We start from the raw sequence: 72,089 nt of genomic DNA, 5'->3' as shown, positions 1-72,089 counted from the left end.
TCTGACTAGTCCAGAGCAGCACCTTGCGACGGTTGCAGCGACTGACAACAGAGGCTCACTCACAACCTCAGAAAAGGGCCCATAAAAAGGCCAAGTGACTCCTGCATTTGTGGATTGAGTAGTTTGGAAGGTGTAGTGGAGTTATTGGGGTAGTGGGTGTTGGGGTATTTGCTGTGCGGGTAGTGGGGGAGGGGCTGTTGGGATATTTGGTGTGTGGGTATTGGGGGTTGGGGTGTTGGGGTATTGGTTGTGTGGGTAGTGGGGGATGGGGTCTTGGGGAATTGCGTGTATGGGTAGTGGTGGAGGGAGAGTTGGGGTATTGGGTGTGTGGGTAGTCGTGGATGAGGTCTGGGGTCAATTAAACTGCCTAGATGTGTATGGTTAAAAAGTTCTCATTTCCACATTTCATATATACATTCAATACACTTGGTGTCTAAAAAAAAAAAAAAATACTGGACATTGCTTCTTGAGTGTGTGTCCCTTTAATCATGTACAGTGTCCATTGTGAACCATGCCCAGTGCCGTGTCTGTTACAGTCCATCAAAAGAAGTGGTCAATTAAATCTTGCCGTGCTGCACGTCCATCATTGACAATGTTGCTCATAGTAATCCCAGCATCTTCCTTATCCTCATCCTCATCCTCATCTTGAAGTGGCATCATGTCGATGTGAAGGGGCAGGGGAACGTTGCGCCGGATGCACATGTTGTGCAACATGGCACATACTAGCACAATTATGACAACCTTCTCTGGTCTGTAAATCAGAGCATCCCCTGACCTGCTGAGGCAGTGAAACCGGGCCTTCAACACGCTTCTTCATGCCTGTTGTGTGGTTGACTGATGGGGGTCATGAGCCAACCCATTAGGTGATAATCAGCATCACAAGCATGAGGGCAAGATAAAGGGTACTTGTGAATTGTCAGGTCACTCCGTGTTAGCACAGGCTGTACATTGTTCATATGAAAATACAACTGAGCACAGGGATTCAGAATTGTACATGGCATGTGTCATTCTGCATGAGCTGGTAAGTCAACTTGGGCTGATCCATGGGTGGGGAGGATGGGTGCAGATGTTGTCACATGGCACATTGCATGTGGACCTGCACTCCCACATTTCAAGTACAACAGACCACAATGGTGTCAGATTTACTTGATGTGTTACCAATGCAAATGGACGGTGCATATACAGTTTGAACTAACACACATGCTGAATTTGATTCATGTAATACAGTGGTATCCCCAGTATGCATACTACATGTACAGGTCTCCATGTACACATCGATCAACACCTTCCACCATTTGACTAGGTCAGATATGCATTGGTAGTATGTTTTATGGGTGAAGGGTTGCGTTACTGTAATACGGCTGGGTGGGTGTCAGCATGGTGGAACGGAGCTACATTGGATGAGTCCTGCACCTCTCAGTCATATCTTGGTGTTAGCCAATTATGTTGGATTTTCAAATGTTCATACTTGACCCATTGTACTTGGATGTGTCCCTTAAGGTGATATGACAGGCATACTGATCTGCAGTGTACCTGTGTATGGAGTGCAGTGACTGATTTTGTCTGTGTGGCAGATGGTATTCTCTCTGGCAGGACAGCATGACTCGTGAATAGCTTACAGAGTGGTGCATTGTGGTACATGTGGTTCATGTTTTGTGATGTCCCTGATACATATGCTGGTGTGTGCACTGTGTCGGTTGATTGCATGTGGACACGGCTGTGAAGGCCTTACACATCTGCATGCTTCAGTTGTGTTGCACATTCTGTTTCTTTTACAATGGTCACACTTGAAGGCACCTAGAATGCTGTGTATGGTGTAGTTCCATTGCATTTGTGTGGTTTCATGTACTGCTGTTTGTGAATGATGTGGTTGCTAGGTCGAATTCCTCATCTGACTTAGACTTGTATTGCCCTACCCAGGCTCTCTGCAATTCAATGCTTACCTGGTAATGTTTACGGGTTATTCCAGGTGTATTGATGGATGTATACATGCGGTGTGCACTTGTTCTCCTCAGTGCTATGGCCCTGTGGTCAGACTCACCCAGCAGACAGGTTGTCGATGCTTAGGCTTTCCTGTTTTCAGTGAAATCCGATAAACACTGGAAAAACACCCCCAGAAGAAGAAGTGCCTCCTAGGTTTAATCTGAAAAACACTGTTTCCCCTTTCTCAGTGGTGCCTTAGTGGGAGCAGGGATGGGATGAAGTTTGGAGTTGAAGGGGTGGCTGGAGAGGGGGCTTAGAAGACAATAGGTAAAGGGCCCTACTACCCATGTAAGCTTGTTTGCTTTCTCCCATTGCTTCCCCTCCTGTCTCCTGACCTTATTCAAAAACAATGTACATCCAATGTTACATCATTTTCTTTGTAAAGAAAAAATGTATTCATGCGTGGTCAGAGCTATTTTGAGGAATTGTAGACAAATTGCAGCCATTTTGATAGTTGCCGATTCACGTTTTATAATTGGCTAAAATTCCTAAAAATACCCCTTGACCACTGACAAATATTTGTATTTACAAAAATTGTTTAACTTGGATTTTTCAGTGTCTCGGTTTGTGGTCAGACACCCTCTTTTTATGTGTATCTGTCTGGAGGTTAGCTGAAAAGTGTCAGCTGCCTGTCAGCTTTAAAAGGAAATCCGTGTGCGGTTTCCATGTATGAGGAATGCGTGAGGCAGCAGTGTCACGGTCACCTCCCAACCTCATGTGGCTCTCTAGAGCACCCGCAGCCAGCAGCCCATCAGAAGCTGCAGGCCCCTTAGTTGCTGCTTAGCACTTTACTTCTTCAAGGAGAGTTTTTTAATTAGGAGCAATTTCTAAATGATGGCTCATTTAAGGGATACATGTGGGTGGACAGCGCAACTTCAGAGCGGACGTAACCCATTGTTTTTTTTTGAGGTTGGAAAAAGGTTGAGGTTGAGCTCACATATTTGGCTACCAGGATTTTCCCCAGGTTCTCATGTACGCAGTGCAGACGCTTACCCACAAGAAAACAAGCACTTGTCTTGTATTGGGATTTTGGTTTCCAGGGAATTTCACTACAGATTTCTGGGTTTAAAATGTGAGGACCTTCTATAATTTTCCAGCATTTATATTGGAACATTTCCTCTCTCATGCCATTTTTCTGGTGTTCATGCTTTTTTATGTCCAATGCTCTTTTGTCTTGCACACTTCCTTCTAAGGGGAACGCCAATTGAATTACATTTGTATATTTCACTTTAAGATATGCTAACTTACTGTGTGTATATTAATGGGTTCCAGCTTTTGATTTTCTCTATGGGGACACATGTTCCCACACAGAATGAAGTGAGAGAGCTGTGCTTATCCCCAGTTAAAACAACACTTTTTACAGCACATGATGCAGCAGGAATAGGAAATAAGCCATATGATTTAGAGGAAGGTATAAAAATATAACATCTCATCAACAATCACCTAAGCTAATGAGTTGCCTTTAAAAAAAAGTCTGCTATAGGATCCTCTGACATTCCCACACCAAGCAAACCGTTTTGGCCTGCTCGCCCCTCCAATCATGCCTTAGGGGTTGCATTAATGAAACTCCCTTCTCATTTTGTAGTGAGCAGCACTTGATAAACAGTTATCATCTGCTTGGAGTTTATTTTGACAGTCAAAATAATCCTCATCTCCACCGAAGTGAGTGCTCCCCTTCAAATCCTTTTATCATGCAATGCCTTATCTGCTCAAATTAGAAGTCTGTACAATGTGGAAAGGTTATTTTCACAAATCAAAGTCTTTATGGGAAGAAGGGAAAGGGCAGGGAAGGGCAAAGAGTCCCTGAAAAAGTATTGCATAATTTACCACAACAATTTTGACTTGTAGAAACGTTAGATATTACTGGATTGACACACTTATCTTTATCGTCCAGAATGTGTTCATTACATTTTGCTCTAAGAGACATTAAGCCTTTTTTATGCGCGCAATTAAACAATAAAAGAATATTTGTATATTTACACTGGAAAAAAAAACAGTGACCTGTGATTTCTTGAAGTGGGCAATCAGGAAAACACTGATAAACACAGATTGTGAAACATTTTGAAAGCACTGACAAAACACCCCCATAGTAAAAAATAATAAACCCCTAAAACAGGAAACCCTACGTATGCTGTTAACAGCCCTCCGCCAATCAACTCCCCTCATGGTCCAACCAGAGGACAGGTTTCCTATGCTGATAACAGCCCCCCCATTCAACACCCCTCATGGCCCACCAGGCAGACAGGTTGACTATGCTGTTAACAGCCACTTCCCCCCCAAATCAACACTCATCATGCCCCTGTGCTTAGACTCACCCAACAGCCAGGTATGAGGACCAGCATTCTATCATGTTGTGCCATGTATCGGGGCAGGTTGGATTTCCACAGCACCATGCAGTCATGCGTGGAGCCAGGGAATATTGCACAGCAATGGGTGTTTATTTTGCGTGCATAGCACATCATCAGTACAGCTTCCTGTTGGGGTACACCACCTCGACAGCATGGGGACAACCAGCGCAACATGTGTACAGTTGAGCGCATCAATGACGTTGGGCATGCCTGCAAGTGCATAGAATGCTACTTTGGTGGCATTCACCTCCTCTGCAGTCCGTGGCAGGTTTATGTGGTCACGTACATGGGACAGGAGTGCATCTAGCACATGGGTGAGCACACAGGAGAAGCAGGGTTGGGAGATCACATGTAGCTGCTCCACTGTGTGCTGACAAGTAAGTATAGCACAGACACAACCTTCAGCAAGGGGGATGGCTGTCCGGATGTTGATTAGGCTCACCAGGTCATCATGTATGAGGTCCACTATTGTGGAGATGGTGCCGCTGTCCAGCCGATACAGGGGGTGGATATGGGCAGGGGTTAGTTTGAAAGGGCTGGCCCTTAGGCGAGGGATTGGTGGCTGCCTGCGGGGTACAACTGCATGCACATTGGGTATGTGCTGGGCCAATCTCACCCTCCTCCTCCTCCTGCACATACGCTGCATGCTCTGGCTCACTGCATCCTCCAGGAGTAGCTGTGCATGCATGTCCTCCAGCTCCACTACTGCTAGTGTGAATGGTAGCATTGTGGGTTTGGGAGGGGTGTGTGGGAATTCTCCTTTTATGCTGTGCCAAACTCCATTGTCTCCACCTGTGCTGATTGTGGGCACCTGTGGCGGGTTTCTGCACACCAGATTCCTATTAACGCCTGCACTGCAATGCCAGTGTTTATGGCATCATTGTATCCGTTGTTAGCGGCATGATCATGCCGGTATTGGCATGTCCGTGCACCTCTTAATGTGCACTTGACAGCGGCATGCCAGTGTCACTGGCATGGCTGCGGCATGTCATCGCTGATACCGCTGATACCAGCAATGGTGAGGCCGCCCACGGCGGGTCGCTGCTGATGCCAGTGACACTAGCATCGCAGCTTGAAATATTCTGGTCCAGTAAATTATGCTGGTACCAGCATCGATTTTACCGTACTGACAACCTTGTAATAAGGCCCAAGGTCTCCGTTTTTGTGTTTTTAATGTGCAGTGGATGGTAGCCCATATAATCTAAAAGTAACAAAAATGCACAGAAGAGAAATGAAACATTTCATGTTGTGCAATTCACTACCATCATGTGCAATTTTATTCCGTGCAATATAGCAGCACTGGAGCAACATGAAAATAAAATAAAAAAAGGCATTTAACACATCAATCTTTAATTGGGTTTCTGAAGCACACCAAATGGTTGACTACTGGCTGAATACATTTACAATAACAGCTATATCGTTTTATCACCATGGCTGTAGATGAGAGCTACAAACGGCCTGGAACAATTCCGCTGCCAAAAAGAGCATTTTCTACATTTCTAGATGTTGGCGTACGAATTACACATATGGCATTTAGTCTGCCATTTGTTCAACCCCACAAGGGCCAAGGTTCCAACATTTTTCATATTCTATGGCATAACTTATGTAGTAGTGGCGGTACTAGCCATATGATCTATTAAGAGTGGTGGGGACTGCATCCAGCCAATAGGTTTTTTGTATTTGCATGTGCCTTTGTACTTCCTTCGCATTTCCCACTTCTCTCCTCACATCTCTTCTCCGGAGTCCTCTTGTAAGTGGACTTTCCTGGACTATTTCACTTTACATAATTCTCTTTCATTCTACCACATCATATATCCTGTCCCAACCAGTTCTTCTTTGGGTGATTTTGGTCTTTCACCCTTCTTTATTGTCACGGTTCCTCCTCAATTTTCTTCTTCTTTACTTTCCAAATGCTCTGTTTTCTTTTCCCCTCTCCAGGACATTCCTCTCAACTCATAAAAGTCCACCTCTTCCACTACCTACTTCCCTCTCCAAGTTGTTCTACCTTCCTCCTCATCCTTCAGAGTTCTCCTCCCACCCCTCTCTCTCTCTGCCTCAATTTTTCTTCTTCTCACAGGGTCTCAATAGGATCAACATTTGTTCTGATTGGCCGTTCTTATTATTGGCTTTCAGGTGGATTCTGAAATTGTAGCATAGCTGTATATGATGGTATCTTCTATCGAATTGCCTTTCTCTTACACTGTGTGTGATTGTAAAGTACCAGGGTCCAGATTACAGAAATGTTACAGAAATGTTTGCAGTATTAGCACTAGGGCACTGTTTATTTTTATAACCCTGGGACATATTAGAACACGATTGCACCATGACAAGTGCAGTTTGGCATGGTAATAATAATGGCAAATAATTTCAGAAAGGTTGGTTCGTCTTCAAGAAGACTAAGGAGGCTCTTTTATGAGAGGTTGTGTTGGTTCCGCTGAGTAATTATCCAGAGAAGGATATGTGGAGGTGTGCAATATAAAGGTCGGTTGTGTACTATGGGCCAGTTTGTTGATGTAGTGCTGAAGAGGTGGCAGTGACATCATTCGTTTGTTCCTTTCTTGTTTATAATGCTTTTCATGGCGTTCATGGCGTTCATGTCTTTAATGCCTTCCATGCCTTCTTCCATGGCACCTTTAGGATTTCTTAGCCATTTAACTGCACCTGTCTTATGAATTGGAATACCCTCCTGCCTTGTTTGCCCTCCAAATCTTCAATGACATCCATGTTCTTAATGCTTTTCATACCTATATTAGCTACACCTTTCCCAAGCACGTAATGACTTTGGTCCCTCTAATATCCTCCATGCTTTGTGTGCCTTCCACATATCGTATGCCCTTCGCTGTATTTTATGCTTTGCATATATTTGAATTACATCTTGCATATGCCTTTAAAACTCTGGTATGTCTTTGATGCACCACCTGAGAATATGAATTCCTCCCATTCATTATAATGCCCCCTCATGTCTTCCATGTTTTAACTGATTCAACCACACCCTTATAGATGTGTATGGATTCGTTATCCCTCAAACTATCTTAGTGGTGACACAGGTAATATTTTAAACAGCACTTAAGACTGGCAACCCAGAGGCTCGTATGCTGCCAAGAGAAAACACAGGATGCAGTGAGGTGAAGATATTCCCTGGTTGGAACCATGAGCAAATATTGCAATGGTCAAGGCAAGGTGGGGGCTTCACCAGGGTGTAGACATAAGAATTATCATAGTAGAGCAGTCAGGGTCAAATGAAAAGGGAGGTACGAGGAGCAACTATCACACACGTGTAATGAGGAGTGGTTGAAAATGTGGTGCTGTCTCAATTTTTCAAGTTTACTGAGTTTCCGGCAAGGTTCATGATTTCCTGCGATGTAATGTAACATAATTTATAGCAATCTTTTATAGTCCCCTCTGCTCTGCCTGTTGGTCTTGCTGCACATTGCCCTGCAAGAAATGATGGAGAGTGGTGTTATTGAGGCAGAGGCTGATGTTAAACATATGGTATTGATGGGTGTAGGTGAGAAGTACATGAGACCTAAATGTGATATGTTTGGCAAAATTGGCAAAGAAAGTATTTATTTTATTTATTTATTTTTGTATTTGTAAAGCGCCTACAGCCCCGAGGCATCGAGGAGCTGTTCAAGAAGACGTCTTAGTTGCGTTAACAAAAGGCATTGCAAAGGTTACAGGAAGACAGGAATACAGTCATATTCATATGGTACATACAAGGGATGTCTTAGTTGCGTAAACAGTTGGCATTGCTTGGTTACAGAAAGAGCATGTGAGCATGTTATGCTATGGGTAGGCCCTAAGATGTGCCAGACAACAACATTGTGTCTGTTTAGCGGCTGATGTAGGTAAGTGTGATAGGGCTACAGTGAGGAAATCATTAACAGCTCAATTATGTGCACATGGCATGGTTAGGTCTCAAATTAGTGTATGTAGGTGTTTTCAGTGTAGTGTGCGGTCCTAGTAAAACTGTCTGGGTTTCATCCCTTAGCTGAATAAACCTTCCACAGAGAAGGCCACACTCAGGATATTATATTTACAAGTTCTCTGTCAAAAGTACTAAGAAAGTCCTTGGGATCATCACGAGTTGGGCTGGAGCCCTTAAATGTGGTGCTAATGGTACTACCACCGCATTTAAGGGCTGGCCCTATCACGAGTTGGCCACTAAGTGGGCTGTTTTATCTCCAGCTTTTTTTCTGGAGGTGAAAATCCCATTTAGCGCCCTATATTACCGCTGTCTGTGTTAGCGCGCAATATTAGCGCTGAAGATTCCCCATTGGGTCCAATGGGTAGGGAATTTACAGTTAAAGCCCAATCCGTGATCTGGCGGTAATACCGCCGGACCGTTGGGCGCTAACACTATTACAGTTGGTCAGTATTACAGCAAGGATACCGGCCAACTAATGATGAGGCCCCTTCTCTAATCATGCTGAGGGCCTCATCACAAGTTCGGCTGTATCCCGGCTGCGATACCAGCCAACTTTATTTGCATTAACACCCACCTATCTGGCGGTATTACTGCCAGATCACGGGTTGGGGGAGCTAACTGTTAATCACCATTCCCCATTGGACCCAAATGTCTGTGAAATTACTGTGCAGTAATACCGCCACGGGTAATTGTGCTGAAAATTGGTATTTTTCCTGCGTATTCACCCCCAGCTATGCTGCCGGTAAACACGCCAGACTCGAGATTGGGCAGACCCTTACCTCAAATGCAGCACATTTAAGGGCTACCGCCCAACTCATTATGAGGCCCTAACATAGTATTTTCTTGAAGGACGAGAATGCTTCACTAATTAACCTACACTCCAACAGACTTTTGACATAATCACAATTCATATTAATTTCAAGAACCTACCAACAGGATACATTCATGACCACTTCAAACCTTCATACCTTTCTGCCCTCTTCACAACCTGCACTGAGTCTGCCTCATCATGAGTTGGGTGGTAGCCCTTCAATGCAGTGGTAACAGTAATACTGCTGCATTTAAGGACTGGCCTGATCACGAGTTGGCTACTAAATGGCCTCTGTCACCTCCATCTTCTTTCTGGAGGTAAAAATCTCATATAGGGCCTTGTTTTCAACGTGATTACTGCTGGCTGTATTATCACACAGGATTTGCGCTGAAAATGCTCCATTGGACCCAATGGACTCAACGGGGAATTGGGATTTACCGTAAATGCTCAACCCATGATCCGGCTCTCATAGCACCAAACCGTTTGTCGCTAACGCAATTACAGTTGACTCGCAAAAAAACATCATAACACTTGTAATATACACTCATGATAAATGTGACACATTGAGGACCCGATTCTTAGGTGCATGCAAAATAGGAAAGTGCTCTTCTGTGAAGGAAGAACGCTTTCCTAAGAAGCATCATATTCTAACAGAGAAAGTGTGAGGAATTGCTATCTGGCAAGGGTGCAAAGCCCTGTCTTTTTTTGATTGTTATTAATACATACGCTGATGTCGGTAATTCCCTCTCCAACGGAGTAATCTGCTAACTAGATCCCACTTTGTTTCAACTCCATGCCAAAAGCCTAGTGCACTTGTGCCCAGCTGCATCAGTAGCCTGATATGCAACACCCGCTCTGCTCATGGCACAGAGCAGGTTCAAAGGCCACAAGATGCCCACTTGACCGCTGCATTGACAGCAAAGTCAGTGCACCACAGGGGTGACATTTAAGATATGCCCCGTACCCAAAGAATGATGATCATGAGTACCCCATGCTGGTGGCAGGGTAATCTCTGCAAATAAGCTATGCCTGAGTTTAGGCATAGTGCATGTCAATACTTATGGTCATGGCCGCCACATCCTAATTGATATTGAACATGAGTCAGCATCTGTGAGTCAACTCTGCTTTGGAAGGGACTGTGTATTTGTGTCAGATGGGCTGATGCTGCCACCTAGCAGGACAGAATCCCTGCGGACCCAGCCTCTCTTTGATTCACTTTGTGAGGGCCAGTAATCCCCTCCGCCATAGAGAGCCACACAGCAGGAAGCTGCCCTGGGTTTACGTATCAAAGGTGCACACCTATTCAGGAGGAGTAACCTCACACCAGGGTGCTGCATGTCTAAAGGTAGAGAGAGAGACCCTCTCAGAACCGGCATCTGCTCTGCAAATAGTGGTGGCTCTGGCGTCTCTGCTTTCCTTCAGCTTCTACTGCCACTGTAACGTGGAGTTACAGCAATCACGCCCCTTCATGCTTCTCCTAATGGCCTGCAGCTGAGGGGCCCCTTTATACTTCCCAGTCCCTCTCAGGTGTGGGTCATTAATAGCACTAGGTGGAACCTTGCAATCCCGTGCCTCTGCATCCATCTTCCTCGTCCCAACACTTTGGGCATTGTGTGTCTTGAAGTTCCCAATGTTCAAATTACCATTTTCTTTCGTAGTTTCAATTATACAGTAGCCATTAAGATTGTAGGGTCTCTAGGACAGTTAGTAGACGTGTTTCCAAATTTCTCCTGATCTGATTCCCCCCTCATGTGATCCTCCCGAAGAACACCAAGCCCAGGGTCAGGATGAGGAAGTGTCTGCCTTTCCCTGGCTACATGAGAAGGGTCCAAGGCAAGGTTTTCTGGGTGAACCATCTCTGATTCATCACACATTCCAATTTATGGTAGTACCTTACCTGCAACCCCTGGAACTATACTAAAAGTGCTACTTTCTCCAGTCTGTCACATCTTCGCTGTTCTTTCCTTTGAAGTGGAGTTTTTGTATAGTAATCTCTTTTAATTTTACTTGCCGATAGTGTGTTTTTTTAGTGTTTGTATATGTTTAGACCTTGCATTTATTGTGGACTGTGATACTGTTTTTTTTTTAGTCACTACTAGTTCACCTTCACACCCCTATTAAGAGTATAGCCTTCCCTCAGCCCGCTTACCACAAACGTCAAAGGAGGTATATCTCTTGATTGTGCCTGTTTTACCTTTATGATTGTTTTGTGCTGTGTTTTGGTTTATATCAGTAGTTATCAGCCAGAGGCAGACATCACTGTGTGCAAGCATGAATAAAAAAAGTCAAAATATCCGAAAAGTGAAATCATGAGGGGCTAGTGAAGTGGAGAAAAGATCACTGTACATGGCAGAAGGGTATACATAGAATGTGGTATCCTAGGCTTGCAAACAGTAACAGAACGGAGTAGTGCACGTATAAAAGTTAAAAGGCATACATCTGACCCTGCTGTGCCCCCGGGGAGGGTGAAAACACTTGATTTTGTTTTTGGTGGATGAGAGCCCATTTTATTGTATGGGTGTGTAAGGGGCGTGGCGGGTTAGTAAACTGATAACAGCGCAGGTGACACCCGCCAAAGCATGTCAGTTGAGAGGTATGAGAAGGGTATAACAAGAACAGAAAAGCGATGGTGCAAGTATTAACCGTGTTTGAATGTCACATGTTTACTTTAGGGTAATGTTGTGACCGTCCAACCACAACAGCTATGGCTGATGTTAGGAAAGATTTCATGATAGTAGGTAATTTTCCTTCCATGTGGCAACCCCCACACTTTTTGCTGTTGTTTTACACCCTGATCTAGACTTTGCCGGAGAAGCGCAGCCTTCCGCCGCACTCCTCTGGGCTTTCGCTCCATTCTTCCGGGGAAATTGTCATGCCGTTAAGACAGTCAGTACTGGGAGACTTCGTTTCCCTTAGTCCTTTCCTCATGTTGCAGCTTTTGAGCAACATGAAACAAGAGTGCACCGTAACTTACATTACCGCGCTCTTGGGTCTCTAGTCATTCCAATGGCCCTAGAAACTCTCGCTGGACTTATCATGAAATGTGCAAGGGTATCACAGATGGGACTGGTGGCAGCTATCGTTTCTTTATGTTTTGAACCCCTTTTTGCCATGTTAACCGCGCTTCCCGCGTTTCGCCCATATGCCATGAGGTTCTTTGTCCTGTCCGCTGACCGTCTTGCCCCTTCACCTTCCCCCAGGTTGAGCTGGCCCGTGGCAGTCCTTATTTGGTCATGCACTTTCCTGCGAAACACAACGCTTTCGCAGGCTTCTGCATGCCTTGTGTGTGCCTCCAGGATGTGGGCTGGGATGTCTGTTCCCAATACACATCCTGGGTGCCAGAGAGTCTAGAGTGTCTTGAATGCCTGGGACCACCTTGGTCCGTGATAGGTCCACGTATGGTGTGAGTGTTTTGTGAGCAGATCTTCTATTGGGTCCTCTCCGTTTTGGTGCGAAGGGAACTATGGATAAGAGGAGGCTGGAAACACCACTACCATGTCAATCTCCTGGGTTCTCACAAACAAAGGATAAGGAGCCAAGTATCCTGCAACTAAGAAACTGAGTCAAGGAATCGCTGATGACCCGCTGAAGGTTTGGCACCCTACACTGCTGTCGTCCTGTGAGACCCCTCTGCCTCTGATCGAACGAGAAGGCCTGTACTGGCGCTTTGACCCTTTAGAATAGTGGGAACAACTATTCTCGGCATCTTCACCAACTCCTGTATGTAAGCCTTCGGAAGCGTCCCTGGACCATCCAGCGGACTGACCAGCCTACACAGGAACCTTGCTCGGTCACCGCCGTCTGGCTTACTGCTAATCCCGTGTCCTCAGCACTCTCACACGATTCATACACTTGGCATTCCCAGGTCTGAAGTGAGACGTGTGCTTTGGGACCGGAATACATGCGGTTGCTGAGTTGCCCTGCTGTGGTAACAAACCTGTGCGTGTTCGCTGCATGTGGGACACCCTCGACCCTGACTCCTGCTGTCGCGGAATCTACACGGAGTCGAGACATCCTGCTGATCGCATCTGAACCTGCCAGTACCGAAACAGAACCGGAGAAGCCTGGGTCTGCCTGCATCGGGGACCGGTGAGTAGTCAATACCCTAACCGGTCGCCCTCCCGCAGGAGCCTGTGGCTCTCCAACGCTGTCGTAAACAGCAACCCTTTTCCGCACTCACGCCCTGCTTCTGCCCACAAGTGGAGGCCGCGCTTGAGAAGCGGAGAACTGTTCATCATCGTTTTCTTCACCTCTCTGAACTGCCTGATCTCCCTGAAGAGGCTCTCCTTTGCCCGTTGGCACCCGCGTGTGCAGGTACTTTTGAGCACAAGGCTCCACTCTTCGTAGGGCTCGGACTTCCTTCTAGTGAGGTGGCCTCTGATGTCGAACTGGGTCTAACGATTACTTGCACTGCCTGTTTTCCTCCCCATCTAGGTGGTCTGCATATTTCGTGCTTCTAACTCTTTAGATCCCTTGGTCTTGTAAATATATTGTATTGCTTGTGATGTGTTGGTTTATTGGAGTTTTACCATGATTCTTTACTATGGTCGATGTTACAAAGGCCTTGTAATAAATGTGTCTATATTTTTAATATAACACCTGTCTGGAGTAATTTGTAAGCGTCCTTGCTTTGTGTGCTCATTGCGGGCTTTCAGTCACCCTTACCCCTCTTGAGACCTAGTCTTGACCGCCGCCATCGCTACCCTGATTGGTCTGGCTTGTCCAGAGGTTACCCTGTTCCAAGAAACTAGGCTGGCCTTCTGAACCTCTGCCCCTCCAGGACAGAGTTCAGAAATCCATCTTAACAGCTGATGAGCCGTTATCAATAAGTACAAGGAAGGTGGACACTCATTTGTGAACTGGCTGCGGCACATTCTGCATCCCTTTTGAGGCCAGTGGTGCTATCACACTTAGACATAGCATACCATAAAAGATAATGCTGCTTACCTTATTGATGTGCAGTTCATTGGTTTAGGAAACGGGCCTTGTGATCTTTCCTTTGCTAACTTCCCAAACACAACTCCCACGAGGGGCTTTATAGTGTATCGATGAGCCAGAACCCAACCAAGCAGTGTCTAGAGACTTTAGTGGTGATGGTTGAGGATTCAAAGGGAATGGTCAGTAATCCCTGAAAATGTCTACAAACCCCTTGAAATGTATACACAGATGGTCCACGTTCCTCACACAGAAAGTTGTATCGAACATAGAGGGAACTGGTGCACACAGGGTCAAAGGAGCTAAACCTTGTGGTTCCAGGTCACCTAACCTGTAAGCTACTTATCAGTAGCAAGGGTCACAAGGGGTGATGGAAGCTAGGAGAGGTTTGGCAATGGGCAAGCCAGTTAAACAGTGTCTATTCATATGATCAGTGGTTCACCATTGTATCAAATTACAATGGGGCAGATTCTAAAAACTTTTTGGGGCTCAAGAAATGAAATGCGCTTGCACATCCCGTCACTTGTTGCAAAAAGATATGAACTATTCACAAAGGGAATACGAAAGGGTACATCACAGATGCACACATTCAAGTGCCTTGCACACACGCACGTTGTGCACGTAAGGGGGAATGCATGTGCATTTCAACACACATGCTGAATTCACAAATGAGGTGCACTTTGTAATGCGTATAAATAAATCACAACCGCCTGAAGGTTCACAGGGGGTACAACGCAGGATCTTTCCTGACACTGTCAGTCAGGCATTTTACAGTAATATGAAACGCTGCTGTTCCACTTGCATTTCTAAAAGGGATAGTAATGATTTTCTTTTTTTATTTTGCATTTCACAATGAGTACTAAAAGGGCTGGTCACTGCACTTTGAAATCTGCCTCTATCACCGACGTGGGTGCTACTAATGTATGCTGGTAGAGTGACCAGCTCATCGTTTGCGCTGCTGGCCAGCCCCACTAAAATTCACAGGTCACAGGCCACCACAAATAAAAAAGTCCACCCTCTGCATACTTTGTATTGAGGTTATTATTTGAGAATCTGGCCGATATTTGTTTAAAGAAATGTAAACCTCTGTGGTGCTAGTATAACTAGATCTGAAATCTGCTGTACCTCTAAAACATTACTTGTGACCCGGCAAAGAGCAAACAATTGTGTTGTACCATTTAATATTCTGTACAGAACTGGGTTATTCAAGTCTTCAACTTTTTCTTTTTGAGGTGACTTAAAATAACACAAGAGCATAATGCATTATTCCAATTCCTCACCATTTTCGTATGCGTAATCAAGAGGCTGGAGCCTGCCCAACATATGGCATCATCTTAACATGCTGTCGAAGCACGTGCGTGTTTATTTTAAGCACATTTAGATTCAGAAGTGTTGAAGCTAGTCTTGCTATCATCAATGCTAGCAACTACTACTACACTGGAAACAGGTTCTAAGGAGTCACTTGCTGAAAGAATTGAGAACTATCAAAAATCTCATGCAATTACAACAATGGATTATAATTTAGACTCAACTGAAAATGTGTATCCCCGTAAAGATCTCCCCTTTTCTCTGCAGGACCACCTAAACGTCTCGGGAGGATAGCTCAGCGGCAACGTGCTCGCACTGGAAGCAAGACGACACGGAGCAACACAGGTTCGATGCCCGAGTCCGCGCTTAGAAACATCTGGGTATTAAGAGCGTTATAAATTTTATATCATATTTGCTCTTGTTTTAGAAAAACTCAATGCTCCGAATTTGGTGAACAAGTTCCTGACTGGATTTATAACAGACATAATTTGTACCACCCCTGTCTGCTAAAACAAGAATTGCCTTGCAGTGATGTGATGATGGTGGTGAAATTGTTAACGTATGTTTTAGATATACGACATGAGGAGTATAGTTGAGTTTCTTTTGCTTTAACAAGCAAACTCTGTTTCATGTGATCATTCAACCATGGCCTGTATTGTTTTGTGTTATCCACTATAATTCTGGAAAAAGAAGGCAAGCTCGCATTATTTTACTTAGCCAACATAATAGGGGAAAGCCGCCATTTTAAGACAAATATTGCTTTGTGAGCAGTACAGGTCTGTCCAGGTGTGGAAGATGTTTGAAGTGGTCAGCAGCAGACAAAGGCAACGCAGACTTAACATTTTACCATCTCTACTGTTGGAGGGGGTCTTACCTATGTGGAGCCTGGAGAGCTGTTACACGGAGCATGGTGCAGAAGTGGTGTAAAGTGGCCAGCAGTGGTCGTCATTGTCTTCTGGGCAGTTGGGGACTGATGCCAATTTTTGAGACACTGGCTTCTTTCTCAAGTAAGTGTCACCATCTCATTCAGAGTGCAGCTCGTATGGCTTGCTCCGACATAACTACTGTCAGCAGGAACGTTAAAAGGAAAAATTGAAATGAGGCACATTTGCTGCCTAAGTCGTCTGTGAAAGGCATTCTTGATAATTTTTGCAAGAAGAAAGGTATTAATGAGTATGAAAAGGCAAAGATTCTGGCTTTTCTTAAACCTTGGCAAGGAGATGGTCAGTCATCAGCTGGACCTAACGCCGAATCTCCTATAGTTCATAGCAACGCTCCATGACCTTCCAAATGTCGATAATTCACTAGTACATCGTATTGACAACAATTCACTTCTGAACTTGTGTTTAAATCTTCAAAAGGAGGCAGCAGGAGCTTCAGAGGTAGGGGTGGAATTACACTCAACACAAGTGGTTAATGTAGCCGATGGGTCGACTGCTATGACTTCTCCCAGTTTATTGAAGTCCCCTGATTTGACACAAATTCCTATAGATGTTTTTGCTTCCTGTCTAATGCATAATGATACCTTTTTCACCATCCAATTCTTCTGATGAGATACAGATGGACCCGGAGTTTTTGGTAAAACTGAAAGCGTTATTCTCCTTACATAACAACATCTTCAAGGAACAGCAAATAATTAAACATGGGCTTATGAGTTTGATTGACGTGGTGTTTTCTCCACATGTCACCACTCCTCTTAGCAAAAACTCAGAATCCAATGCTGTGGGGACTAATTCCCAATGGTTGGTGATTATGATTCCCAACACTGGGTCTTCACTTTTGGTGATTTGTATGGAATCAATGAACATGTTGATTTAGAGCATATCGTTAAGAATAAAGAGATTGCTGCAACTAAACAGGGTGGTACTTTTCAATTCAGTTTGAGCAAAAAACTTAAAGAAAAAGAAAGAATCAAGTGACTATTGTCACTCAACTGACTTATGTGAATACAAATAGTTCTCTGATACTGTCTCAAGCTTTGGCTGAAGTGGTCCCTCAGAACCTTAAATTCCAAGAAACTGAAAGAGTGTTTGAGCTTGTTTCCATAATGCAACATGAATGGACGCCCAACTACAACCTTAGACTCTTGGCTTAATTGTAGAATGGTGGCACAACTCTTGACACATCTGGCTTCAACTCCTGAGCCATCTGCCGGTTCATTAACTCTTCCGCATTAGTGTTTGTTTCATCTTTAGAATAACTGTCAGGCTTCCCCGTTCTTGGCGGATCTCCGATCATGTGTCCCTTTGGAAATGCCTCTGGGTTGTTTCTCAACCTAAGTATGGCATCCACATGTTCGTCTTGCGTGATGAGGTCGCCACGCTTATGTGTCTCCAGTCATCTAGCTACCCAGAAATAAGTAGCGCTCTGTCCAGGGACTCAGCATGTTGCAATTGCCTTATTGCTGTACTGTAGTGTTTTACTTGTTTTCCTTGCTCAGCACTCTGTGCTCTCCGTATTGCTTTCCAGTTACTCTCTCTCTGGTAACCTTGGCTCCCTCCCCCTTGGTTCGCACGCCGTTTCTTCTGCAGGGTCCTGTGGCTGCCTTTTTCCTTTCTTCGCTCCCATGGGTTTGCCTGAGTCTGCCTTCTAAATTCCAGTACGCCTGATGCTTTATTCTTCCCTGCTATCTCTTGCTTACCTCCGTGTGCCTTGAAGGCTCGCCCGCTTTTTTGCTGCTTCTCCTCTGGCTTAGAGTTGGCTGACTCTGCTACTCACCACTTCACTTTGGCCTTTCTGTAGAGTTCTCCACCTCCATACCACAGCTCCAGCTCCCCGGTTGCATCCTGGGGAATTGAGTCTAATGCTACTTCTCGAGGAATCTACATGGGACCATCAACATACCTGGAGGCTTCAGATGTGTTGAAGCTAGTCTTACTATCATTAATGCTAGCAACTACTACTACACTGGAAACAGGTTCTAAGGAGTCACTTGCTTTAAGAATTGACAACGATAAAAAATATCATGCAATTACAACAATGGATTATAATTTAGACTCAACTGAGAAATTAACCCCATTCTTGAAAACACATGGAAAGAGCATTTTTTATATATATGCTGCATTCAGATATGTTTTAGTAAATAAGTAGTGGAGTATGAGAGTACGTGTGATAAAGAATATTTGACATTTACTGTCGAAGATATTGAGTGACTAATCCAGACTCTCAAACTATACAGGGTCCCTGGCCCGGATAGTGAGGTTAATATTCTATTAAAAAACGATCCTAAGAAATAGGCTAATATCTTTAAAACGTTCCTTGAAATCAAGGTTACAGGGAGTGTCCCAATTAGCTGCTGAAAAGTCCTTGTTTATCCCAATGTATAAAAAGGGTTTGAGAGAGAAACTTTTTAACTGCTGCATTTTAGCCATTGTAGATTCTAGCTCAGAAATGTGTTCCCAGTTGCTCCTTGAAAAGATCAATGAGAGGATAAGGAAAGACATTTTTTTGAAGAGCCAACAATCAGGTTTTAGAAAGGGCCTAAGTACTCTCTCAAATCTGTGGACTTTAACCTATCTTATTCATACTGCATTGAACTTAAAAACTGAGGTGATGTGCCTGTGTTTTGTAGATTATGCATGTGCATTCGAAATGGTGAACCACTCCATTTTGTGGGAAAAAAAATGAAAGTTGGAGATACATCCTCAAATTCTTTATTTTGTCAAGGTTATTTATACAAATACCACCGTTAAGATAAGATTAGACCAAGGCAGTTCATTTTGTGAGTTGATTCAAATGAATCATGGATTGAAGCAAGGATGCTTGCTTGCACCAATCTTATTCAATCTATAAATTGCAGATGTAGACAAGGAAATTAGGAAATACCACATGCCCTCGCGGACCACCTCATAAGAAGCCAGCCTGTTACCTGGCTGTCCTGTGCAGACGAAGCTGGGATCCTTGACCAAACAGCATTAGGACTGCAACGTAGTCTTTTGGCACTTGACAAATATTTTTCCCAAAATGGATAGGTCATTAACCAGAATAAAACAAACATTATGATTATAAGATTGAAGAAAAAAGTCAAATACATTTGTTTGTAAAATGTATGGTGTACCTATAGAGGTGGTGAATAAGTACCCATATTTAGGAGTTACTATTACTGGTAGTCTTAATGCATCCCAATTGGTTAAGGTGATTATGAAGAAGACCAAGTCAAAGTTTAATGCCATCAGAGCTTTTATTCAATAAAAAAGCTGGCACGTTTATTGAGGGTGTTTTACAGTTATATAGATCCATTATTGTGTCTTGTACATTGTACGGGCGAGGATTTTACTGGTAAAAAAATAACCCACATGTCTAAGACCCTTGAAGAGATGGTATGGCGCTCTGCACTGGGTCTTTCTAACTCAATGCCTGTAGAAGCAGTTCGTAGTGAACCGGTTCTTTTTTCTTTGACCATCCAGAAAAAGATGCTGCTAGCATCTTTAACTTAACAATGTTGCGTGATAGAGATAACAATATGTCCATGTATTCCAATTTGGCAAGGTGTTTAGATATGGCAGCTCCTGCAAATGCAATGAAAGATTGCGTAAATGGAATAAGTGTCTTCTTTAAAGATATAGGGTATAGTGCCGAGGTCTCATTACATTTTGTACATGCCTGCAAAGAAATTAAAAAAGGATATGTTACATGGGATAGCGATAACAGAATGACTGAATTAGCCATTACAACCACCTATTCATTGTAAGCTAGGCAAGGTTTACCAATAATACTCCCTTCAGTTACATTAAGAAAATACAGAATTCTAAAGTGCCTTGGTTTGTCATGCTTCTGAGTTTTGAGCAATTACCGGCTTTGTCGAGTTTGGGAGCATGGATTCACGTGCCATATTATGTTAAGAGCGGCTTTGTTGCTTATGTAAGTCAGAAGTGGAAACTCCTCGTCATTTATTAACAATGTGCTGTTCTTTAACTGATGTTTATGTACGTTGCTATAAAAATCAATTTAGTAGCTTGAGATATTTACTCATACACCAATGTTGGGCATATGTTTAGTATGGAGAAAATGTGATGAATTTAACAGTTTTTTTATATTTGGCAAAAGATTATTAAGTGTAATGGAGAGTTTTTATAATTGGTCTTGCTGCATTATTACATTGCAATTTGAAATATTAATAACGATTTTTTTTATGTTGATGGGGAACACATTTTGGTGATTACTAAAATAATTGGGTACCTTATATTGTCCCATGAGATATTTGTATTAATAATGTTTACATTTTGATGGGGGAGCTAATTTGTATTATTGTTAATAAATTGTAACATGTTTTATTATTGTCAATGTGTAATTTGTGTAATATTTTCTTGTCTTCAGTGTTAAAAGGTCATATTTAACCAATAAAACACTAATAAAAATACAAATATAAAAGGTCTGTCCATACTTCTAACCCTGTTCTCCCCAGAGACGCAGTTTCCACGTCCTTTCAAAATGGCAATTGTGTTGCTATTGCTTGCTGCTGTTGAGGCAACATTCAAATTGCAGATATGGCAGGACCAGAAGTGGCAGTGCTAATGTTGACATTGTCTGTGGTTTGTTCCAATTGGGAGCAATGGCACAAGTAGGTTACCTCTCCTGCATCATACATTTATTTTTCAATACTGTTCAAAGGTAGATTGTATGTTCATTTGAATGCTAATTTCCCAGCCACTCCTCTTTCCGTTAAAATAGAAAAACATATTTCTACTGATATCTTCACTGATTATAATGTTTAAAATAATGGCTGAAGGGCATTCTGTTGCTACCATTACCTGGTCATTCTCAAGTCCCATTTTTGGAGGTCCTGAAAAGTCATATTATGGCAATGTAAATAATATGACACAGATAGATACTTGCCAAGTAGCAATGAGTAGCAATCTTTGTGCCATTCTCAAAGACACCGTACCCAACTTAGAGACAATGGTTCATAGTTCGTCAAGAACCCTCAGAAAACAATCAAGTAGTATTTTGGCTTCATGTGACAATTCTCCATACTAAACTTCACAAAGTTGGCATGGTGTAAAGTAGTGTTTTTGACTAAAAGGGAAATGTAAACCTTCTGCCATTCCCTCCTTTCTATCTGACTTACATTTCTCACTCTCCTACACACCTGATGCCCCTTCCACCAACACTGCCATATCCAGCTTCCAATCCCTATTATATGACTCATTTTCCTCCCACTGCCCACTGCTTACTGAGAGGAAATGAATGGAGTCATCACTGTTGTCTGGGCTGTGACCAACTCCCATGTGGCCAGGGGGCGACAGCCACTGCATGATGCTGACCCTGGGGCCGGCTGTATGGGGAGGATCACATGGGGTGAGACAACTTTCAGGGAGATATCCTGACCTCTTTGGATAAGACACAGCATACCCCATTTTCCCATGGAAAACCGCCTGATACCTAATACTCTAATGGCCTATTGACATACATCTGATCCCCCCCTTTCGGGAAAACAGAGAAACCTTTTCCAAACCCCTTTTAGGCCAAACTCTCATCCATGGTCTGAAAAGTAAAAGCTCAGAGAAAATCTTGTTCAGTTCTAATTCCCCTTCATATAGAACTGATCTTTCACATAGAACCATCAGAGAGATTCTTGAAGTACTATGCATTTGTTGACATCAATAGACTCCATTTCCAACAACCACCTCAGTACTGAAATGAGCATGATGAAGGAAATTATGCAGAGCACAAGAAGCCTCAATCTCAATGAGTGTGCTAGATGTTTTGTGAAAACACCTGTGTGCAGGGCATTCTAGGGATTTTGTTTTATTGGGGTAAATTTGGGATTTGGCAGCATTTTCTTACCGTAAAATATTGGTGGTAATTTGGCGTTACATTTTTGTTAAATTTAGAGCGGGTTTGGTATCACACTATTTTAGTGACCATACCTTGTTAGCTTGTATTGGTGGTAATTTTAGTGGTATCTTGTTTTGCAGTATTTTATTCCTGTGGTATAGTGTTCAGCATAGTTTCTTTTTCATACTATAACCCCATCATAAAACAAACCTTTCCTTTCTATTAGAATACCTTCTAGTTGTCTGTAGAGAGCCCCAGGCTTATGCACTTCAGCGAACCCAATGAGTTTATTCAATGTGCCACCTATAGTTTTTGGCTGGCATTACTGGCTTATGTACATCCAGTAATCTATGTGCCATTAGGCATTACTGGCTTATGTACATCCAGTAATCTATGTATCAGATTGGACACCTTCCCATCAGCATGCAAGGAAGGACTCATTCATTACATAGCAGACACATCCTTTAACTTGTAGATATTTAGTACTGACTTTCTCTTATTTGCTATTTCAATTACAGTGGTAAATTAGTAAATGCACTACTGCACTGATATAAACCAATCCTTTGTACTTCACTTATGTAAATAATTCACAGATGCGTGAATGACACAAAAATCCCAATTGTTTTTATATATGCGTTTTGTATTGCATCTCATTTACAAGTCACCAAATCTTACCATGTTATTTACAGCATCATCTGCAATATAAAAGAACAAACAGAACAAGCAGGTATTTTGTAAACATGGATTCATGTTCCCACATTTTGAAAAAAGAGAACAATAAACATGCAATGATTTCCTAACTTCCCTGCACTGCAATAAATCTTAGTCACACATATGGCATTTTATCTGGTCCTCACGTAGCACTTATCTTACCAAGGCTGGTAATTCTTTGAAGTTCCCGCACAACCTCGCTGTGTTCACAGATGCAATGTCAGTGCAAAACTCCTCCGTAAACTTTTGTGGGGGAGCACAAACTGATTATATTCAGTCAGCGCTCTACCCCCTGAAAACTCTGTCTGTCTGTCTCCTCAGCCCAGCATGAACTAACTGCTCTCTTCATTTCTATTTCTCAAGAAAACTTTTGCTTGTCCCTTTATTGACGTGGCTTGTCTGCCTACATTTTCTACCAATCAGGGTAAAAAAATGTGCCCTCTGCCAGCCTTCGTTTTCAAAACAATGAAAGCTTCAGGCCCAGAGTTACTGTTTCACTTTGCTTCCTGCAGCCTGCATATTTTCTGTTCATAAAAGCTGAATAAAATGCCACTGTGCATTTAAAATGAATCTCAGCAGTGCCACCAAAACATGGATTTCACCTCATTTTGCATAAAAGACTACATTCTCATGTTAAAAGTTAGCATTTAGTAGTTATGTTAATAATGTTAGTCGGTTATGTATTCTAATGTTGTCTTCATACATGAAGCATCCAAAATACATGGTGCATCTCATTATTTGAACCTGGCAGCACACTATGTTGTTTTATGTGTGGTCTGAATATCTGCAGTTTCATATTGGACCTGGCTGTGTTATAAATCTTGTACTTTGCATGCTCCATTAATGCTATATATTATACTGGCAAACAAAAAAATATATTATATTACATACTGGCAAAATGCTATACATGCTGGCAAAACTACTATACATGCTGGCACAAATGCTATAATTTGCTGACAAAAATGCTATTATATTTTGGCAAAATCGCTATTGTGTCCTTACAGCATTTACAAATGGAAAACATACTATGGGAGGCTGCTCACGAGAAGATGTTGTACCTTCCTCAGAGGTGTGTGGTAGCTGCAGGCAAGAGCCCGTGAGGCAGAGCCAAGAAGCTCGTCAGCAAAGAGGGAAAGTATCATTGCATGAGCAGGATGTGCCACAGAAACGCCAGGGCCCACGAGATGATTCCTCTGGATTCAGCAGCTGGAGGAAGCAGTGTTACCCTCACAGGGACCTGAAGGCAAGCAGGCGCGCAGGAGCGTAGGTATGAGAGAAGCCAGGGATTTGTAAACGTAAGCCAGAGTGAAAGGCAAGTGGCAAAGCTACAAGTGGAACCGAATAAGCCACACAGCCAGTGAGTAAGCCCAAGCAAAGAGGGGACCCCGGGGCTTTCCGGTGACCAAACACAGTCTGAACATTGTAAAGCTGCAAAGACAGAAACAATGAGAAGATTGTGAGTCAAAAAAGGTATGCTCATAATGGGTAAACCTGAAAGTGAAATTGAAAGCTTATGAATATATTGATTGTCAAAGTGGGAAATGTAACACACACTTAAGCTAGCAAACTGAAACACTTACACAATGTGAAAGCATCTTGTTTCCCCATTGTTAGAGGTAGCTGATTGCTGATTAGTAGCGTGGCTCCTATTAGCAAGGAGAACGCTGCCGGCAAACTTATTTGAAGCAGAATTGACTTTGCATAAAATGTTACAAACACCATTTGATATCTGAAGAGTAAGCGTATGAAAAAGTGTTTCACCAATACCTTGGAAGCGTAAAGCTGACCGAAAGGTGGGAACACACATCATTTGAAGTGGCAGTTCAAGGTTAAAAAATAATTGTGTCTGCCTAATTTCGTTTCCATTAAGAGACTGCATCTTGTAACATCCTGAACAATAAAGTAGAAGTTGTAGAAGTGGCTGAAGCAGGAGAGAAAATACATATTTCCCAACCACCAGATCCAACCCTGTTAAAGTGAATCCAGCTCATCTAAGAACTGCACACTATTACTTTAAAGTTGCTGAAACTGTTGTTAACACATAGTGCTCTAGTATAAGAGTGAGACACCTATCCAAGGCTGAAAGATTGCCAAGCCCCTGTGTACTTGTTCAAAAATCTATATTTAAAATCTGTGGAGCTGAGACTATTCCAGGGAAGTAGAAATAGTTTGGAAGCTGAAGACAGATTTTGTTATAGCTGTAAGGCAGAAGGAAAGGCAAAAAGGCTGCCTTTCTTAGAAGAGAGAAGCATGCCTTGCCAACCTGTAAAAGTCAAATCAGTCTTGTTTAAGTTGCCTATACGCATACGTTGAAGTAGCATAAGTAGAGTTGTGGTTGTCAACATTCTTGTCAGAGCTGTAGCAGTTAAATGTAGTAGATGCAGAAGTTACCTGTGAGGCAAAGGAGCCTGCTCGCACAGTACCATTGTTTGTTTGTTTATTTGATAATGTGCACCAAACCCTCACGTATCTGGGTGCAACAGTTACAAGAATACTTGAGACTTAGTTACAGCATACAGGTCAGTACATAATAATAAACAATTTACAGTGCATACAATTAGGGTACAGGGTAGATAATACATGGTACAGTGAAGGGGACAGTAGTGTGATACACATAGAGACACACAGATTGTTCAAAGTTCAGAAACACAGTGGGTGAGCAATTTCTTAGGTGTCCTTGGATCGAAGCCAGTTCAGCAAATTACATCTAAATCTAGAGTATGGATGTTCCACTCTAAGGGCAGCGGGGAGTGCATTCCAGGAAAGAGCAACTTTAACTGGGAAGCTAGCTCCACCAGCTTTGGAGAGTCTGAATCTTGGAATTTCTAAGCAGAGGTGGTTGGATGATCTAGTATGGTGAGGAGAAACTTTTCTAGTCAGTTTGGCAGAGAGATAGGGAGGTGTGACATTGTTAAGGCATTTGAAGGTGAGGGATGCCATTTTGAGGAGTATTTCCTATTGCTAATTTTTAACCAGTGCTGGTCTATTCTGAAGTTGGAAATATGCTCTCTACGAGGTATGTCCAAGGCTGCTCTGAGGGCATTTTTTTGTAATACTTGCATTTTATTCAGTATATTTTTGTTAGCGCCTGCGTATAAGGCATTGCAGTAGTCTAGCTTAGACATTATTAGTGCATTGGCGTGCGTAATGCAGCTAGTTTTGGATAAAAAGGGTCTTCATGCCCTAATCAGTTTACAGGTATAAGCAGTAGATGAGGCCATGGAGCTAACTTGTTTTTTGAGTGATAATGTAGAATCGAGGTAAAAACCTAATGTTTTTACCTCAGTTACTACTTTGATTATGTTGCCGTTGATGTTGAATGCAGCGTAACTGGGGCTTAGTTTTTTTAGGTTAGAGTAAGAACCCAGAATCAGGATCTTAGTTTTGTCGTCATTCAGGCAGAGGCCATGTGAGGTCATCCATGCCTGAATGAGGAGGAATATCTTATTAACCAAAGCTGTGTCTTTGACAAAGTTCGCCTGAAAGGGGTATGAGGTTCTGGGTGTCATCAGCATAATTAGTGTATGTGACACCCAGCCTCTCAAGTTTGTCGAAGAGTGGCTTGGTAAAGATGTTATACATTGTCGGTGAGACGCATGAACCTTTGGTTTGGGTCTGCCAAGGCTGAAGGGGAGAACACTCTCATCGCACGGTTGGCTAGGAAGGATTGTACCCAGGCTATGGCATCACTCGAGAAATGTGCAGATGACGCTAGGTGTTCGAATAACACTGAATGATCCACCAGTTCAAAGGCTGCCAAAAGGTCGAGGAGGAGTAGCATAGCTGTTTTACCTTTGTCCTTCAGTTCGTCGATTTGTGTCTTTAAGTCAATTAACGCCATTTCAGTCCCATGTTGTTGTCTGAATCCAGATTGGCATGATCCTAGTAGACGGTTAGCCTCCAGGTAACTTTGGATTTGGAGGTAGGCTACTCTATCGATAATTTTGAGGAGGAAAGGAACTGTTGTAATGGGTCTGTAATTAGAGGGGATGGCGGGATCTAGGGTCTGTTTCTTAAGGAGTGGTAGTACCCAAGACTCTTTGAGGTTGATAGGGACAGTGCTTGACTTTAAGGCAGCATTAAGTAGCTTGGAGATAAAGGGTGCTAAATCTCGAGCTGCATCTCTGATTATTTGTGCTGGGCAGCTATCACCCTGGCAGTTAGAAGGCTTCAGGGATAGTATACCATTTGCAGTTTCCAGTATGGAGATATTAGTTAATCTGAAAGGTATATCAATGATTGGAGTAGCCATGGGTGGGGTAGGGTGCGTCTCAGTGGAACGCAAGGATGCTTTTTTGTCAGCTATTTTAGTCTGCAGAGTAGCTATTTTGTTAGATAAAGCATTTTCGAAGCTAGTGCACCAATTTTTATCTTTCAGGACATTATTTGTAGGTGGAATGGGGTTTTCCATTTCGCGAAGGATGAGCTTCTTAGTGTTAGAGTTAGCCTTTGTGATTCTTTCATTGACAGTATTCCTTTTGGTAAGGATTATTTCTTTCTTGTACATTCTTGTACATATTGGTGAAATTGGTTAGTGTGGTTTTGTTCACGACCCTGGGAGAATGTCGCCAGATAGCTTGGAGTTTCCTTTTTTGGGGTCGTAACACTTTAAGCTGGGGTGTGAACCAAGTATTAAGATGCAACGTTTGTTCGCTTTTGCGAAGTTTGTCTGGCATGATAGTGTCAAGGGCCTTAGTCATAATGTCATTAAAGGTTGCTACTAGTACGTTTGGGTGGGAGTTATTGGTGATTGAAGAGAGGGTAGGTAGGAGGAGAGGAGGTCATTTTTCAGCAGTGATGTCTTTTTTACTTCTGGTAGGGAGTGGTGGAGCTATTTCAAAGTGTTTCTGTTTTTGGGGCTCTACAGCGGACGAGAAAACAATTAGGTGGTGGTCAGTTTAGGGTTGTGGGGTTATTTTGGTGATAGTGATGGAACAGTTCAAGTTGGCAAGCCAGTCTAATATTCGCCCTTCTATGTGAGTGGGAGCGAGGACTTTTTGGGTCAGGCCGTGCTCTGTCAAAATGGTTTCAATAGAATGGGCTTGTTTATCCTCAGGATCATTAAAGCCCAGGTTAAAGTCTCCTAGCAATAGGAGCTGTGAGGTGTCCTTAATGTTGTTCGTAAGGATGCTGGAGAGGTGTTCTTCAAAGGTGCCAATTGGACCTGGAGGTCGGTATACTAAGAAGATGGTTAATGTGCTATTAACTGAGATCGGAAGTTTGGCTGAGAGTAGCTCACATGTTTTAATTTCAGAGGGTGTGGTTAGCCTTAATGCTAGTTTGGTTTTGGCTATGATAGCAAGGCCGCCCTGTCTGGTGTTAGGCCTGTCAACTCTAAAGATTTGGTAATTATGTGGTATAGATAACATGAGGGCTGGACCTGCTGCGTCATGCAGCCAGGATTCAGTAACAGCTCAGATGTCTAAGTCGTCCATAGAGAGTATGTCTGCAATTTCCGTGGTATGCGCCATAAGGGATCTGGCGTTGATGAGGGCTCCTGAAATTGTTGTCGTTTTGTTCAGCCCTTGGAGTGGGGATAGTGTTTGTTTGGGCTGGTTGGTTCTAAAGTGATTGTGAGGAGGGTGGTCGATGCTGTAGGTATGAGATTTTTGCACAATTTCTGACAATGGTGTAGAGGGTTTGTAGTCTATGGCGCAGGTATTATGCCTGAGATGGGACTCTTGGGGCCTGATTCTATAAGTCTTATGTTTGTGGATCCGGGGCAGTCTTGTTCGGAGTCTCATGCTTCTCACCTGTGACGTGCAAGGTATGAAGTTGATGCAGGCCATTATTGTAATGGCACAGAGAAGTGTTGATCTTATAATCGTCAGTTGAGACTTTATGGTGTGCATTGTTCTGTTTGACTAATGTTTATTATTCCGCAGGAGGTATGTACAGCCAGATCAGGCTGGACGGTAGCAGGCAGGGCAGGTGTTAAACAACTATACTGGTTCGCGCTTAATGGTGTGATACCTTAGGTTAGTTATATATGTTGTAATTGGCGGGTGGCTAGTCCCACACAGGGAGTAGTCAAATATATATTGGTGGGGTTTGGAGGCTCTAAATGACAGGTGTACCCTAGCGGTGAAGGTACATTCAATAAAGGTAGGCTAATTACAAGGTGAGCATGATTACATTTGGGGTAGATATGCACATGCAGAACAGGTAGCTATGTCACACATTTAGCATAGTGGTGGTATGGACAAGTATCCTTTTCCATTTTAGCATAGTTCTAAACAGGGCATTTAGGCTGATATCGCAATATTTCTAAAGACATTCAGAATAGGTAATATTTCACACATTAGTAAGGTGGTAGTATGGACAGGTTGGCTCATAGGCATTAGTAAAAAGGAGTTGCTGGCGATAGAACAACCCTAAAGTAGAAGAATTCTGACAAACTGTATGAAAAAGACACTGCAGACATTGTTAAAGAGAAGTGGTACTTTTATCTTCAACTTTGTTCAATTTCCCCTGGAATCGGTTTGTTCAGGAACCCCATTGGTGCAGTCGCTTTCTTTGTGGAACTTGGAAAGGGAATCTTTTCATCAAGCTAAGAAGGAACTCTGACCACTGGATTGTTATTTGTGGGAACTTTTGTTTCCTTGAAACCTTTCTTTTTCTTTGCAAAAAATTGACTTTGGGACATTCCTGTGGGAGCAAGATCAGCCCTGGACAAGAGGAAGTCATCCAAGACACTGGTCATTTAGTAACCTTGTATTTATGTTATTTATATGCTAGTTTGAATGTTTAAGTTTAGTGCTAGGGCTAGTTTTGAGTATGCTAGGAGGTTTTCCCTTAGCTCCTAGATCCTAGACTATGTAAGGAACCCCCAGGTAGAGTATGTTTAGTTAGGGTTTTATTTTCTATTTTTCTGTAAAATAAAATGTCAAACCTTTTGAAAACTAAACATAGTCATGAGTTTCACATTACTGACCCCTCACAACCGTAAGGTACCATTGTATCATCCTCCTCTATCCAACTCTACAATCCTTCTCGTAATCTCTGCCCTGCCTCAATGACCACCATTCTGGCTGATCGGTCTCCCTGTGCTTTCTCTTGCTTTCCCTTCTTCTATCTTCTTGCAACAATTACAGGGAATATTCTTCCCACGGACATCCAAGAAAAAGTCCACATGGATTTGTTCAAAATCAAACTAAAAACCTACTTCCTCACCTCTGAGTTAACCTCTTAACCTACATCACATCTGCCTGCTAGCTAACACTTTTCCTTCGCCTCAAACCTGCCTTGGTCCCTAACTTTCTCTGCCTCCACTCTCACTTCACTCATCATGGTCACATGCTGAGCACAGCTGGCCATACCGCCACCTGCACTTAAAAATGTTCAATGTTCGTTGTACTTAATCTATGTATGTTCACTTATTTATTGTCTCCAGTAACTGTTCCATGTACTTCCTTCCACTACCTGGTCAGAATGTCCCTCAAACACACCCCATTGTAAAAAGATCACTGCTTCCTATTAAACATGATTTCTTATCTTTTGTACATTATTTTGTGATTGAAAGAGCATTATTCCTCCTCTATATAAATACATAAATAAATACATAAATAAATAACATGACCGTAATGGTAGTGGTTGTGATTTCATTTTTGAGAGCCTTGAAATGTCACCAATATCCTAAAAAGCACATTTACTGGGCAGCTCGGCCAATGCATTCATTAGTGTTATTCCCTTGATTTTATTCACAAATCTAGTGCCTTAATATAGGTGTACAAATGTTGCACATTGTCATGCAAAGCTTGCGGTTTGGGTCTATTTGACCTAAAACATTTGATCAAATTTATTTGACCTTTTTTTGTGGTCTAGAATGTGGGGGTAGACCCCCCAACCCACCCCACTTCCCCTGAACGTAATCTATACCCTTACCCACCTCCATAAATATTTAATCAAATTTGATCAATAAAAAGGTTAACAAAAAATATGATCAAATGTTTTAGGTCAAATGTTTTTAGGTCAAATATGCTAATACCAAAGCTTCCACATAGAAGCAACAGAGATACATATCCTTCTTAATACTTCCCATTTGGACAAACTGAAGTGGTTAAAACGGCACGGCTGCCACCGGAGTTGCATTTTTTCTGGCACCCGTGAATGGGCAAGAACCCGGTCATTCTTAGTTAGGCAGACCCAGTAATTGCCCATTTTCGGGTGCCGGAATCAAGAGCCCCCTCATCCCCATTCTGCCCCATAGGGCTGAATGGGGATGGGGGCATCAGATGCACCGGCACAACTCTGCTTTTGCCGGTGTATCTAACGTGCTCTGCTCGCTGGTGCCATTACACCCACCAGGAAAAACCTGGCGGGTGAAACGCTTCCCGCAAGCAGAACCCGTAGTATGGCGGTCCGGGAAGTATGGTACCGGCATGCTTACCGGTACTGTACTTCCCAGACCGCCATGCTCGTAATAAGGGACAATACATTGTAGTCTAAAGTCGTAGGTTGTGTTGCACATCTTTTCACTGTGCCAAATGATGTTATGTTATTTCATGTTATGCTAAAAAGGCTAACATTGTTCACAAATTGCAGTAAATAGAACATTCTTAAATAAGTGAACAGTATTTTTTCATTTGATTTATAAACTTATATGTAACTTCTTAACTGCACCAATGTTACATTACCAGATTATCGGCACTTGAAACCTATTATTCATAGAAAAGGTGAACATTCTACGACTAAAAATGTATTGCCATAAAAAAAAAATTGTCACATACTTTTCACTAATTAGCGTTTGGGCCTGGGCCAAATGGAAATTGAAAGTTGTGCGCAAATCTGTTTTACGGTTCAGAAGATATTAAAGGTCAAAAAAGTGTGTGTCTTTCCATTCCTTGTCCCAGAGGGAAAATGTCAAATTGTTGCCACATGCACAGCCCAAACCGCTGGACGGATTTGTGCCAATTAAGAAATTAGTCATGCACAAATTGTTTGAAAGATATACTTTCTTTTTTTTGGCACAAATCCGTCCAGCAGTTTTTTTTGTATTCATTTGGTATAGAGTGGGCTGCCCATGTAGCCAAAATTTAGTTATATCTCCCATGATGCAGTGCTGGTGCCAAGTTTTTTTTAAAATGTATGTAAAGCTGCTATTATGCTATTCGAGAATTAAGTTCTGAAATGGAATTTGGAAAGTGCCCCAAATTGATAAAGGGTGTAAGTAGGGCAGTTTTGAGGCCAGGGAGCATGTAGGCAGGGTAAGAGAAGATGATTTGTGATAGTTTGGGGCTTGAGGATGGTGTCATTTTATTTGTGTTCAAGTGTTTTTAGAAGATCAAGAATCGGCTCAAACAGCAAAAAAATAAATACATTGAAAATAGAGTTAAGTAGGGGATGAGAGTGAGGGAGAGGGAGGGATGGAGAGTGGATGTAGAAAAGTAGACACTTTTATTTTTGGACAGATTTTCTATATTTTCTAATGAAGAAAGTCAAGTAAAAACAATTGTGAAAAATAGAGTAAAGAAACTCAAAAACTCTGAGTAAACATATCCAACTACTGGTAGTTTCTGTCATGCTCCACTCAGGTGTCCTCAATTGCCTCAAATGCTGTATTCAGTGGTATTGTCATAGCGCACTTCCTGCAGGTTAAAAGGCCACCCTCTGGAGACCTGTGTTGGTGTGGAGTGACCAACACAGTGGTTGCAGAGAAAATACTCCTAGCAGCAGATGAAGTAGATGGGAGACCTTTTGGAAGATGGTGCATTTGGTGGTTGTGGTCCTGCTTCCTCTGTGGCCTCTGGTGTTTCATGTCAGATGCATTGCAATCAAGCCTGATTGCCTGTTGTCTTAACCTGCTCCTGAAACAGTTGTGTGCTTGCCGCCAGTGGTAACGGATCAAATGGTTGACAAAATCTCTGGTGCCCAAACTCTGTGCAGGAACTGGGGAGGACCCTGTCCTGCATACTTCTCCACCAAAAATGCACTGTCCCTTTTCTATGTCAGAAAGCGAAACTTTAAAGTACTGCCAGCCTACTGGCAGTAAAATGTAAGATGGTGTAAAACTCCTCCGGATGTACTTTATGGGGTTGCAGGCATATCTATCCTTGCAGATACTCTTCCATCAGGTCTTCCAGGTCTTCAGGGACATTAACCTGAATGACATCATCACCTTACATCATCACTGGAGTGAACTCAGAATGTTGTCTCCATCTCCAGACAAATATAAAAAGAAAATACATATTTTTAAAATGATCAACATATCCTTAAAAGGGAATACAAACAAAAACAAAAATAACACAAACTAGAAGGAAACAAAGTAGAACAAAAGGAAAACACAAAGGGAAACGTGGGCAGTAAATATTGCCAATTCTCGATTTTCATAGCATGCACATGCCCTTAGGCCAATTCAGTTACAGTTTGTTTTTGTAAAAGAAATGCGTCTGTTTAAATTTGTTTGTATTATGGATGTGTGTGAAGTGACAGTTTTGTTGTTGATTAGAGTGGGTGTGCCACATACGTATTTCTAAGAATGTTCCATGTATGTGTTTTGCTTATATGAATATTATGATAAATCTGTATATGGCAATGGAATCATCCTATTTTAATGCTGCCTACATTGCAGTTGGAATTGTGAAGTTAAGCAATAGAGTTAATGTTTTCTTCAATTTTATTAAACTTACTCAAAAGAGAGTGCAAGCTATGTTTTTTATAGTGTTTATATTCTCCTTTCACACAAAACAAAATTCTTGGAACATTAAGATGCCATTTTTATTTCCTTGGAGTATACTCAATCTAAAACAATGGTAGAGCACTTTTAATCAAGAATGTCTTCGCTTGTATGTACTGTTCTTCATCTCAGCATCATATGAATAATTATTAACATTACTTCTCAATTATTTTTGTGTGGGGAATACAATCAGATTAAACTTTTGTTTGTTGGGTTGTAGTTATTTGATCTGGTTCTCGATTCACAGAGTTTCTTCAAATCTCACCTTTTCCTTAATTTGTGATCTCATAGAGAAAACAGATAAAAGCTAAACAATATGTGAAACTCATGCACATACTAGGAAAGTACTAGGATGAGTAAGAGGTGTGTATGGATGTGTGTTTGTGAATGGTGATGAGTGTTTAAAGTGGAAACAAGATACAGAAAGCAAGGGGTTGCCATGTTATGATTTATGGGTTTACTATATGTCAAGGGTCTTCAAGCTGTGGCTTTCCAGATATTTTGGACTACAGCTCCGGGGATTTCTTACCATTGACTATGCTGGCTAGATCTAATGGGGGTGTAGCCCAAAAGATGTTGAGAGACAAAGGTTTAAGTATCCTGCTATATGTGAATACTTTTAAATTATTGCAGTGTTATCATCATTTTTAGGGATACTAACTGTAAATGAGAAATCTGACCCACAAATGAAAGAATTTACCAATGAATTACTCATGGAGCAATGTGTGTATATTTCTCAGACTGTGGGAGTTCCTGTAATACAGGGTATGCACACAACTGTTAGTGATTTCAATCAATGCATCACTAATGTGCCCTGTATAACTGCCCTGAACATGCAGGTGGTGGTGGGAAATAGCTGTAATACCTACAGCGGGGGGTGTCTGCCTTTCAAAAATGTGATTCAAACTATGCTGGTTAACGAGGGTAATGAAAAAAATGCATCTCTGCAGGTGTGTGATGACATAATATGAAAAAAAAGGAAATGACACAGATGCAACTAGAGAAAAACAATAGGATGACTCTTCTGTACTCGACTCTCATACAAGCGTCTTTGTAAAGTCACAGGGGGGATTACAAAGCATACATATTGCTTAAGGAGATTGGAGTCGGAATCTGGATCTGGCTATATAAATGGGGCTGACCAACAAACAGAATATTGTACATTGATCCCCATGGTAAATACCCTAAACAGTCCACATGAGCAATTAACCTTGGGCAGACCAAGACCAATTTTGAAAAAGGTGTTAAATGAAAACTACTTCACACCCAGAAACATCATCATGTGGTGTGAATCCAACATACTGCTGAAAGTAGACTCACTGGGGCCAGACTCAATTTTGGCACTACACTTTGTGTTAGAGTCACTGCTAAGACTCTATGATAATGCTAAAAAGCAGTGCTGGAAAATGCAACAAAGCGGAACTCAGTGGATCATAATGTAAACTTACTCTTGTAAGATTTGATGGAACAGAAAAAAACAGAGGAACATTGATGCCGTGACAGGTAATGGGAGAACATACAACACAGTGGACATGGACTTGACCAGTAATATGGATGGGGCACATAAACAACAGGAAATTGCGTTGGTTGACTCACAAACACACTTAAGTGAGTCACATGACAGCCCCTCTCCTTTAACAACTCTATTGTCTGAGGAAAATCATGGAAACAAAGCAAAAGAAGTGGATGAAGTACATTCAGCAGCCATGGGTGTAGAACATGAAGGAACGCTAGGGGCCCAAGTACAACCTCTCTGGCACTATTCATTAATGAGCAAGGAGCAAGCAGGATGGACAAGAATAAATAGACAAAACAAAAAAGGGAAAATCACATGAAATGAAAAAGACTAAAAACATACCAGCTCAAAACGGAAATCGAAGGAACAATTCAAAACATATTTTTAATGCATTGACTGACAATGGGTAAGACCATGAATTGGAACGTACATCTACCAATGACAAAGTCTCGGATTCAAACCTGGAAAGTATGGGCCTTAAAGAAAATTGGAAAAAGGAAACTAAGTAAAATTGGGGGTTGAGGACTGGTTGTGGCCGAATTAGAAATCTTTAAAAAGTCAAAACTGAAACAAAAATGGCCTTTAACACAGGACCACCAAAATTGTCTCATGGAATGTTTGTGGATATCAGAAATTGAGTGGGTCCCTCCGTAAATGCTTGACTGATGCTAATATAATCCTCATGCAGGAATCAAAGTCACTAGAGAAAATTGAACTAGAGGACTACCATACATACTGCAAAAGGCTATAAAAGGCATTTAAGAATGCCCTAAGGGTGGTCTGGTTATTGCTGTCAACCAAAACCTAAATTGCACCCACACAGTGGTAACAAAACATACAACCTACTTGCAATTAACATCTCTGCCCCTAGTTTGCATGCTAACATCCTTCTTGTGGTAAATGTCTACTGGAACAGTGAACATATGTCTCTGGTGGACATACATGCTGAAATAAATGACCTGCTATTGGGATGGTTGGGGAAAAAAACAAAATATGCATGTTATCTTTGGGGGAGATCTAAACTAAAAATGTGTAAAGGTATAGAGCAAAAGAGGTTGGGAAGTAGAGAAGATGTCCAAATGCACAAGGGGTGAGCCCTGTGGAATGAATATTTGGTGTTCTGGGACCTAAACAAAATCTTGGATTGACCATTTCTACATCTCGTCTGAAATGGCCATGATCTGTGAACCACTGACTAAGGTTGTAGCCTCTGCCAGCGACTATTTTCTACTAATAATGAACATATTTCTATCACTCTCTATGGCATATTTTGATACCTGTACTGTCTTTCTGGCACAGACAGGGGCGGGCTCACTATGAAATGGAATGCTGCAGCTTGTAGAACTTTCATGTTGAACTTGAAGTTCCTTTTGAGTAATACGGGCAGCCATGATGAGTGCTTCCTTGCTAATAACTTCAACCACATCCAATTAAATTGCATGAAACAACTCACTAACAGAGGTGAAGCTAACCCCAATAGGGAGCACTTAAAGGCTTTTGACCAAAGGGTGAGGGATGTAAAGAGAGTTAACTTAAATGCACTACAGGCCTTGGCTTTCAAAGAAATGGGAAGCCTTGACTTTCTTGAGTCCAAGAGGCAAATTGTGGCAACCCAAAAGTGACTTCTTAAGTCACTTGGAGAGGAATTCCATATAAGAGATAAACAAGGTATCCTAAAAATGGTACTTGAGAATGAATTTTGGTCACTTATAGGAGGGAAATTTAAGAGTCCAAAAGTTACCCTGGATTCTGGAGTGTCTGGTTACGGAACAAGATTTTGTAGCCTTTTTAACTGCTAAATCTAGTTTTCCAAGAGGAGAAGGTGGGAGTTCTGCTATTTATGAGGGCATAGACGATACAATTGAATACTCCTGGGATAAGGAGGACCTAATATGGGCTATTGATAGAGCCAAACCATCTAGAGCACCAAGTCCAGACTGCATTCCACCGATGTTGATAAAGAAAGATCCAGGAGCCTGGTTGCGCCCACTGAGAAACCCTATTTAGGGATATTTTTTCACTACACACAGGGTTCCACACACATGGCGAGAATTCAAAATTATACCTGTATATTAGCAAGGTGATACTGCTGAACCTCACAACTATAATCCAATTGCCTTGTTGGACTCCTCTAGCAACATTTTTGCTACCTTACTACTGAAAGGTCTTATGACCCATATTTTATCAATGAGGGGCCTTGTTGAATGCATTTACCATGTCCCACCTTCTGTTTGCTGTTAAAAACGGGTTGGTGGGGACCGTATATATGGCCTCCATTGACATGTCAAGTGCGTTTGACATGGTTAGCAGTCACACTCGCGGACAACGTTGCTTGCTTGGAAGATTGTTGTTATTGTTATTTTGCATTTATATAGCGCCTTATATACCATTGGTATGGTCTGAAGGCGCTGGTAGGTTGAACGCCCTTGGGAACCGAAGTTCATATCAGTAGAGAGAGTAGAGAGAGTCAAAAAAGGGTGCGTGTGAGCAGCTCGTGCGGTATCCGTGTGATAGCTGCTTTCTAGCGGTAGGTGTGCCGGTTGAGAGGTCAGGAGTATGTGTTAGTTCTGGCAGGATTTATCCAGATCGGATGTGGCTGCGTTAGGCCTGAGGAGAACGCCTGGCTGGGGGGTGTGTAACCAGCAGTGATTACTTAGAATGATGTGGAGCGAGCGGCGAGTGTTGGTATGAGAACAGATATACCGAATGGTGTCATAGTATCTCTGTGTTCTAGTTGAGTGGTGATGTAAGGAGAGAGTAAGCATGGTGATGAGATAAGATGGGTTATGCACCCTTTCAGACATACTCTGCATTCTAAATCCTACTATATTTGTCACGTACTCCTCTACGCACTCTCCCCCTCTAAGCATTCACCAGTTTTATGCACTTACCCCCTTTACGCACTCACCCCCTCTATGCACTCACCGCCTCTACGCACTCACCCCCACGATGCCCTCTTCCCCACAACGCACTCATCCCCACGACGCACTCATCCCTACAACGCACTCACCCCTATGATGCACTCACCCCCACGACGCACTGACCCCCTCTACGCACTTGTCCCTTCTACGCACTCGTCCCTTCTACGTACTCGCCTCCTCTACGTACTCGTTTCCTCTACGCAATCGCCCACACGACGCACTCACCCCCAAGATGCACTCACCCCCTCTACGCACTCACCCCCTCAACGCACTCATCCCTTTTGCGTACTCGTCCCTTCTACGTACTCGCCCCCTCAATGCACTCGTCCCCTCTACGCACTCGTCCCTTCTATGTACTCGTCCCCTCTACGCACTCGTCCCCTTACTCGTCCCCTCTACGTACTCGTCCCCTCTACGCACTCATCCCCTTTACGCACTCGTCCCCTCTACGCACTCGTCCCCCCTACGCAATTCAACCCCCCTACACAACTCGTCCCCCCTACGCAACTCGTACCCCCTACACAACTCGTCCCCCCTACGCACTCATCCCCACTACACACTCATCCCCACTACGCACTCATCCCCACTACGCACTCATCCCTACTACGCACTCATCCTCTCTACGCACTTATCTGATCCCCGCGCTCTTTTGTTCCCGGTACTCATCTGCTTTAAGCACTTGTTCCTTTCACGCATTCAACAGCACTATCCTGTCCTATATATTCACCTCTAAACTCATCTGTTCTATACCTTCATCCGTTCTGTACACTCATTCACTTTATATTCTCATATGCTCTGTCTACTCATCCGCTTTATCCATTCATCCACTCTGTACACTTATCCACTCATACGCTCTGACACTCATCCGCCTTATCCACACATCCACTGATCTGCCCTATCCACTCATCCGCCCTATACACTCATTCTCTCATCCGTTCTATCTTCTCATCCACTCTATCCACTCAATCCACTCTATCCACACATCCGCCCTATCCACCCATCCTCTCAACCATTCCATCCTCTCATTCACTCAATCCACTCAGCCATTCTATCCACTCATCCACTTTATCCCTAGCCACTCATCCGCCCTATCTACTCATCCTCTCATCCGCCCTATCCTCTCATCGGCCCTATCTACTCATCCTCTCATCCACCCTATCCACTCATCCTCTCAACCGTTCTATCCTCTCATCCACTCTATCCACTCCTCCGCCCTACCCACCCATCCTCTCAACCGTTTCATCCTCTCATCCACTCTATCCACTCATCCACTCTATCCACTCATCCACTCTATCCACTCATCGGCCCTATCTTCTCATCCTCTCATTCGCACTATCCACTCAACCGCCCTATCTACTCATTCTCTCATCCGCCCTATCCACTCATCCGCCCTGTCTACTCATTCTCTCATCCGCCCTATCAACTTGTCCTCTCATCCGCCCTATCCACTCATCCTCTCAACCGTTCTATCCACCCATCCTCTCAACCGTTTTATCCACTCATCCACTCAATCCACTTATCCGCCCTATCCACCCATCCTCTCAACCGTTCCATCTTCTCATCCACTCTATCCACTGATCCACTCTATCCACTCATCCACTTTATCCACTCATCCACTCTATCTACTCATCCGCCCTATCTACTCATCCTCTCATCCGCCCTATCCACTCATCCTCTCAACCGTTCTATCCTCTCATCCACTCCATCCACTCATCCATACTATCCATTCATCAGGTCTATCTACTCATCCGCTCTATTGACTCATCCTCACTTATCCACTCATCCGCTCTTATCCACTCATCCGCTCTTATCCACTCATCCGCTCTTATCCACTCATCTGCTCTTATCCACTCATCCGCTCTTATCCACTCATCCGCTCTTATCCACTCAACTGCTCTTATCCACTCATCCGCTCTATCCACTCATCCGCCCTATCCACTCAATGGATATCCGCTCTATCCATTCATCCGCTCTATAGACTCTTCCGCTCTATACACTCCTCCGCTCTGTACACTCCTCCGCTCTGTTGCCAGTAAAGATGGAGCAGCTTTTGCCTTTATTTCACATCAACACCTTGTGAGGGTTAGGTTGAATCGGGAAAGAGCCTTGACACATTGAACATCTATATACATGGAGTTGCACCAGGGTTGTGTCATGGTTCCAACCCTCTTTAACCTCTGATACTGGTAGAATATGGGAGGCAGGTACAAATATGGTAATACTGGGTACAGTCACACTAGACTGTAACACATTTAAAGATGACACTGTACTGTTCAATAAAGCCCCTATCGGCCTGCATAGGAAGCTTTCCCTTTTCCATAGATACACATAGATACGCAGTAGATAGCAACTTAAATGTAAATGGACAAAGGTCCAAGGTCATGATATTCACTACCAAAAGACAGCCAAATAGAGAGGCCAATCCTCTCTCCCACTTCTGGAGAGTGGGAGGCCAATGCCTGGAAAGAGTGAAATCCCTAAGAGACTTGGGCTACTGTTTAACCAACAGTAGTGCAATGGCGGGATGGAAGCAGTTTATAAGGGGTAAATATACCCCGCTCTTGACAAGGAGGAAGTGCATTTATTCTTAGCTGTGTAGGTCGTCTTTGCAGCCACTTGTTCAGTTCTACCTGCTAAAGGTGGCAATAACATTACTCTATGGGTTAGATATTCCACCATTTGATATGGGGGCTTATTTGAATATGCTTCAAGGGCTGTTATGGCAAACTTGATTGCAAATGCATTCCATAGACACTAGTTTGGTTTGATCTCGTTCGCCGCTAGAGACAAATGGAGAAAACTTGCAGAATTTTCCAGATTGCTAAATGCTTCAACAAACTCTCTCTATGAACAGTGGGGTGGAGATAAGACTTCAAACACAGCAGTTACAATACATCACTTCAAAACATCTATGAACGAAATGCAACTACATAGTGGCTCCACAAAGGAGGCACTAACTAACTACATGTGTAAAGTTAAAAAGAAGCTGTTTGAATGTGACTGGTGTGAGAAAACAGATCTGTTGTCATCTTACTGTAGAGGAGGTGCTGAACCCCCCCTAATCTGGGTGCGGATGGAATGGTGGGCTGATTAGTGGTTCCAGTATTGCAAAAATCAGAATGATAGTGCTTTTTGAAGACAAAGAGTGCATAAAGGGTGATATATATTCTTGTGGTCGCAATGGCTCAGGAAATGGGGGGTGTCTCAGGCATTAGACGTACATCGTGAATATCTAAAAATGTAGTCTGGAAACTAGATAGAAAAGGAGTTACGCTAAAAAGTAAATGACAACTCATCCTTGGTAGCTGAACAGAACATCCATGCTGAACAGGCTCAGATAGACAGCATGGGAAGGCACCAATTATATGGAACAGCTGCTTACTTAGCAACAAATAAGATGAACTCATGAAGTGTTCTCACATTATAAGCTGCCAAGTGAATTTGACAGGCCTCATGGAATAGATAAGAGTTGGTTCTTGGCAGGCATTTAAGGATTTATAGTGAGGTCTGGCTGGGTTTCAAGCAAGCGTATCTGCTTATGTGTTAGTCAACTAATGCTTGCCACAATGAGCTAATATGGGCTCTGTGAGTGACAAGCAAATCAACCAATCAAAGACAAGGAGGGATTATATTCTAGTTAAGTGTACCAATTAGAAATATATCCTGAATTTGAATGAAAATATTATGCCATTGAAATAAGCCTATCAAAAGCATGATTGTAGGAGCTCTGTGTGTGCTCCCAGTGATATTAAAGATGACTGTGGAAATGCACCCAGACGTCTGTTTCCCTCCTTTATTGTGTCTCTGGTGCCTGAGTCTGGGGATGTCAAAATGATGATGGAGGATGCAGGGGGTCCCCCTTTACATCATACCCTCTAGTTAGAATGAACAAAGTTTAGAAGAAAAGGGAGGACACTGAAATATATCCCTTTTCCCATGTCCGAACACTCGGATACAATACCTACGCTTTCGATTAAATCAATTTCTAAAATTGGAGTCGATAGGGAAATGGGACAGGTCTAGAACTGACTGCACTGTAGACTTTGTAACAATGGTGATATTGTGGAAAGTCTTAAGCTTCCGGTTTTGGATTGTTATGCTTTGAGAGAGTCAAAAGCAGGTTTGTTGGGGTCAACACAGCTGTCGGAGCTTACATGGGTTTGGCTAATGTGGGGTGAACTTTGATCTTATCACTGTGTGCTTTTTTAAGAATTCTAAGAATAAGGTTGGATGCACTTAAGGCATCACTAGGCAATATATCTTGTCCTCCCAAATGGGACTTCCTGCCCTACTGAATGGTCAGACACAACACTGGATGGGATTGCAACTAGTTACCTTGGGGCTGAGGTGGAATATGCCAAATAGAAACTTAGTGAGCACAAGTCAACTACGGACATGTCTTTTTAACTTGGAGTTTGACATTGTACATAATGAAGAAAGTGAAATTTGTGGAGGGTTTAAGCCAAGTCACATTTTGTTTATTAATTGTAATTGCATTTAATTTTCCTCTTTTATGTAATTTGATCTAATGTTACTTTTGTTTTTTTCATTCCTTGTAATATATGTATGATGTGAAAGATTTATAACTTGTTTTATAAATCAAAACACAATAGAAAAAGTTATATATCTCGATCTGATAACAGAACATGCCTCTTCCTACTCTCTTAGATTGTGACTAGTGTATTAGTAAAAAAGAAAAAAAAAAAAGAAGAAACATTATTATTTATAGGTAGTCCTTAAAAGGAATTTTGGGTTTTTAATGTGTAAGGTACGTTTCTGCAGAAGTGAAGTAGCCATGATGTGATGTTCTATATGAACAAGGAATTTCCAACAACTGTTAGATGAACCCCTTTTTTTTAATAAACAATTCACTATTCCAGTATCTGATATTGTCAATGTAGCTGATCATCATATGGTGGTTGGCTAAGAATGTAGAAACTACTTTGTTAGTGTTTTTCCAACATTTTTTAACTTGTCTGTTTAGTGTCTATATTTGTATCACATTTATAGAGCTATATTTGCCAAAAACGCTACTACATAACACATTTTAACAACGGCACAATAAAAGAGTAATGCAAACTGAATCAAACACAAGAAGGGGTAAGAACAATATTTAGTTAGAAGAGAGACAAACCAAGAGAGAGGGTTTGAGATTAGTCTGGAAAATACAAAGAGAAGAGGATGAGGGGGCAGAGAAAGGAAGAGAATTTCAGTGCACGGGTGCAATGAGAGCAAAAAAACAGAAATTAGAAGATGCACAAGGGGGCTTGGGAAAGGTAAGACAAAGCTATTTCAAGGAATGGGGACACTGAGTGGGAGAATAGAATGAAAGCAACAAGAAAAGATAAGATTGCACAAAACCGTGAATACATTTGAAGACAATTAGTAGAAAGTGAGAGAGGAAATGAGTTTCAAAAGAGATGACCGATATTGAAAGTAGAGATGGTGTGATAGAAGAACAAGGGGAAAGAGAACAAAGGAGGCAAACTGAGTAATTGCAAACTGAACAAAGAGGAAGAAGTCATGAAGCAGGAAGACCAAGGAGGAGAGGTGAGCAGTAGTCAATATTATAGAAAACTAAAGAGAAAAGAAGATGCTTTGTAGCATGAAATGAGAGATATGGGTGGGTGAAACAAATGTTAAATAATGCATTGCAACAGGAGCAAGATCAAAGATGACACCCAGATTACTCACAGAGGAGGAAAAAGGCAAAGAAGATGGGGAAAAGAAAGATAGGGTGGAGTAAGCGCAGGCAGATAGTGGGCATAGGCAATAATAGAACCTCAGTCTTTGAAGGATTGAAATTGAGAGAACATCTAGTTTTGGGTGGTAGAAAGACAGTTGGAGAAAGTGGAGTGCAAGGTTGTATCAAAAGAGGAGAAAGAAAAGAAGATTATCAGCATAAAGATGTAAAGAGAGACTAAAAGAAGGGATCAGAACAGAAAGAGCAGTGTAGGTAGAGAAGAAAAGGGACCAAGGACAGGCCCTTGAGGGACACCATGGAGAAGAGGAAATGGAGCAGAGCTTTGTCCAGCCCAGGTGACACAGTAGGTCCACTGAGAAAGGTAAGAACAAAACCAAGGACAGAGCCAGAAAGAGAGTGGAAAGAGGAGGGCATGGTCAATGGTATCAAAAGCAGCAGAGAGATCTAGGAGAATGAGAATAGAAGAAAGTTTAGAGTGGCAGGCCTACAGGAGACAATTAGAGACATACAAGAAGGCAGTCTCTGTGGAATGTGATAGTTGAAAGCCAGATTGGAGGGGTGGCAAGTGGGAGTGAAGATTTAGGTAGGCAGAAACTTCACATCACATTCAAGAAGTTTCAAAAGGAATGGAAGAAGTGATATGGGGCTAACATGAGTAGGAATAGAAGGGTCTAGAGACTATTTAAGATTGGAAGAATGAGTGCACGCTTGAACAGAGAGGGAAAACCAGAATTAGAAAATGAAGAGTTGATGAGCAAAGTAAGGTAAGGGATAAGATGAGGGTAAACCAAGGGAATACGAATACAGGGAAAAGGGTCAAAAAGCAGAGGCAGTAGGATGAGCATGAGTAAGGAGAGAAGAATTGTCAGTCAGAAAGAAGAAACAATAAGTGTGGAGAAGGACCTATAGAAGGAAAGGGAGGACTGATAGCAGAAGAGATAAAGTAGAAATGGAGAGTTGCAACTTTAGAAGTAAAATAGTTGGCAAAGTCAGAAGAGGAAATAGAGGAAAGAAAAGACGGATTATAAGGTTTAGGAGACAAGATAGTGCAAAGAGGTTGAAAATGACAAAAAGCATGCTGAGAAAGAAAGATGGTAAGCTCAGAGAAATACGATTGTTTTGCAGCTCGTAAAGCAGATTCATAGGTACAATGTAGAGACAAGAGCATAGTGAGATCAGAAGAAGAACAATATTTTTTCCAGTGCCATTCTCCTTTTAATAAACTGCATCGGAGAGAGGTACGACCAGCAGTAAACCAAGGTTGGGGGATTTGCGAGTGGGAGAAAAAGGAAAAAGAGTTGAGTGTGGGGGAAAGAGTTGAACGCAAAGAACTAGTAGCATAATCCAGAAGGAGAGAGGAAAGGGTGGAAATAGATGAAAGAGCAGAATTTAGCAAATAAAGAAATGAAGCAGAGTTAAAGGAGCAGAGATTACAATTAATAAAAATAGGAGGAGGAGGAAAAGCAGATTAAGTAGCAACAAAGAGTCAGAAGGAGTCTAAGAAATGGTAATATGGGCAAAAGGGGTGAGTGGACACATGTTCAGAGGAAGAAAGTGATGACAAAGTAAAATCAAGACAAGGACCAAATTGATGAGAGAGCAGAGATTGGAAAAAGAAGCAGATGGTAAGAATCAGTAAGTGAAGTCCACAAAGAATAGGAAGGGATGTTAGAAGGGAGATTCAAATCACCCAGAAGAAAGAAGGGTGATTGAGAAGGAAGAAGTAAGAATAGGAGAATATCAGGATGGTCAATAAAATCAGCAGTTGAGCCCAGGGGCCTGTAAACAACAAGGAGCCACACAGAAAAGGAATTTGAGAAAGAAGGTAAATGAAACTCAAAAGATGGAGAAAGAGGGAGGGCAGACGGGGTGAGGTAAAAAAGTCCAGGAAGAATTAAATAGTCCCAGTACTATCACCACAGCCATACGGGCGAGGGCAATGTTTGAACTGGGAAGAAATATGAAATAATGATGGAATAAAACAAAGTATCGGGATAATACAGATGTCAATTAGACAGAGAAAAGTTTGATTACAGTGGAAAAACATATCAAGAATAGAATGGGACTTATTGCAAAAATGGATGAGCAATAAGAATACCAAAAGGAAACACAGGCATGGCATCAAAAGAAATAGAAGGAAACACACAAATTAGAGCAATCATGGGTGTGAGCAGATACTGGTTGGGGGAAAGAGTGATGAGAAACCCTGGATGAAATAGGGCTATGCATGGAAAACAATGAAAAATATAGAGTGAAATAAAGTGAATTTGGGTAAATGGTGACTGGTTACATGATCAGATGCGAACAGGGGCAAACAGGGAGAGGCAATGCCCTTAGAATGTCACGCTTTGAATGGGATGCCTAGGGCTGGGACATCCTAGAGGCACTACCTGTTATAGCGGTCATGTCGGATCACGTGACTGCTGCAGTCACCAATCATGGGAGGCGGGACCAGGCTACGGAGCCTGTTACAGTGGCAGTGGAATGGCACAGGACGATAGCAGCTCCAATCCTGGACAGTGTCACCGGCAGCAGATGACACAGCAGCAGGTAGATATAATGCACACCATGCTGTACGGAACCTGGTTCACTGGATTGAGTGTGCTTTTGTGTTTCATCAGAACAGCAACCTCAGTTTCAATTGAATCACAGTGCAGCACGCTCTGTACTGAGAAAACATGCAAAACCACGCATGGAACCAAAGTGCAGCCATCTTAGAAGAGAGTTGACTTTCGTCACTTGCAGCCCCCCTCTCATGTCTTCATAGTCTGAAAAAACTGCCATATAGCCTTCCACCTGTGCCTGTGTTCTTTTCCATGTTTGACTTTGTGCATTGTTTGAAAACACAAATGATGTGTTTTGAAACATGCTCTGTAGTTTTTGGAAATCATGTTTCATGATGAGAGAAAGACCTCTGCAATATCCAATATCATTACCACCATAGTGAATTATGATGATGTTCGGATGTTGGGTCCATCTCAGTTTCAATAAATCCTTTGGATTAATTGTTACCAACTCATGCCTCTGTTTCCTATAAAAATTATATGGAACTGCAGCAGTCCAAGCTCCTGGTGAATGTGTCTCTGCATATTTTACATGATATGCCAATGAACCCATTGATTAACTTTATTACATACAGTTTCTTTCCTTGCTGCATTTTGGCTCTTATTGTGTTACCACGGTTTAGGTCTACTTGGTCGAAAATATTTGACCTTTTCCATTTGACCTATTTTTTGGTTTCTATTTTGTTGAAAAGGGGGGAGAGAACCCCGGCAACCCCCTGCCCCACTTCCCCCCACCTTAACCTATTCCCTTACCCATCCCCATATATTTATTTAATTTAATTTAATTCGGCTGAAAAAATTATTTAATACATTTGGTCAATCGAAAAGGTCAAATATTTTTCCATCAAGTATGCTAATACTGTTAAAACAGAATGGTTATGTACTGAGGTGTCTGATCATTCAAGATAGAAACATAGTGGAATTTGATTGGATGATTTGAATGGTAATAGTTTTTCATTTGACAACCATTTTATGAGATTGGGTTTTGAGGTATGTGTTAGATGGTGATGTAATGAATGAAGCCATGTTGTGGAGATGGGATGCTTTCTTCTTTTTTCGTTTGATTCTCAGATTTTGAACTAGTGTCCATATGCCTCATGGGTGACTTTCTGACTTGTCTGCAGTGAATTTAGCAAGTGTCAGGTTGCACTGTGCTTCTGTGATTTTTTATTTGTATAATTTTACATTAACCACAATTGAGAAACAGTGATTACTTTGGACATCTGTTTATCAAACATGTTGAGCAAGTATTTTGTTAGTATATTTAGTATATCATGTATGTATGTGCATGAGTTTCATTTATTGATTAGATTTAATCAGATTTACCTATTGATTTTGAGAATTAAGAAATAGTGAAATGAGAAAGAATTTTTGTGTGTGCTATTTGTTCCATGACATCAGTAGCAGATGTGTTATGCCCATATAGCTCATTGATGCATCTGCTATTTAAGATAGACTGTGCTTCCTTAGAAAGCACACCAATCCAAATGCTTTTCAGAATGTTAGCATAGGTGAGGTATGCAGACTGACACATGTTTTCAGTTAGTTCTCTGTTTTGGAAATGTGGCCACAGATTTACATTTCCTATGCTGCCAAGTGTGTTACGGCACAGTTTGTGTCCTAAGGTTTTAAAAATAGGTTCACCTTTCACTGGTGCTAATTGAAAAAGATCTTCGAAAACAATAACTTATTTTCCTCCAAAGATTTATTCATAGTCTGTTTTAAGGACCTCTTGTAATCTGAGGTGAATCAAAGCAAACATTAGGTTGGAGACCACGCTCACCTCATCTATTCGGAGTGTTTTCATTTGTTTCAAAACTCTGCATAACTCCATTGCAGCTTCTGCTGAAAGTTGGTAGTAGTCTAATTTGTTTTTGTGTTCTACTGGAAGGAGTAGCAATCAGTGTAAAGTAACACCACTTATGTTGTAGGCAGCTAAACATGTGGGGACAGTTACAACAGCTGAAAGCTTGTTGTTTGTCAATTGTTGGAGGAACTTGCTGATGATTTATATTAAGAATGTTTTGCCTGAACCAGATTGATCACTTACATACAGGAGTACAGGTTTATAATTTTACAGGTACAAGTTTTAGTTTTGTGCTCGACACCATGTTCAGTTTCTTTAGTTACTTCAAGTAAAATTCTATGCTGCTCATTATTCAGTTGTGATTTCAGTAGAACAAAGTTTTCTTCAGATTGTTCATACGGACACATGGTGTTTTCTACTTCAGTCATGGCTAAATTTGCCTCATTTACTATGCGTGGTCTCCAAGTGGTTCTTGACTTCCTTTAAGAGAAGGTTGACTGCTCTCAGGTGTGTCTACATTTAGTTGTGCTTGAAGTTATTCTTCTTGTTGGTGTTCATTGTTCAACAGGTTTTTTTACTGTTTAAAGTTTATACCTGTTATAGTGCTTTCACTTGCATTGAAAGCATCTTCTTAGGAGGCATGGGTGTCCAATATATCTTCTTCTTTTTCTCCATGGTTTAAAAGGTTGCAGTAGGGACATGTAGTAAAGTTCTCTTTGTTGAGGATTTTTTAATGATTGGTTCATATGATTAATCAGGCTGTGTTTGTTAAGTTTAACCAGGCTGCCCTCACAACATTTGACTATGTATTTACCTTTTTCTTTAAAAAAAATCTGATTTAATAACCTTTTTGTATGCAAAGTTGTGGGTTATGTGGTATAGACTCATGGTTTCCAAAGCAGTACTCCTCTTTGGGTTGTGTGCCCCATACATTGTTGTTCAAAATGTCCTGGCTGTTGGGATCGTTCTTGGGTATTGTTTCTATGTCTTGGTATGATTTGAGAACTAGTTTTCTGGATGCAGCAGGACTAAGGCTTAGCCAGACTATGTTTTCAGATTTCCCATACAAGGCTGTGCCGGTTAAACGGTCTGCGCCTTTGTATCAGCCACATTCTCTTTGGGAATGAATTTTTATGCCAAAGCTGTATCATTTTTGTGACAGTGTTTTGTCAGATGATATGTCATCCCAGAGGTCTTTCAGCTCTGTTTTCTCAGCTTTGGGTAAGTAGGCTGTTAGTGTAAAGGTCTGCAATGTACTGCATATCAATTTTTGCATTCCAAAGGAGGTCAATGGTTTCATTGTAATCATTGATGTACTTTGTTGCTTTGGTTCGTTTTATGCTGTATCTTAGGCAATTTGCCTTCCACACTGTGTCTAACAGAAGACATGAAGCTGTTTATTTGTCCTTTTGCTGAAACTGGTCTATGGAAACCAAAGCAGCATTTGGTGTAGTAGTTGCCTTTGTTTTTATATTTGCGCCAGCGATACGATACGTGCCACACTTGTGTCTTTGAAACCACAAATGTGTGCATGTAGTTCACTATGTGCACTTTCTGGAGTGATTTCGCAAGTGACACATTTGTGAATGAACTGCAAATCAGTGGCATCACTGTCCTGACCAAATATAGGAGCATCTTTAGTCCACCAAAGCATGTGGATGTGTGATGCTCTTCTGAATTGAAATAATATTCTCCAAGAGGAGCAATTGTTTATTTACAGATGAAGTGGAGCTTGGCAATAAAGTGATGATGTAAGAACCTTGACACATTTACAGGGTCAAGAGAGCAGAGTTCTCCTGGTTTTTTCATGTCTATCCCTGCTTTGTTTTTGTATGGTATGCATAGGAAATCTTGCAGGTCTTACCATGCATATTCTGCACAACTTAAAGTGACAAACCATGTGGGTGGGCCAAGGTTGGGTAGTATACACCGTACATCTGTGTGACGTCGGAACCAGAATTATTTCGTACCATGCATGTTTGCCAAGAGATTTGTAACACTTGACTGTAAAACTTCATCTTTCTCTTGCATTTTTTGAAGTAGCTGCGTAGCAGAAATGTTTAGAAAATTGGAACCTGTTTTCAATGTGTGTTCAACTCCGTAATATAGAGTTGCTAGTTCACTTTCAAAGAGGAGGTGGAATATGTATGCACCATTTTGTCTGAATCTGGGGTCTTCAAAATACATCCGTAAAGAGCGGTATTATGATTATGTTATTTGTGTGCATGTTTCACAGTACCTTCCACCTTTAACAGTAGAAAGAGTACAGGAAAGGCTTGTGCTTCTACACTATTTTCTCATATGCTGATTGGAGATCCTTTGGCTTGCCGCATTTGATATGTTTCTAGTGCATTGTCTATGGTGTCTTTGGCATGTAGTGGGTGAATTATAAACTGGTCTAAAATATTGGAGGCTGTGGTACGATCTAGAAGTTCAAATTGGCCATTTGATGAGGAATCCTGAATTATTTTGGTGGTTTCTTTCAGGTTTTCCTCAATGTTTATTTCTTTGTAGTATTCATTATTCTCTTTAAGATATTGCAGGGCTTCTTTAACTTTAAGTCTACTAGTTGCTGTCAATTTCTTTTGGCTTTTGTAGGTACACCATTCAGGATAATCAAAGATTGATCTATTGGCCGTTGCACCCCCATAGTGTCTATATTTTCCTCAAGACCTAATGGGAAATAAACTACTCTGCCAAAAATGTTTTTCAGTAATTCAGATGGAGGAAACTTGGCTGTTTTCAGTTGAAGACATATTATCGCTTGAAATGGGTGCACTGTTTGGATTACAATGCTCTCGTACAAATTAAGCTGTTGGTGTGGTTTTGGCAGTGGGAATATTTCCAAGTTATTAGTGATAGCTTTTGAAGGCATTTGGTTATTGTCAAGTTTTGCAGTGCAGTATGTGCAAAGTATTGAGCGGTTAGTAATTCTGTATTGGTTTTCTGCTATAAGATAGAGAGCTAATTGGAACCATTGGGATTCCTCATTGTCTTCCATTTTATATGTTACATCTACACTTTTGGTGCATTTTGTATAAAAAGATCTGCAACAACACACACATACTTGGTTTGGTACATCAACAGATGTGCTTTTAAACTTTGTTATTTCTTTTTTTGTACATGCGTAATAGAAGGTTGGCATCTGCAAGGTCGTCACTACTCTCTTCTAAAGTTACTGGATTTTGTAAGTACTCTTCACTTCCAAAAAATGGGTCCATTTCTTCCATCAGTTCTTTGGCTGTACCATTTAGGAGAATGCAATGTAAATGCTTCATTGCTAAAGCAGGACTTTTTGCATAGTACAGTCTCTGAATGAGATTTTGTACAGTAGAATGGAGTGTTGCTAACATTTTGATGTGGTGGAAGGTGCTTTTGCAAGCAGGCTCGTAAATGCAGGCTTATGATTGTACTTGTAGTCCTGTGTATTTGTACACTGGACAGGAGTCCATGGTTTGTAATATTTAAATTTTTAATTTGTCTTTGGCATTCACATACTAATTAATGAACTGCTGCAAAGATTTGAAGGATTGTTTTCAAACGTTACACATTGAGGTGCACGGCCATGTGTAGATGGGATGGATTGGTCCGGTGGAATGCAGAGTTGATTGTTAGTTTGTCGGGGATATTCTTGCAATCAGCATTTCTTCTCCAATAATGGTATTGTCTACTTGTTCATACCCTTGCCCAATGTTTTGTATGGCAATTGTGTTTGTTTGCTCTTGTTTGTATGCCTCTTCATGGAAATATGTTTTGGTGGTGTGAATCCACTCACCTGCACAGACGTTTCAAAGGTATCAATGTTGATATTCCATATGTTGCAAAGTACATTTTGTAGTTTACTAATTAATTTTGTCAGTGGTTTCATTCTGTTTAAAATTCATATACATACGTTCCTTTTCAGCAGCATTGCACTGTGTATGTGACCTTCCAGGATCAGTTTTCTGCTGTAAGTTTTAATGGTGGAGCGTGACCATTCCCCTGTTTTTATAGGATTCTGAAGGATTCTATGGTGAAACATTTTTTGTAAAATATTTTTTTGGGAATGCTTACTTGTAGCTATGTTAAAGTTGGTAGACATAGTGTTAGCACTACTTCATCGAAATACATTTAATTTGAGTTTTACATTTTGGAAAAGTCACACTGGTTTTGTTTTGCTCAGTGACTGTATTAGATGTTTTGTTTAAACTTTTTGTACAAATTCTGCTAGAGGTGGATGGCCATTTTGCATGGGTTGAGTTTTATTTTCTCTATTTCTGTGTTGTTTTCTACAGAGTTGCTTTTTGGTAGGCATTGGGCCTCATTATGAGTCTAGCGAAAGCCGTGCGGGAAAAACCGGCAGTCTGCCGCAGGACCCATAATACCATTCCACCTCCGTGATTTCCGGAATCACTGGGGCATTGCAACCCTGGTGACCCGGTAATTCTGGAGGCGGAATACTATTAATCACCATTCCCATGGAGTTCCATAGGATTCCATGCAGATGGGGACCATGGAAACACTGGTTCCATCTATGACAGAGCTGGTGTTTCCATGTCCGCCTGCAGGCGGTTGGTGTCCCTCCCACCAGATCAGACCTGGGGGGAGTGACACCTCTCACCTGCAGGACTCGGAATCAGCCGGTCTGCAAACAATGGTGGTGGCGGATTTACTGCCACCGTTGTTTCCGGACCGGCTGACTCAGAATGAGGCCCATTGTCTTGCGTCTGTTGCAGAAAAAAGGAAAGTGTGGGTGTGGACATTGTGCAATGTATTTTTGGGTACTTTGCATGAGTGTCTGAATATGAGTGTAGGTATACAGAGAGTGTGAATGTGCAAAGGGCTGTTACTTTTGGTTGGGAAGTTTGTACTGGTGTGTGTGTGTTCCTGTGGGAACGGTTTGCTTCAGTGTGTATGGCAGTGTAATGTGCTTGAAGAAGTAAGGACATTACAACGTTTTTGTAAAACTAGGGGATATTAACATACTGGTGTTCTGATGAAAATAGAAACAGTGGACCTGGTAAGGTGCTATGAGTAAGGGTGAAGTGAGTGCTGGTGGGTTGGATACAATTGTCTAGGCTACAATACAACACCCCCTCACTGTCTGAGTAATAGGCAGAACAATACAACAATACTGCACTTTGTTGAATATGAAGAGTAGGTTTCTTCTGGGTTTTATCTTCGAGCGGAGACGTCACTGGATTTTAGTAGGCGGTTCTTCACTGCAATTGCAAAAGAAGGAAGTTACTGGGTATGTGTGTTACTGGTACAGTAACAGTAGGAGAACACATTGGTTTAGATTGTAGGAGGATTTGTTGGCAGAAAGAGTTACTGTGCATGTGAAATTTTACAGCACTGCATATGTGGGGACTTGGGAGTAGTAGCATTGTTGGTATGGGGCCAGTATTGCAGTGATAACTGTGCCCTATGAATCTGCAGTTTTGAAGTGTGTGAGATATTTCTGCACTATTTGTTCTGGAAATGGAATAGTGGAAGTCATACTAGAGTGAGAAAAAGGGCAGACAGATGTAGAGATTTGAAAAGAGAATGTTACTGTGTGTGGAATTTTGTTAATTTTCTCACACATAGATGCTCGCTACATGAGTGCAGACATTCTCTTCGGTTTCATTCATTTATCCAAATTTACAGATAGCATTGCAATGTACACATGCATTTTTTTGCTTTCCTCCCAGTGGTGCATTTTGACAATTGTGCATTGAATGTGCTTGCCATGCTTTCTTAATATACATGCAGTTTCCCTTTTTGTGTGCATTCTGGGCATTTCACATAGGATTTGTCACTTGCATGTACAGTGCAAATGTTCCCAATGTGTTATTTATTATAAAAGAAAAATCACAGGCAGTGTTGCTTAAATTGAAATATGTGGTTCGCAGGTGTTATGCTAGTGGGCAGTAAAAGAAAACTGTGAAAGTAAACACCATTGTAAGTAACTGTCATTTAATGGGAGGAGATGGTGTAAATGTCAGTATGATTATTAAGTAGGTTATGCAGGGAAAGTGGCAGGCACCCTGTTCCTATGCATGCAATCAATGTAATTGCTATGCTTTGGTATTGATGAATGTAGATGTGGATGCATCTGGAAGTAGAAATCTTGGAGAGTTTTACAGTACTTTTGGAAGCAGGTGCTTGGGAATCATAAGAGACCTGTGCTCTGAGTGCTGATCAGTACATCTGCATTGTTGCACTGAATTGTTAGAGTTAGATGGTATTCAAAGTGTGCTACAAGTGTGCTGTTGAGCTGTTGCGACGTCTACGTTGGAAACGCTGCTTAAAAACTTTGTTTTCATTCCACGTTCTACTCTGGGTCGTGTATGTGCAAGAGGAAGCTCTGCAGTAACTACAAAGCGGAAATGCTGCTTTGGGCTCCCATTTGGACTACAACTTCCACAGTATTTGACTTATATTACGTTTATTGGGTGTTCCTGTGTTTTGTGTGGCTGGGCTGGTTCTCAAGTAGTGGGCTGGGCTGTTTGTGCTAGCCTTTGTTTTACTCCCTCCCACCTTTTTTCTGGCTTGAAGATTCATCATGCCCCTTTTTTCATTCTGGCCTTCTTTCCTTCCTCTTAGATTCTCTCAGAGCTAAAACCACGCCCCAAAAAGAAACAGGAAGTGGATATATATACGGGTCGGTGCGCATTCAGCCCGCACATTCAAATGTGCTGCAAGTGTGCTGTTGAGCTGCTGGAACGTCTGTGCTGGAAACACTGCTCAAAAACTTTGTTTTCATTCCACGTTCTACTCTGGGTTGTGTGCGCAAGAGGAAGCTCTGCAGTAACTACAAAGCAAAATGCTGCTTTGGACTCTCATGTGGACTACAACTTCAACAGTAATTGACTTATATTACGTTTATTGGGTGTTCCTGTGTTTCGTGTGGCTGGGCTGGTTCTCAAGTAATGGGCTGGGCTGTTTGTGCTAGGCTTCGTTTTACTCCCTCCCACCTTTTTTCTGGCTTCAAGTTTCATCACGCCCCTTTTTTCATTCTGGACTTCTTTCCTTCCTCTTAGATTCTCTCAGAGCTAAAACCACACCCCCAAAAAGAAACAGGAAGTGGATATATATATACCGGTCGCTGCGCATTCAGCGTGCGCATTCAAAGTGAAGCTACAACTGTGCTGGTGAGCTGTTTGGCTGAGAGGGTGAGCAGGGTGTACCATGCATATTCTATTATCTTTATAAGTATGGATCGTTGAGTTTGTTATTTCCTAGGCAACTTGTTAATATCACTCCTGTGTTCTCTTTTTGATTTCCTTGTTCTATGGCTAGTGGATTGCGCATGGGTGCTGCATAGAGGCAGCCCCACTTGGCGTAACCAGTATTGCCATAGACTCTTTGATCTGTTCAGGTAATACTTCATACCAAGATCCTCTGTTAGTGGGGGAACCAATGCCTAAATTAATTGAAAAACTGCCTACAGAGCCCACAATACACCTTGTGAAAGTGCACCTTCCTATATGTGAGCCACGTGCAGAGTTTTACTTGGGCATATCATCAGATATGGGTTCCCAGGGCCACGACGTTGATGTACATACGGCCGATTGGAACCTATCTAACGATGATATTAAAGAATTAACAAAATTACATTCAAAATCATTAACTTTGTGTTCGAACTTTGATGAATCATTTAAAGCACAGTTGGAAAATATGGCTGAATTAAATAGGAATGTTCAACGTTCTATTTGTATGCTAACTCCTTTAGTTACAAGGATTGCGGAGAAGGCCGCGCATTCATCTGTGACCCATGGTCTAGATGTCTACGGCCCAGATGCTTGTGTAAACCATTTGTCCAATTGTTCCAGTAAAATCGACAATTTTAAAGGAGCGACAACGGATCAATGGCTTCTTTCACCGGAAACAAGTCAACCGACATTAAACTATAGTCTATCTGAGGCATCTTCAAAATCACATTCCAATGACTAAATGAAAGAGAGTGGCCCTCTGACCATTCCAGTAATAATTAGGATACTTGATTTACTGGATAAAGACCACAATCTGTCTCATTTAGAACTCTGTGAAATAAAGGGCTCGATGAGACAAATCTTTTCTAAAATGTACCAAATTGAAGGATTTATCCAAACATTTGAGACCCTAACGGCTGTTAAAAATAAGTTTCATAATGTCTCTAATTCTGTTGCTTTGTCGGGGACTGCTGACAAAAGCACACAAATTCTACCAGATGTTGGGTTCATCGCTCCATCTATAGATAATCTTGAACTATAAAGCAATATAACCGATGACAAAATCTGTATATGTTGCACAAAAGCTGAACTTAATGATATGAAGGCGACTATTGAATTAAAACATACTATCATAGTGCAACCTGACAGTCCAACTGTGCTCTTTGAAGCAATGGAGCAATTTGAAAACAAACAGAATGCACATGTCGCTGCTGAAGTAAACAGAGGTTTTATGTCACGTTGCACCAAAAAAACCACATACATGCTATTAAACGAAGCACAAAAAGAAAAAAGGAAATACTGCAGGAGGGGAAAAATAAATTGAAAATTGCGACTTTGACTTCCACCGAAATTTAAACCATCCCGAAAACTCTGGCATGGCTAAACCAATGGATATTGCTGATGAGGACGTGATTGATGTAGCTCAACTCTCAAAAGAGAGTCAAGCAGTTTTACTGCCTGCAACCATGAGCAATATTTCCTCAACAGCACCTGGCTCAAAAAATGTGGTTTTATCGCCTCTGATAGTGCTTCCAAATATAGTAACTGTCACTTCCCCTGCTCTGGTTCAAGAGCCTCTGAATGATTCAAACCTTAAAGGCATCAAAGAATTACGGGACTGCTTAAAAGGAACTGCTACTATACCCAGCTTAATCATCAAATCGCAAAAAGATCTAAATGCCTATTTTCCATCAAATGGAAGAAGGTATACGACATCCGTAGCTTCCTTACCATTCTCTGTTAACACTGTATCTGAAGCACCTAATATAACTCCAATTTTACACTCTGTTATAGCAGCTGACAAAAGGAAATCTTATAGTGAAGCCTGTTTGGAAGTGCAATCTTCTGATAACGTTACTGTACCTCAAAAGAATGACAACATTATCATAATTAACGGTGCCGGTAAAACAAGGATCTTATCTGCCAATGCCAAATCTGATTTGTATAAGGAAGTAAAAGGTCAACATAGTGGATGCTTGCACTAAGTACTAAGGCATGTCAAGAAATTCACTCACGTGGGATTGTCCTATCCAAAGAGTTTCTAAACACCTCACTAAAACCTGTTAGTACTGGGAATCGTGCTGAAATCTTGGCGTCTTTGAGAAAAGCACTAGTGGAGGGTATTATCTCCTCATAAACTGTCATTAATGAACTCACAGTAAACTCCAGTACTCAATGTTCTGTATCAGCCATAGTAGACCTTATACCTCGAAAATCTGATCTGATTACTTGCACCTTACCTAATGATATTTGCCTCACAGCTTCTCAGACATTAGGCCCTTTGTTGAATTCAAAATCGGCCCTAAAAAAGTAAATATCATTGTTTTTGAAGGTACAGCCAAACTTCTTGGAACTAGGCATATTAACCACCCATACTTCCTTGCACCTTTGTCTCGTATTCCGCAAATGAGAAACCTCACTTCTGATGACCTAACTAGAACTTGCAAGATCAAATAATCACAGAATGATATGCTGTCTGCACTCGGAGGCTATTCTGAAATTTATTTGGTCATGTAGGGTGGAGATCAAGAAACAGGGTCTTTCCCTTTCTACTTTTGATAAAGAAAATAGTGCACAGGAATTCCTATCTCATCAGAGTCCTGCCATAATTGCTAAAGTAGATGTTCAGTTAGAAGCTGAATCCAAAGCTAATAATCTGAAGCAGTGGTTACCCAAAATGTTGCAAGTAGCAGGAAAAAGTAAAGACATGATATGGTTAGAACCAATGTTAAGAGCAATCTTGAATTCCAGTAGTGAAACCTCCCCACCCTAACTATCCATTGGAAATGAGCTAACCATCACCTCATGGAATTCCTGTGCTTTTTCTAACTTTCAGAATTGGTTCAATATGTTATATACCTTCCACTGTCCATCCATTATATTGATACAAGAAACTATGAAAATGGAGGCATTTTCTATTCTTGAGTACAGAACATACTGCTCACCTGCGTCTAGGGCAAATGGTAGTTGTGCCTATAGTGGTTTTGCCATTGCTATAAATAATAACATCATATGTCACTCAAAACTTGTTTGGGAATCTGCAAGTCTTTTGGGTGTATTACTGAATTTAAGTAAAAAGAAATACAAATCTATTTTCATATTAAATCACTATTGGAACCCAATGGTTATTCCGATTGAAGTTATGTTTGATCTAATCGTTAACTGTCTTGAAACTCTGTTTCTTCATAATGGCAATCATGAAATTATAATCGGTGGGGATTTCAATTCCGATTGCTATCAGAGAATGACAGATTCTGAGGCAAGTAGAGCATTAAGTCTTGTGCAGTTGAGAGGTAAGATTTGGAAATCCTATTTCAACGACTTGGATATTGACATTATTGAATGTGACGATAAGGCACATAAATGCACTTGGAATCTGGGTATGTGCTCCTCAAGGATAGATCACATATGCATTTCACATAATATCTGTTCTGTATCTACCTTAGTAGTGACTCATCGAATAATATATGGAGATCATGCCCCGTTATCAATACGGTTACAAATTGATTACCTAATGTTGGCTATTGACCATTCCCTAATATTCCCTGAGGTACATGTGGCACAATATCTTTAAGATGGAACCCTGAGCTTTGCAAACAATTTGCACAATGTGTTTCGGATCACATAGCAAACAATAATTTAAACCTACTTAAGTCAATTCCTCAAAAAGAAGCAATGTGCGTAAGAGCAATTAATAAGGCTCTATTATACTTCGGTACAAAAAATCCTCCTAACGCTAGAAATCACATACACCATTTTGATCCTGAGTGTAAAAAACTAAAATAGGAAAAGGGAATTAAAGTGGCTTAAAACAATGAACTATTTGCCCCAAACTATTTTTTTCTTCTCAAATGAATTTTGATGAAGTTTAAAAATAGGATGATCCAGGTGCGCATACTGAATTATAATAAGACCAACTGCGAATTGATCAAGTCTATTTGCAAACATGATACGAGGGCCATTAGGCAAACCATTAAAAGCACAAGTCTTAGAAACACGGTTTCTCTACCTAACCAGATCACGGCGATGGCCTGGCATGACTTTATCACAGTAAAATTTGAACTTCCACCTAAATTTAGAGATATACCGACTTGTATGTCCAGGGAGGAGTTATGCACTGGTCTTTTGATGATATAAAATGGGCAATTGGCAAATCAGCCAGAGCGGATTGGTTACCGCCCTGTGTTTATAAAGCCGATCGCAATTTATGGGCTACTATGCTCAAAATAAAGTTTGATTCGATCATTTCCACAGGGCATATCCCACAAAACTGGTTAATCTCCAACATCCTACCCATATATAAAAAAGGTGACCCAACCTTACCAGCGAACTATTGGCCGATTTCTTTAATTAACACTGAAGCAAAAATCTTTGCCACTTTGCTCCTATATGATTTGGAACCATATAGTGAACAAAATGCTCAAGCTGTAACATTTCAAACAGGCTTTTGAAAGAACATGAGTACTACTCTCAATGCCACTATCATTTACCAAATAAAATCTGGTGTGACTCGTAAGCATTCTGCTCTGGTACATATTGCTCTAATTGACGCGTCTGCTGCCTTTGACTCTGTTGTACAAAATGTATTTTGGACCAAGATGGCTAAGTTGAGAATTCCACCACAAATAATATATTGGCTTATACAACTTCATCTCGGTAAATTTTATAGAATTAGAATATCAGGCGAAAATGGGATTACTGAACCAATAAGAACCTTAATTGGATTAAAGCAAGGCTGCAATCTAGCGCCCGCCCTCTTTAACTTCTATGTGGCTGATTTGGATCGCACATGGAGTGAGAATGGCCTTTTCCCAATAAAACTTGGTTCATTACACCTGCAATGGTTAGCGTTTGCAGACAACATTATTGTTTTTGACCCAACACCGTCAGAGCTGCAGAGTAAATTGTACTTATTTGAGAAGTTCACCCATGCTCATAATCTTTGCCTTAATTCATCCTAAAACCTCGATTATGTGATTTGATCTAAAAAATAAGACTAAAGGTTGCCAATGGCAAATACAGAACATACCGATCCCTGTAATTACTGACACTATTTACTTAGGGTACTACATTTCATCGAATAATTCAATTAAATTTTGGGCAAACCAACTAAATTTCGCAGCAAAAAATCATTTTTCTCAAATACTGCAAATATTCTTTGATATCTTTAATTGACTTCCTTACACTAAAAGTGGAAAGTGTGCTTTTATATTGCTTGGACATTTGTCTCCTGGATATGAATAATATCCTGGACTCCCTACAAGGGAGAATCCTGAAAACTGGAATGCATCTCGCACAGGCACTGACTAACAGTATCATTAGGCATGAACTTAGTCTTATTTCGCTTTCTTAAACATGGAAATTGAGATGATTGTCCAACTATCCGAAAATGAGTTGTCCTGCCAAGAATTCTCTTTACCAAGACTTAAATATTAATCTATCTCTGAACAATGTTTCCTCTATGAATTTATATCAACTTCAAATGCAGGAAATTATGGAGGAGGTAGGCAGCACACTTGATGACTTATCCATGGGACCTCGTTATGCAAAGAAAAAAACTCTTGGAATATGATTGGTGTAAAACACTTGAAACAATAAGAAGCTATACAACCTATATTGAATATGCTAGTTTTACGAAGAAACGCATACCTCGCTTTAAACACATTTAGTCTTTTCCATGTAATGACACCAGAAACGCTTATTTGAAGTTCAAATTTAACGAGTTCCATACGAGCGAAAGGATTTGCTACTGGTAAAAATCAAAAGATGTTACCATTAACTTGAGATGTTGTTTTAAACCTTGCAATGAACCAATCGAAACCTTGAAACATTTAGTATTATTCTGCCCATATTTTAAAACAAAGAGGACCAACCTACCAATGAAATTTGTAGATATTGCATTTGAGGACTCCCTTGAATCATTGTGGGCAAGAATGATGAATGGCAATCATAGGCCTTTGAACCTTTACCTTAGTTTGGTTCTTGAAGCATATTGAAAATGAGTTTGTTAATTTTGTCCCAAAATAGTAATCTGTATGTTGATTTGATGTTTCCTTTTAATCCGTTTCTGTACATTTTTTGGTTTCTTAAGAGCGACGTAAGAGAGTTTGAAGTTTATGCCACTAATTGTGAATTTATAGTTTCTTTTAATGCTCCTTTTAATCTTCTCATTGAGTATTATATTAAGCTAGTTGTGATGTTCTCACATGATGTATATATTCTGTTGACATTTTGTAAACAAAGTACTTTTATTAAATTGTTATCTTCTTTGTAAAGGTTCTTTTATGAACCATGGACAAATAAAGAAAAAAAGAGTTAGTTGTAGAGATCTTGGATGTGATTGGTGGATGGTTGTGGGACTGCTTACCAGTAGGCAATGAGAGAGTGCTGCAAAGTGTGAAGTGGAAAGGGAAGAAGGGCTGCCCCTGGGTTAGGGCTGCCCCTGTGTTACTGGATCTGCAGACATTGCAGTAGTCTGTGGATCACACCCGCTACATCCGGGCATTCTGAGCATGCCTGGCATGGAAATGGGAGTGTACTTTGCAGATTAGCCAATCAGGTTTTGAGGGTGTGCTTTACAGGAAGGGAGGGTGATACTTTTTTTCATTGCTGTGTTGGTTGTGTAGTAAAGATGGCAGAAGTTATTGTATGGATAGTGGGAGATTCCTCTGTGTATGATCTGGAGAGGTATGCAAAGTCAAGAGGTGTTTCTGCAGATCTTGGTTTTCCAGGCCTGGAGGCTTTATGGTGCAGTGTACCTGGATGCAATTTGCAGGAACTGGTTGCTCTTTGAAGAAACATGGCTACGTTTGTGTAGTCCTCATTTTTTGAAAGTGCACTGTGGAGGAGAACATCCGGGCTACATCAGTGCCCCAAGTTTGATTCCTGTATTGAGGTTGTTGGTGGATTCACTAATGCTGATTTTCCCCAGTGCAAAGGTGTTATTTTTTTCTGAAATACTACCAAGAGCACAATGGAACAACCCCAATATCTTCAATCCCTAGCAAAATGTTGGAAGGTGCAATGTTAATAGAGGCATGGCTATAGTTGTGTGGTGTGCAGAAATGTCTGTTTTCTCCAATGACATCAATGACTCACTTAATGTGCACTATTTTACTGCAGATGGCATTTCATTGTCCATACTTGGATATGCTTGTTTCTTTCGGAATATAAGGAATGCTTTCCAGAGGTTGATGTAAGGCACTAAGGAGGAAAAGAAGAGAAACCCCCCTAAAAAAATACAAAATAAAAAGAGACCCCTCCAAACAAGAAACCTCCTACCCTGGGTAAAATGTCTTTCCCCACCCCCGTGAATTGTACTATATGTCTGCAGACAGCACAGTAGTTTACGGATTGCACGTACCACATCCGGGGCTTATGAAGATGGCAGGCATGAAAATGGGACTGTGGAGACCAGGGGATTTGTCAATAAGGTTTCCTGGGTGTGGTATGCAAGAAGAGACTGTGGCAGAAAGTCTGTTTGCTTATAGGAGTGCAGATGGCTATGGCTGTGTCTTTCAGGAGGAAGAGTGTGTGGATTTTGGTGTACTTGTGGATACATTGGTTGCAGGTGTATGCAGAGCACTGTGGAGTGGCTGCACATCTTGGATTCCCTCATGTGGATGTGCACTGGTATGGAGTGCATGGAATAAAGTGGTTGGATTTGCTTCCCCTTTGTGCCACTTTGGTGACAGAGCATTATACAGCCATTATTATTGTTTGTTGTGGAGGGAACCGTTCAGGCCACATTACTGGAATCTCTCTGCAGTTTGCGATGAAGGAGGCACTTTGGAAAGTCATGGACATGTTTCCAAACTCTCAAGTTATTTTTTCACACATTGCCCAGAGACAGATGTGGCGGCCCTCTTCTCATTCGGTCCGCAATATAGAAAACTATGCACAATGTCAACAAGGCTGTTTGCACATTTTTGCGTAGTGTTGGTATGTGTTCCTTCCACAATTAAAACATTATGTTTTGTAGCACCAACATTTTCGGCAGAGATGGCGTCTATATGACCTTTTTTGTGCATTATCCAAAATGCTTTGCACCCATTCCTGCAAGCATATCAAGCATGTGTGCAGTAGGTATTGGAAACTTCAAAACTTCCAAGAACAAAAAACCCTGCAAAAATACTTTTATCAGAGCCACCATATTCTCCCAGAAAATAATGCAATGCTTTACACGCTGCCACACCTTGTATGCTTTGGGAGTCCGCAGAGTACCATGTTGTCTGCTGACTTCACTGACTGTGCAGGGGCCTGCACTATTTCATTGGCACTACTATTTTTAAACTGTGAAAGTTGGCTGTGAAAAGAGCCTTTTTATTGTTCAGTTTTGTGAAGTATTTGGGATTTTTTAAACACAACACACAAGGGAGGGAACGGCAGGGAGGGTAGGGAAGGGGCACCAACCACAGGGATAAGAAAGGGCAGATGGAGAGAGTATGATGTTGGGTGTGCCTCATTGAGGTAGGGGGCACTTTCCTTTGTGGTTCCAGACAGCAGCCTCAAAACTACTCCGGAACTGATCGGTACACACACAAAACAGTGACCTTTGAAAGGTAAGGGTCTACTGCGGTGTGTATGGCTTGGGAGGCTGCTGGAGGTATCCTCTGCCCCACAGGAGTGTCCCTTGTGGTGACAGGAGCAGATGTCGAGAATGCTGAAGTGGAACTAAACCTACTACCCTGCTTGAAGGGGACGACCATCTGAACTGCTGCTTTGTGGTTGGATTTCAGGTGTCGCCGCATGGAGGTAGTCCCATAACTTTACAGCCCAGGTTTGTCACGACTGAGTACCATGTGTCACTCGTGAACCTTGGCCGTACTAGCCTTGGGCTTAACACCAACAGTGGTAAAAAGTCTCCACACCCAAGATTCACATCGGCAGCTGGTAGTGGGGACTTCCACTACCTCATTCTCTTCTTCCTCTTCTTTCTCCTCTGCATCGTCACACCTGTTTTCCTCCCAAGGCCATTGAGAAGGTTGTTGTGGTGGTGGAGGTGGTGGGGATGGTGCCGAGGTAGAGGCAGCAGCAGAGGTAGACATCGATGCCATTATCCAAGTTAAAGTAGCCTGGAACCAGGAATAGGTGAATCTGCAAAACAGCAGGAACACAGCAATCTGGCAAACAGCACAGCAACCTGCAGCAGTATTCCTGGTGAGGCAGAAACAACAACAATGCCAATTACAGCCAAGTGCTCTGAGCAGCAATCCAGCAATAGGATGCCAATGACTTCCAAGTGCTCTGTCTTGGAAATCCAAAAACAGAATGAGGTGCAGCACTGGGGTGTGGCCTTTTATAGAGGTGCTGGTGAGCGCTTCGCAGACAGTCGCGCACTGCGCAGACACTTCAAACCCCAAGCTGGGCTCAAAAAGTTCCAAAAAGGGTCCAGATCGCCAGGGGCATGGTCTGGGACCTCTGCACAGGTGAAGTTTCACAGTAAAACAACTTGGAATGCTCAAAAAAGTACTTTTTTGCTGTATGGGGGTCCACACCCTGTTCACAAATAAAGGGCCAACATTCAGCGTCGATGCGGTCACATGGTGACATCATGAATATTTGCGAATGGGATGACTGTCCTCAGGACACCTATTGCACGGGATACGTTGTGCGTATGCACATAGGTGTCCTACAGACTGGTTGGGGTCCCCAAACTAATTAATATTGTGACACATGTGTGGTGTACAGTTCTTAACAAGCGCAGTGTTCGTAAGACCCAGGGGATGAGATGCACATGAACCCAGGTGTCCGCCGGATATGGGTCGAGGTCTCTGAACTAATTAAAGTACATCACCACTTTGCAGACATGCCTGATAAGCACAATGTTCATAGGACTTGAGGGGGAGAGATGCGCATGCTCCCAAGTGTCCGTCGGACAGGGTTGGGTCTCCAAACTAATTAAATGTACACCACAACTTTGCAGACATGCCTGACATGCATGTTGTCCATAGGACACAGGGAATGAGATGTGCATGCACCCCTTAATTTCCTGTATGTACTGTTAAATAAAAAAACATGTCTCGGTACATGTGAACCAATATGTATTAATTATCTTATTTTTCAAACTGAATTGTGTACCATTGGAGTTACTGTCTTCACTCATTTCATCATGAGGGACATTTTCCTCATGCTTGCCATTTCTGTGTAAAAAAAGAGAAACAATTTTTACTAGTATTGTACACAGAACAAACTGCACAGTTATAGGTAAACATATATTGAATTTACCAATTTGAAGTGCAGTTCTGCTGTCAGTACTTTGCACTTGTCTCACTGACAGTTGCTTCTCAGTTTGTATGTAATGCAGCATTCAGGTAATACTGTTGGAAGCACAGGTTATATTCCTGCTCGGTGCATTCCATTATTTTGCACACTCTATGCAATTGCATTGCTGCTTTTGTAAGTACAGAGTTTGTAGACCTATTTCATTGTTCCTTACAATTCACTCATGTGTTGGGCTTTAAAGATGTTCAGTTTCTTTGCTGTATGCTACCATAATGTGCAGGGACGTCATTTGGGGGTCGCCAGGGGTCGCAACTGCGACCTCTGTGGTGTCCCTTGCGACCTCTGTGGTGTCCCTTGCGACCTCTACTAAAAAAAAAAATCCATTTTTTTTTTTTTTTTTTTTTTAAGTTATGCAAGCTCCTGGGCTGTGGCTCTTTACTTCTGGGGTGGCTGGCTTTCTTGTTCAGGCCCCTTAAAAAAAAAAGACTTGAGGCACTTGTTCTTATTTTTCTTCTAACACTTTCAGCACTGACCCTAAATAAGAAAGAATAGGAATACCAAATAATGTGTCTTTCTGGAATTCTATACAGTAATTGCTGGCCTCATTAAATGTTTATTTCAGGCACACTTCAGGGGGTGAGTCACTGATTTAGTCTGTTCTTAAACGCCTCACTAAGCCTAAGCCGTTCATCCTTCTGAGGTCGATAAATGAGTACCAACACAGGTTGGGTGATATTGGGTGTATATTTTTTCTATATAAAGCGCTTAATGATGTGTTATTATATAGCACTTACGCTTATCATTTGGTCATGGACGTCTGCTTGCATACACAGTCATTTGGTAATACGGGCCAATAAACACTGAACTTAATGATACATATGGCGATCCATTCTTGTATGAATGTACATCATATAGTGATATCATAACTATATTTTTCATAGTGTACAATGCTATGTGATGCCACTTCCTGTTTTGTCAACGGGTGAAATGTCGTGTTCCATCGCTACCCGCTATATCACTTTGGGGAGGGGTCTAATGACATCACTTCCTGTGATGTCATCAGAGGGTCAAGGGTCGGGTGATGTCACTTCCGCTACCCCTGGCATTTTGGTGAAATGACGTCCCTGATAATGTGATGCTACCCGAGGTCCACGAACAGCCGCCCAGTCTACAGATCCTGAGGTTAATAGCATGGAGCAAGGGGGTTCAGTATTTTTTGTATGGTACATCTATACAAATTAAGGGTATCCTGGTTCAAACCTATGAAATTCAGTGAAAAAACGTTGTTAAAGTGAGGTTATGGTTAAGTTGCACTACTAAAAACCTATGAAATTCAGTGAAAATTCATTATAAAAGGTTTGTTATAGTTAAATTGCGCTAATAACAACCTATACAATTCAGTTACTTTGCACTATTAACAACTATCCACATTATGATTACAAGTAAAACCGAAACCCCCAGAAATTCGCCAGTTATGGTAAGCTAAGCAACCATAACTTGCGCCACCACCATGCACTTCTAAGACTAACACCCAGGACATCAACATTAAGGACATCACTGATGACATCACATATCTGGCCCATTTGTTTTTGTTCACTGACATATCTTGGCCAGGTGCATCTGTACTTTGTTGCCAATATTGGGGGAATCCCACAGGAATGGGAAGAGATTGAAAAAAGGTAACACCTTTAGTGAACACATCTCCAAGGCAGGTGGTAATGGGTCTCTGTTCCGAAAGATAAGGCTAGTGGGCCCCAAGGAATCCTATTGGGGCAACATGTACATAGGTCACGGCCAAATGCTTTGGCCACTTACCATGACCAAAGGCTATGGCTAGAAGGTCCCAAAGATAAGCCCATTGGTGGCATGGTGAATTTTCAGTAAAAGGACTACATTTATCCATAGTAATTGTCAATGAATTATCAATGGGACAAATAAATGGGGGGGGCATGTGTTGTGATCACATCTACTAAGCAGGGAAAATGGGTATTTGTGCCAGTGGCCCAGGCATGTGGGCCCCAGCGAAACCTTTAAGTGGATCATGGACACTGGCTATGGTCAAATCCCGTAGATAAAGGGTTACATGGAAACCTATAGGTGGATGGTCGCTGCCAGTGTCCATGCCTGAAACCAATGTCTAGTGGGCCCTAATGAAAACATATTGGTGCTACATGCACAGTGGCCACGACTGAAGGCTATGGTGAGTGGGCCGTAAAGACGCCTATTAGTGCAACATGCAGAGTGGCCGGCTGTACTTGGAATATGTACAGTGGCCATGGCTGGTACCTGGCTGTGCTCAAATGCCATGGCTATTAGGACCGAAAGAATTCGTATTGGTGCAAAATGCGCAGTGGCCTCAGCCAAAGGCCTTGGCTAGTGACTGTGAATTAACTATGGTAAAACAAAACCTTTTAAATTCACTGAACAAAAACCTTAGTTAAGGTGCAGCTAAGTTGCACAGATTTAACGCAACAAAACTCTTGAAATTCAGCGGATGTTGGAAGTTATGACCAGCTTAGCTCAGCAGATTCCCTTTGCAAAGTCCATGAGCACATACATATCAGAAGCGTCCCATAGGAATGGGAATAGAGTGTAAAAAGGTAATTTTACACATTTAGTGAACACATCTCCTAGGCAGATAGTAATGGGTCTCTGTGCTGAAGTTCAAAGCTAGTGGACCCCAAAGAAACCTATTGTTGCAACATGTAAAGACGTCACAGCCAAAGGATTTGGCCACTGACCATGACCAGAGGCTATGACTAGAAGGCCCCAAAGATACAGCCATTGGTGGTGAGGCGGATTTGCAGTAAAACAACTACATTTGCCCATGGTAATTGTCATTGAATTATCTCTGGGAAAAAGAAATGTGGGGACAAGTTTTGTGATCTACTAGGCAGCGGGTAATGGTTCTTTGCACCGGTGGCCCTGGCAAGTGGGCCCCAAAGAAACCTATTGGTGCAACATGTACAGTGGCCAATCACTGTGGCTAGTGTGCCCCAAGTAAACCTATAGGTGGATCATGGACACTGGCCACGATCAAAGGCCGTTCATACAGGGTTCCAAGGAAACCTATAGGTGGATGTTCGTGGCCACTGTACATGCCCAAAGCCAATGTTCAGTGGGCCCTAATGAAAACCTATTTGAGCTACATGCACACTGGCCAGGACTGAAGGCTATGGTGAGTGGGCCATAAAGAAACCTATTGGTGCAACATGCAGAGTGGCCTGCTATAGTTGGAATATGTACAGTGGCCACGACAGCCAGTTGCCATGCTCGAATGCCATGGCTATTAGGACCTAAAGAATTCCTGTTGGTGCACCATGCACAGTGACCACAGCCAAAGGCCATGGCTAGTTACTTTGAATAAACAATGGTATAACAAAATCTTTTTAATTCACTGAAAAAACCTTAGTCAACTACTCTTTTTCAGAGGAGAATTGCCTAGCATTTCGGTGCTGGACTGCCCCAGGGCAGGACAAAGACTGATATGTTTGGGATATTTCTTCTCTGTGAAAGATAGTGAGCTAAAGACACTGGGTAAGTCTCTCGTAACCAGGACTAATTTCTGGCAGAGGGACTCCCAGGACCCCCTTGTTAATTTGTTTCATGAGTGGCCAAAGTTATAAGCCATCCAAGAACTGCTTTTCACCAACCCCGTAGTGCAAACAAAGGCACAGATGTCCCCGAACATCTGAAGTGTTCGCGAACATCACCGGACTGTACTCGAACATCCGGACTGTTTGCGGACTTCGGGGGTGAAAAACACCTGTTTTTTGGCTTCATATGGCCATATCCCATCCCATCCTCATCATCCCTCATCTTACCAGAGATTGTTTTATAAGTTTGGCAAGTACAATGTTTTTTTTATATGTTTCTACCGCGATGTCCATGGACACCACCTGCTGTCTGCAAATCCAAAATGGCGGGCATTTCCAAAAATCTGACGCACTTCACGCTTTTCACCATCCAATCAGTGGGCTCGTCCAATCGGATGCCTGTCCGCGGACCGAACAGGGAAATGGATCCGCGAAGCAGACCCAGATATCACTAATTTGTTGTAACTACTTTTTGGTTGTTTTTAAAAAAAAACTACAGGACAGATGTGCTCCAAATTTACAAAAGCATGCTTTCAGCACCAAGCCGGTGCTCCCTGCACACATTTGGTGAAAATACATCCAGCGGTTTGGGCTGTAGACGTGAGCATTTTTTTTTTCCATTATGTCTATGGAAAACAACATTTTTTTGGGACCCCATCTATAACTTTGCCCCCACTCGACGAAACCTCACCTAACTTGCCAACAAAATTCAGAGCAGGCCACATACTTTTTGGTAAGGATTCGTCCAGGTGGAGGGAAGTTAAAAGCTGCCCAAAAAGTGCTCTTCCTATGAGTTGAGAAACTTAACCATAACTACACGGCTGCTAGCGCAGGCCATGTAATCGTGCCCTGGGTGCAACAGGGACAGCTACCATAACTGGTGGGGTATGAAAAGTTAATTGTGAGGGGGTTATCGGTTGTAGTCTTGAGCCCACTTGTAAAGCCCACAGTTCTGTAGCATATTTGGTGCCATGGAGACAGAGGACATGGCCAAACAATGAAGCGCACGGCCAGTTGCCAACCAAACCTTTCCTTGATTTTTGCAATGTGGTCAACCGACAATGCTAAATATTAACATTTGCTGCCATGCCCTATTCCTGCAGGAAATCATTCCCTGTTGTTATTCCAGGGGCAATGCTGAATATGTCAATTCACACATTAACGCAACGATTGTCAATTCCTGCAGTAACAGGAACATACTGGAAAATTAAAAACTCACCCGCATTCTCTCTGACACTCACCATTTTTCCCCCTCCCTCAGATTTTTTGCGTCCCGCAGTTCCCTGCGATGTGTTTTACTACCTACCTCTCTTCAATTACACCCTCTCACTCTTCAGTTTGCGTGATGCATTTTCTTTTCTGAGGAAGACATGCCGGGTTTATGCAGGATTCTTGATAGATTCCTGTGCTATTACATTGAAAAGCTGAGAATGTTCTCTCCAAATGTTCTCCCAAGCCAACCTCAGACTCTGAATTTCACATGAAGTCCGCTTTCATCCTCACTCCTGTAGCCTAACATGAATGCATCCATTTCCACTGATATTACCCCAGGAATTGGTTGCATCAGGCAAAAACAACAAAAATGGTGGAGTTTCATTTCTGAAAAGCCTCTCTGCCTTAAAGCAACATGGGAGATATATAACGGTTTTTCTGGAGCAGGAGGCACCTTTTTCTCTATAGAATATTTTAACATCTATTTGGACAGATATACCCCAAATCACCAAACTGCACACCTGTGATGCGTTGTGCTCAAGTTGTTTCTAACTTAATGCAAATCCCGCCAGTCGTTCTCAAGTTATGGGTGTTCAATTGAACCACCGTTTCTCTATGGGAAAATAAATGGATCTGGGCCGAAAATAGTTTTTTTTTTTTTTTGCAGAGAATAAATTAATCTGTGAAACAATGAGGGAAAAATGTGATATATATTTACGTTCTGATTTTGAGTTTGCTACTGCAAAATATTCATATGAAATTGGCTGTAGCCCTGATACTGTCGAGGAAATGCACAATATTGTTTTGAATTGCAAGATGCTCCTTGAAAGGTAGTACAGACTTGAGGCCCTCATTACGAGTTTGGCGGTAACCTGCTGGTACTACCGGTGGGTTGCTGCCAAACTCGTAACTCCGTTTCCGCCGCCTCATATCACGGTGCTATCAGGCAGTACCGGCGGCCCGGGTTGTCAGGCGGAATAGGACTCGCAGGAATGGGGACACAGAAGCACCAGCTCCGTTACTACCGGTGCCGGTGCTTCTGTGAAAACCATGCCTGCACTGGCTTGTGCCCCCGGCAGGTCATACGGGCCAGAAGCAATGGCCCCTGCAGCCATACTTACAGTGTGGTGGTCTGGATAGGGTGCCAATATGCTGCTACCAACACCCTTATTTCCGTACCACCAAGCTTCTAATGAGGCCCTTAGTTTTGTATTTTGCATGATTTGCTGAAACATTGTGACACGTGCGTTTGTCAAGCCATTTTACAAACACAAAATAAGTTCTGCTCCCTTTACTATCATTCTTTCATTTTACCATTCTCTGCACTTGAGGTGGTTAAATGTCTGAACAGTATCGTGCAGAAATGAACCGGTATCAAAGCAAATGTAGAGTGCATCATAACTTGCACATACATGATTTTTGAAGACAGGTTGATTTTTTTTAAATGCCTAAAATGTATATTTGCTTACAATCCGAGCTCTTAAATCTGCATGCGATTTAAGGGCATTTAATGATCAATGTAATGCCAAGGGTTTGTATTTCTGATGAGAAAATGTAAAGCTGCGATAGGGCACTGCTGATTCAATTGTCAGCCAGGATTGTGAAAGGGAGGCGCAGAAGTGCACTGTATGAATATGAGAGCGTGTAATGGAACGCTTTCATTATTTGTTAGCAGAACATTTTATCATGTGGGACAGCCGTTTGGGGATCATCTGTAAACAGTTTCCAAGGGCTATGTATTCCTCCATTTATTAATACATACATAATGAATCCCAAAGCAGGTAATATCTTTCCGAAAATAATTTACATCCATGTTGACGTCTAGCGCAGAATGCACATACTCTCAAAAGAACAACTGTGCAAGGCGGCGATAATGTTGCTGCATTATATATCA

This window comes from Ambystoma mexicanum, chromosome 7q, assembly GCF_040938575.1.
Source record: "Ambystoma mexicanum isolate Mex_15411 chromosome 7q, UKY_AmexF1_1, whole genome shotgun sequence".
NCBI lineage: Eukaryota > Metazoa > Chordata > Amphibia > Caudata > Ambystomatidae > Ambystoma > Ambystoma mexicanum.
The sequence above is the reverse complement of the archived record's forward strand: the minus strand, read 5'-3'. Positions refer to the sequence as shown.